General features: G+C 48.0%; 3 protein-coding genes and 1 pseudogene across 3 annotated transcripts; 3 read left to right on the forward strand and 1 right to left on the reverse strand.

Moving 5' to 3' along the window:
• The first annotated feature begins 12867 nt into the window (after window positions 1-12867).
• On the forward strand, window positions 12868-14858 carry LOC147981365 (uncharacterized). Its single transcript, XM_087517094.1, has 3 exons — window positions 12868-13476; window positions 13550-14500; window positions 14574-14858. The coding sequence occupies exons 1-3, from the start codon at window positions 12868-12870 to the stop codon at window positions 14856-14858; spliced, it is 1845 nt and encodes a 614-aa protein (XP_087373220.1).
• A 2362-nt stretch (window positions 14859-17220) lies between these two features.
• LOC125526684 (uncharacterized) lies at window positions 17221-18428 on the reverse strand. The gene is made up of 3 exons (XM_048691326.2): window positions 18342-18428; window positions 18044-18193; window positions 17221-17772 (listed from the first exon to the last, which is right to left on the reverse strand). The coding sequence occupies exons 1-3, from the start codon at window positions 18426-18428 to the stop codon at window positions 17221-17223; spliced, it is 789 nt and encodes a 262-aa protein (XP_048547283.2).
• A 9869-nt stretch (window positions 18429-28297) lies between these two features.
• Window positions 28298-28795, forward strand: LOC147981366 (uncharacterized). The gene has a single exon (XM_087515951.1). It carries the CDS (start codon window positions 28298-28300, stop codon window positions 28793-28795), a length of 498 nt encoding a protein of 165 aa, XP_087372077.1.
• Window positions 28796-53080: 24285 nt separating this feature from the next.
• LOC147981367 (uncharacterized) lies at window positions 53081-58716 on the forward strand (annotated as a pseudogene).
• The last annotated feature ends 13373 nt before the right edge of the window (window positions 58717-72089 follow it).

A 72089-nucleotide genomic window follows, 5' to 3' on the forward strand; every position in this document is an offset into this window, starting at 1 on the left:
GCGTCATCCGGGAGATTAACTCCCAGCTGAGTCAAGCGGTTATGTAACCCAGACATAGTGAGTATGTGCTCGCTGACAGAACTATTTTCCTCCATCTTACAGCTGAAGAATTTGTCGGAGACCTCATATCTCTCGATCCGGGCATGAGCTTGAAAAACCATTTTCAGCTCTTCGAACATCTCATATGCTCCATGTCTCTCAAAACGCTTTTGGAGCCCCGGCTCTAAGCTGTAAAGCATGCCGCACTGAACGAGGGAGTAGTCATCAACACGTGTCTGCCAAGCGTTCATAACATCTTGGTTCTGTGGGACGGGAGCTTCACCTAGCGGTGCTTGTAGGACATAATCTTTCTTGGCAGCTATGAGGATGATCCTCAGGTTCCGGACCCAGTCCGTGTAGTTGCTGCCATCGTCTTTCAGCTTGGTTTTCTCTAGGAACGCGTTGAAGTTGAGACTATGTTGGCCATTTGATCTACAAGACATATTGTAAATATTTTAGACTAAGTTCATGATAATTAAGTTCATCTAATCAAATTATTCAATGAACTCCCACTTAGATAGACATCCCTCCAGTCATCTAAGTATAACATGATCCGAGTTGACTAGGCCGTGTCCGATCATCACGTGAGACGGTTTAGTCAACATCGGTGAACATCTTCATGTTGATCGTATCTTCTATACGACTCATGCTTGACCTTTCAGTCTTCTGTGTTCCGAGGCCATGTATGTACATGCTAGGCTCGTCAAGTCAACCTAAGTGTTTGCATGTGTAAATCTGTCTTACACCCGTTGTATGTGAACGTCTGAATCAAACACCCGATCATCACGTGGTGCTTTGAAACAACGAACTGTCGCAACGATGCACAGTTAGGGAAACACTTTCTTGAAATTATTATGAGGGATCATCTTATTTACTACCGTCGTTCTAAGTAAACAAGATGCAAAACATGATAAACATCACATGCAATCAAATAATAATAGTGACATGATATGGCCAATATCACATAGCTCCTTTGATCTCCATCTTGGGGCTCCATGATCATCTTGTCACCGGCTTGACACCATGATCTCCATCATCATGATCTCCATCATCGTGTCTCCATGAAGTTGCTCGCCAACTATTACTTCTACTACTATGGCTAACGCGTTTAGCAATAAAGTAAAGTAATTTACATGGCGTTTCTCAATGACACGCAGGTCATATAAAAAATAAAGACAACTCCTATGGCTCCTGCCGGTTGTCATACTCATCGACATGCAAGTCATGATTCCTATTACAATAGCATGAACATCTCATACATCACATATAGATCATTCATCATTCATCACAACTTTGGCCATATCATATCACAAAGCACTTGCTGCAAAAACAAGTTAGACGTCCTCTAATTGTTGTTGCAAGTTTTACGTGGCTGAAATAGGGTTCTAGCAAGAACGTTTTCTTACCTACGTGAAAGCCACAACGTGATTTGTCAACTTCTATTTACCCATCATAAGGACCCTTTTCATCGAATCCGCTCCAACTAAAGTGGGAGAGACAGACACCCGCCAGCCACCTTATGCAACTTGTGCATGTTAGTCGGTGGAACCGGTCTCACGTAAGCGTACGTGTAAGGTTGGTCCGGGCCGCTTCATCCCACAATACCGTTGAAGCAAGATAAGACTAGTAGCGGCAAGAAAGTTGACAACATCTACGCCCACAACAAATTGTGTTCTACTCGCGCAAGAAGAACTACGCATAGACCTAGCTCATGATGCCACTGTTGGGGAACGTTGCAGAAAACAAAAATTTTCCTACGGTTTCACCAAGATCCATCTATGAGTTCATCTAGCAACGAGTGATCGGATGCATCTACATACCTTTGTAGATCGCGAGCGGAAGCGTTCAAAGAACGGGGATGAGGTAGTTGAACACGACGTGATCCAAATCACCGGAGATCCTAGCACCGAACGGACGGCACCTCCGCATTCAACACACGTACGGTCAGCGTAACGTCTCCTTCTTCTTGATCCAGCAAGAGGGAAGGAGAGGTTGAGGAAGATGGCTCCAGCAGCAGCACGACGGCGTGGTGGTGATGGAGCTGCAGTACTCCGTCAGGGCTTCGCCAAGCGCTATGGAGGAGGAGGAGGTGTTGGAGAGGGAGAAGGACGCAACCAAAGGCATGGATGAAAAAGCCCTCCTTCCCCCACTATATATAGGAGGGCCTAGGGGGAGGGGGCGCCGGCCCTAGGAGATCCAATCTCCTAGGGGGGCGGCGGCCAAGGGAGGTTTCCCTCCCCCCAAGGCACCTAGGGGTGCTTTCCACTTGTGGGACTCTTCCCCTTTGGAAACCCTAGGCGCATGGGCCCCTTGGGGCTGGTGCCCTTGGACCATGTAGGACAAGGCGCACCCCCTACAGCCCATGTGGCCCCCGGGGCAGGTGGACCCACTCGGTGGACCCCCGGGACCCTTTCGGTGGTCCCGGTACAATACCGGTGACCCCGAAACTTGTCCCGATGGCCGAAACAGCACTTCCTATATATAATTATTTACCTCCGGACCATTCCGGAACTCCTCGTGACGTCCGGGATCTCATCCGGGACTCCGAACAACATTCGGGTTACTGCATATACATATCCCTACAACCCTAGCGTCACCGAACCTTAAGTGTGGAGACCCTACGGGTTCGGGAGATATGTAGACATGACCGAGACGACTCTCCGGTCAATAACCAATAGCGGGATCTGGATACCCATGTTGGCTCCCACATACTCCACGATGATCTCATCGGATGAACCACGATGTCGAGGATTCAAGCAACCCCGTATACAATTCCCTTTGTCAATCGATATGTTACTTGCCCGAGATTCGATCGTCGGTATCCCAATACCTCGTTCAATCTTGTTACCGGCAAGTCACTTTACTCGTACCGTAATGCATGATCCCTTGACCAGACACTTGGTCACTCTGAGCTCATTATGATGATGCATTACCGAGTGGGCCCAGTGATACCTCTCCGTCATACGGAGTGACAAATCCCAGTCTTGATCCGTGTCAACCCAACAGACACTTTCAGAGATACCCGTAGTATACCTTTATAGTCACCCAGTTACGTTGTGACGTTTGGTACACCCAAAGCACTCCTACGGTATCCGGGAGTTACACGATCTCATGGTCTAAGGAAAGGATACTTGACATTGGAAAAACTCTAGCAAACGAACTATACGATGTTGTGCTATGTTTAGGATTGGGTCTTGTCCATCACATCATTCTCCTAATGATGTGATCTCGTTATCAATGACATCCAATGTCCATAGTCAGGAAACCATGACTATCTGTTGATCAACGAGCTAGTCAACTAGAGGCTTACTAGGGACATGTTGTTGTCTATTATTCACACATGTATTACGATTTCCGGATAACACAATTATAGCATGAATAAAGACAATTATCATGAACAAGGAAATATAATAATAATGCTTTTATTATTGCCTCTAGGGCATATTTCCAACACTTGTTGCGGACGATCTGCGCCCACATGGCCTCAGTCCGGGCAGACAGCTTCCACAACCACTTACTAAGAAGACATCTGTTCTTAACTTCAAGATTTTCAATACCAAGACCCCCTTGGTCTTTCGGTCTACAGATAATGTCCCATTTAGCAAGCCGGTATTTTCTTTTAAGCTCATCACCCTGCCAAAAGAAACGCGACCGATAGAAGTCCAGTCGTTTCCTAACGCCAACTGGGACCTCAAAGAAAGATAAGAGAAACATAGGCATACTCGTGAGCACCGAATTAATCAAAATCAAACGGCCTCCGTATGACATGAGCTTACCCTTCCAACAGCTCAGTTTTTTCTCAAATCGATCCTCGATGCACTTCCATTCTCTGTTTGTTAGCCTATGATGGTGAATCGGAATGCCAAGGTAAGAGAAGGGTAAGCTCCCCAACTCGCACCCAAACAATTGCCTATAAGACTCCTGGTCGTCTTTGGCTCTACCAAAGCAGAACAATTCACTCTTATGGAAGTTAATCTTTAACCCGGTCAATTGTTCAAACAGGCATAACACCAGCTTCATATTTCTCGCCTTGGCCAAATCATGCTCCATAAAGATGATTGTATCATCGGCGTACTGAAGGATGGAAACACCTCCTTCCACAAGATGAGGTACCAACCCACCCACTTGACCATTCTCCTTAGCCCTTCCTAACAAAATTGCTAACATATTCACCACAATGTTAAACAGGATAGGGGACATCGGATCTCCTTGTCTTAGGCCTTTATGTGTCTGGAAATAATGACCTATGTCGTCATTCACTTTAATTCCCACACTCCCTTTTTGCGTAAATGATCCGACCTGTCGGCGCCAGGCTTCATCAAAACCTTTCATACGCAATGTCTGTTGGAGGAATGGCCACTTAACTTTATCGTACGCTTTTTCGAAATCCACCTTAAAATTACTCCATCTAATTTTTTGGAATGGATTTCATGGAGCGTTTCATGAAGAACCACCACCCCTTCAAGGATGTTCCTGTCCGTCATGAAAGCAGTTTGGGATTGCTGCACCACAGACTGCGCAATCTGTGTGAGCCTATTAGTCCCGACCTTGGTGAAGATTTTGAAACTAACATTGAGGAGGCAGATCGGCCTGAACTGCTCAATCCTCACAGCATCCGTTTTCTTCGGGAGCAAAGTGATAGTTCCAAAATTCAAGTGAAATAATTGAAGCTGTCCAGAGAATAAGTCATGAAACATAGGTAGTAAATCCCCCTTAATAATGTGCCAGCACTTTTTATAGAACTCAGCCGGGAACCCATCCGGACCGGGAGCCTTATTATTTTTCATTTGTGCAATAGCATCGAACACCTCCTTTTCTGAGAACGGGGCAACCAGGATATCATTATCGGCAGCTGTCAATTGAGGCACGTCCTCAACCCTGGACTCATCGAGGCACACACAATTGTCCTCCGGCGGTCCAAATAACTGTCTTTAGTATTCGGTAATATAGGTTTTGAGATTATCCTGACCTAAAATAGTGCCCTCATCCTGCTCGAGCTGAAAGATCTGCTTCTTTCTGTACTTACCATTAGCAATGAGGTGAAAAAATTGAGTATTCGCGTCCCCTTGGACTACTTTGCGGACCTTGGCACGCAAAGCCCACTTCAATTCTTCTTCGCGGAGAAGTTCTTTCAGCCTCTTCTCCGCCTCATTTTTAACTTGGAGCTCGGCGGGCAGCAACATCGCGGATTCGGCTTTTACATCCAAGGCCTGTACAAGAGCGAGGAGCCTATCCTTCTCAATCTTATAGACCCCACTGAGGTGCTTAGCCCAACCTCGTAAGAAACTTCTCAAATGCCTAATTTTATTCTGCCAGCGCTCGATCGCCGTCCTTCCTCCAACGCCCTTGGCCCACTCCCTGGCTATGATGTCTAAGAACCCCTCGCGTTCGAACCAGGCCATCTCAAAAGAGAACGTGTTTTTGTTTCCCACATGGTTCGGCTCCCCTGAGTCAACGGACAATGGTGTGTGATCGGAGATTCCCCGCGTGAGAGCTTGCACCGTAACAAGAGGGAACTTCTGTTCCCACTCCACGCTGGCGAGAACCCGATCAAGCTTTTCATATGTCGGGTTTGGCATAGCATTAGCCCAGGTAAACTTTCTACCAGAGAGCTCTATCTCCCGTAGATCTAAGCTTTCAATAATAGTATTGAACATAAACGACCACCTGCTGTCAAAATTATCATTATTTTTCTCCTCTCTCCTTCTAATGATATTGAAATCACCCCCGACCAAAATCGGAAGCTGTTCGGACCCACAAATCCGAACAAGATCCGTGGACCCCAAGAACTACGAAGAAGACAAATGGGTTGCCTTATTAGCGACTGGCAGCAAATAGCCTGTCGATTTTAAGAGCTCTCGCGACTTTGGCAACATAGAGGGGTAAATTACAAAAGACCACCACATATTGGGCTAGGCAGATATCAAAGGAACAATCATCTTTGATGAAAATCACAAAAAACCACGAGATTGGTGCACGGGTTGAACACACAACACTGTGTTTAGCATTTTTTTAGAGAATTTGACCATCGGGCCTACATACGAGGGTGACATGGCATACCTAGGTGGATAAGGGTCCCACCTGTCAGCCCCACATATTCTTTCCCTCTCTTCTTCCTCGTCATCTCCTCTCTCCACAGTTCGCTCTATGCCAGCCAAAGAATGAGTTGTCGGCTAGTTGACGTCCCTGTCCGACCTATGCTAGCACCGACACCAGTGGACATGATCCTTTAGAGGTGCGCATGGCCCTTGAGCCAACGGACAGCGAGGGTCTCACGAGGTGCGGTGGTGATTTTTTTTTTAGAGAACACTGTACCCTGGAATCAATATAAGCCCTCCATTTCGTCTAATCCAATGGTTGATCTTATCTGATACTCCAACCTAACTACTACGGAGTACTACCAGAAAACACTTAGGAGTACCTTGAGCTTAGGGGTAAAAACGTAATCATTTAGGCAGTTATGCCTGATCTTTTTATCCACATTAAATCTGAGTGCGTTACGGCTGATGCACACCATCTAGACTCACTCAATCGCTGTTGGTTATTTCTGAACTCTTTATGAAGCGGGAGAGACATCGGCGATCAGCCTGTTCTACACGCACTGGAACCGTAGAATCTGCGCCGACCATGGTTGGTCGTCGGCGTGCTTGCTTGAGCGACGACTATCGGCTGGGCAGAAGATTGGCGTCAACCGTACCGTCGCCACCAGAATAGGGCCGCGCTAAACGGTGATGGACACAACAACATGAGGTCGCATGGCTGGGGCTCTGTCGCATGGGCATCTGCGAGAGTTGAATTGTTGTAGCTTCCACGTATAGACGCACACACCAGACTCTAACTAAATTTAATTGGACCGCGAAGACAATTTCTGAACACATTGACTAGAGAACTGATGAGTAGCACAAACGAATTCACTATTTTCCTCTGTTCTTCGCTGCAGATTGTGAATTTCTGTTTTAATTTCCCATGTACATGTTAATATCCACTCATCAATTTTGTCTACGGAGCAAATGATGTAATTATTAAACTGCACACAATTATCTAGTAGTGGCAGACTGCTGGGTATATCGCATAATTGAGATCCAGCAATGGCAGGCAGAAGGGTATATCGCTTGATTGTGATCCAACAATGGAGTGCACGAAGGGGATTTGGCAGCTGCGGGGTCGCCATAGGTTTGGGATTAGGGAGGACGATGCAGACCAGATGCAAGCACGCGTGCAAGTGGCACCGGCCCCTGTGGCCATGGTGGCGCAAAAGAACAAACAGGTGATCACGAACGATACCCTAGAGTTTCGCTTCTGGGAGCCGAGATTTATGATGAGATTGGGATTTTTTTCGAGATAGATCAGCGATTAGATGAGGTCAAACAAAAATGACTAAACTGCCTTTTTAAATAAAGGGCTAGATTTATAAAGGGCTAGATTTAAGTGGTACTCCTGCCTCTGCTTAGGGAGTACCAGGGTACCGTAAAAGTTCTCGCAAATTAATGGGAGTTTTGTAGTGCTATAATTTTTCTGGGGCACTTTGAGTGATATATATGATTTTTTTAGGGGAAGCACACTGGCATTACTGCTCTATGGAAAGATGTAAAGGAATTACATTATGGTCATGTGGATTTATAAACCAAACATGACGCCTTGTGATAACGGCAGAGTTCAAAATTAGAGAGGCGCCCTTCATGAACAAAGAGGCAAGAATCGAAAGCTAGAGCCCTCTATTTAATCTCGTGAATGATGGTCGCATTGTTCCCTGCAGAAACCTTGGTCAGATCAGTAATCACCGTCTTGCAATCTGAGACGAGCTTCACTTTGGAAAGTTTCAGGTCTGCAGCAAGCGATAGACCTTCTCGGCATACCAGTGTCTCAAGTATTTTAGGATCATTTAGACCTTCGATCATCACTGTCGAGGAACCAATATAATCACCAGTCTCACTCCGAGCAACCGCGCTAAACGATCCTCTCATACCATATCTAGATACAACTCCATCCACATTGATCTTGAAAGATCCTGGCTCAGGGAGGATCCATCTATGGGTGGCAGTAATAGCAATTGGGTGTACCTGAACCTAGGCTTTAGGTGTCTTTTGTATCATCTGTAATTCCTCAATTAACCTTTTGATGAACAAGTGCGTCCCTAGAGGGCTTTGGTGTTCTCCTTCATGTAGGAGCTTCCTTCGTGCAGACCAGATAGCCCAAAGGGTAACAACAAGTTGTGTGAGCCGTGCACACGATAATGATTTGAACATGGAGAACAACCGGTTTCTTTCTATTGGCTCGGCCATCGCTAGAATATGATGCAGCAAGTCGTCTTCGGTTAGCGACCAAACACACCTGGTATACGTGCACTGAATGAGGAAATGCAACCAAGAGTCTTACGCCCCGCCAATTTGACAAGTGTTGATAGGCTGTTGGAATTGACTGATGCTCCAGATGCAAGAGGAAGACCTTCAACTTTGACGGGAGTCCACCCGCGAAAGTTTAGTCCACGATTTCTGTTCTCTAACTGGATCAGACAAGCCCCCGTGCCCTTTGAGCCATGCTTCCGTCTGTATTTTTTGTCGTAACAAGCATACAAATAAGCTGATTTGACGGAGAAAACACCTCTCTTTTCACGGCTCCATGCCCAGAATCCCTCTTGATGTACAGTACTCAAAGGTATATTCAGGATTGTTTCTGCTTTGATTGGCAGAAAAGTTTGAGGAATCTTGGTTTTATTCCTTGATGATGTTGTTTCATCTATAAGCTCGGAAACAAAGTGTTGGCTTTCGTGTGCAAGCGCATAGAAGAATTCCTTGCTGGAAGCCAAATTTGTTCCTATATACCAATAGTTTTCCCATCACCTCCCCTTTTGATTAGGCCTTGTGACAATACATCTCTACCCTTGATAATGGAACGCCATATCTGGGATGGATTACTGGCAAGCTGTGCATGCAGAATATCTTTAGTTGGGTAGTACCTTGAAAATCTTGGCACTCAAAGAGTCCAGGTGTTGTAGAAGCCGCCAAGCCTGTCTTGCAAGGAGGGAGGGAGATAGATAGATAGATAGATAGATAGAGAGATTAAAAAGTTCGAGTATATCTCTAATTCCAAGACCCCAAAGGTGTTTAGGTCTGTCATCACTAGTAGAAAACAGGGCTTTGGTCACGGGGCAATATTCACATTAGTCCCGGTTCAGTCACGAACCGGGAGCATTGGTCCCGGTTCGTGCGGCTAAGGCATTAGTCCCGGTTTGAGCGAACTGAGACTAAAGGGTGCGATGCCCTTTAGGCCCGGTTTGTGTCTCAAACCAGGACTAAAGGTCCCATTTTCAAACTCTACCCCCCGTGGATCGCCTTTTTTGTTTGAAAAATCAAAAGAAAATGATAAAAACTTCAAAAAATAAAATCCTTCGAGAGGTAGTTATATTACTACATCTACTAGTTAGAAAAATTTAAAAACTTAAATTTGGACATGTTTTGCAAAAAATATAGGGAAAATGTAAAACGGCTATAACTTTTGCATACGATGTCAGAAAAAAACGTATAATATATAAAAATGTTCAGAACGAAAATCCGCTTCCGATTTTGACGGCCTATGGCCTGTTTGCAAATTTTTAGAATCCTCAAATTCTAAAAGGAAAAAAGTTATGCTCAAATTTCAGTTTTTTTTGTACTTTCGTTAAATCTGGTCAAACTACTTATTCAAGAAGTATTAGTGTTATTAAATAATTATTCAAGAATATTAGTGTTACTAAATAATTATTTCAGTTTTTTTGAATTTTTGTCAAATCTTGTCAAATTGTGGTCTAACAACGGTCAAACTATGGTCAAACTATTTATTCAAGAAATATTAGTGTTACTAAATAATTGTTTCGTTTTTTTGAATTTTGGTCAAATCTGGTCAAACTGTAGTCAAACTATGGTCAAACTATATATTCAAGAAATATTAGTGTTACTAAATAATTATTGTTTTGTACAATAATAGTTTCAAACTCAAACAGTGAAATGTGTGACTTCATGCTCAAGCTAAACTCCCGAGGGCTAATAGGATTGGCATCTTACTATTGTTAGGAAAACAACAAGTGTAGACTTGGAAACGAAGGAGAATAGAACCCGAAAGTTAAGCGTGCTCGGGCTGGAGTAGTGAGAGGGATGGGTGACCGGTCGGGAAGTTAGATGATTTGGAATGATGAGGGGTGATTAGAGATTAGAGGTTAAATTGAGCAGTGATGAGGGGTGGGTGATTAGAGATTAAATTATAAAATAATTCAGAAATTTGAAAATCAAGAAAAAAATTCAAAAAAATTCAATTTTTTTATCTTTAGTCCCGGTTGATGTGACAAAAAGCCTTTACCAACCGGGACAGAAGACCCTTTTTCTACTAGTGCATCATGTCCCAAGATACCCATGAAGTGTTCCTTTCATCATTTTGTTGCCCCAATAGAATTTCCATAAAAGAGAATTGGTGTCAAGGCATAGTCCCCTAGGAAGTTTAAATCAACCCATGGAATATACTAGGATGGGCCGATCCACCTATATAATAAGAACTTCTTTACCTCCAGCTAGCAAGATTTTCTCCATTCATCCACAGACTATATTCGAAACCCTCTCTTTTAGAAACTTGACAACACCATTTTTTTGATCTTCCCACATCGGAGGGCATACCTTGATATTTCTCTAAAAAAGTTACATTTGCTACATTGACAATACCTTTAACCTCCTCTTGCAAAATTGGCGGGCATCCTTTACTAAAGAAAATATATCATTTAGAATGATTTACCCTTTGTCCAACGGCCCAGCCGTAAGTATCCAGCAAAGAAGATACCTCTCTCGCCCCTTCTACTCCCGAAGGGCCATTTCTCTGGGATCCTTTCCCTCTGGAAGGGGGAATTCAAAGCCATTGGCATCACCAATACTCCGTTCATCATGGGGATGATCATGAAGACCATCATCATCAACAACACCATCATCACCGTCATCCATCTCCAACCCTAGTTTTCAATCTATGGACTATTACCTTAGATCCTTTGCTGAAAGCACTTTTTGGTGTTAATTGCTAGCTATAGTTGATGCTTAGAAGTTTTATCGGTGAAAGTTTTATATGTTTAGATTGTTAATCATGGCAAAGTGAATTGGAGAGAGGCGTGGTAGGAGTGATTAACAAAAAACTACCAGTTTAGGGGTTTGCGTCCCACAGAACTACCACTTTTTTAAAAGTGACCGAAAACTACCAAAAAAATCTAAAAACGTGACTAAAAACTACCAGGTTGACCGAATGGTGGTTTTGACCGTTTTAACCGCGATTCTGATGTGAGTGGCCCACGTGCCAGGCTGGCGGCCCGAGTGATTGACAACGGCGCGCACGCGGGGCCGTTAGAGCCGCTCGTCGGTCGCACCTGGTCGGGACCAGGTCATAACCTGGCCGACCGGGCCGCTCGTCCCCACCAGCTCTCTCACTCTCCCCCGAGCTCCTAGCCCTAGCCGTCGGCAGCCATGGCGGCTGTGGATGCAAACTCCAGCGGCGATTCAGGCATACCTCCTGGCGGCAGCGCGGCGCAGTAGCCTTCTCAGTCCGAATCTAATCCTTTCGCTGGCGGCGCGCAGCAGAGGTTGGATTGGTCGGCGCCGGTGCGACCACCGTAGACGACAAGAAGCAGAGCTCAAGGTTAGATTCAGTTATGGTCATCTTGGAAATTGTTGGTATTGTGCATACTTTGTTGTGTAAGAAACTGAAAAAAGCAGTTTGACAGAAACTCAATATTGTGCCTACTTAGGTTCAGTAATCATGTATTCAATTAATAAAGGTATTTCATTTTATAATTTTCAGAATTGATGACCCAAAGTGGTCAATTTGGTTCCATTTCAATGCCAGAGAATCTGTGGTTCGAAATTTATACCAGTCAGACATATCATATTTGACAATGCTTTCTCTTATTGGGAGTGAGGGCTTTGTGGCTGATGATTATATGTACTATGTATTTGATGAGGAGAAAGGATTAGAAGGTTTAGATAAAATATGTTGTGAAGATGATGTGCAGCAGATGTTGGCACACTCTCATAATGAAAAGTTTCTGAACATAAGAGTAGTGGGAGCTCTTGAGGAATGTAATGCAAATGAGAACAGAGATAATTATTTTGCTGAACATTGCATTAACACTCAACAAAGTTGCACTAAGGTGGTGGATATAAGCATGGACAGAAAGGAAGAGCTGAAGAAAAGCATGGTGCAGAGAGAGGCTGACCTTAACCATTTTGAAGGTGATACTGATGTGTCTGAATTTGTTTTTGATGATGAAGCTGCAAATTTAGGTTTAGATGGGAACAATGTGGATTTTCAGTCAGAGTATTCCTCCGAAGATGAAGCTGCAAAACAAGATACAGCAGTGGTACAGAAACTGAAGGTAGTGAGAAAACCTGGTCCAACTAGTAGATCCCACCATGAGATTGAGAAAATGGAGAAAGCAGATTGGTTCCCTGAAGCAGATGAAAAATGTTTCCTTGGTGACTATGGCATCAGTGATGAAGAAGATGAGCCTGAAGGATCCTATAAACTACCAAGTGGTAGGAAGAGAAGGAATAAGAAGTTGAAAGACAGGATATGGTATGATCACAAACTTCAAGGACTAGTAGAACAGTTTTTTGTAAGGGCTTGTGCTTCACCGCTGTGTATGAGTTCAGAGATGCACTTAGGGATTTTCACATTAGGACTTTGAGAAATTTTCAATACCACAGAAATTCCCTAGATAGGATTATTGTTTAGTGCTCAGAGAGAGCCACCCAGGGATGTGATTTTTATATATGTGCCTCTAAGTTAGCTCATGAAAAAACATTCTGCATCAAGAAGTGTGATATGTTGCACACTTGTGGAGCATGTGCAGAGTCCACAAAGGTTACTACTAAGTGGATGTCAAGGTCAGTGGAGGTAGCATTGAGAGAAGACATTAGATCTCATGTGGATGCATTAATTAAGAAGACCAAGAGTAAGTTTTCAGTGGATGTATCAAGAAGTGTGGCATATAGGGCAAGGAGGAAGGCTGTTGATGTAGTTCAAGGTGACCAAAAGCAGCAGTACTTGAGGCCCAGGGATTATCTTCAAGCAGTTCTTGACACAAACCCAGGTAGCAGGTGTATAGTAACAACATTTGAAGATCCAGAGAACCCATCACCTACTCCTAGATTCAAGTATATGTTCTATTGTTTAGCAGCTTCAAAGGAAGGTTTCCTTAATGGTTGCAGACCATTTATAGGTCTTGATGGATGCTTCATCAAGTTAATCACTGGACAACAAATTCTTGCAGCCACAGGAAGGGATGGAAACAACAATATTTATCCTATAGCTTTTGGTGTGGTTGACAAGATAGATGGTGAAAGTTGGAATTGGTTTTTAACTCAATTGAGATGTTGCATTGGCAGTGGCAACAAATTTGGAACATACACTATCATGTCTGACAGGCAAAAGGTTGGGAAGAATTTCATTGAGCAATTTATGTTATTACTTTTTTCAATTGTATTAATAATTTGTGAATGTGCAGGGCTTGCTTAAGGCAATAAATGAGGTATTCCCTGATTCACCTCAAAGGTATTGCCTTAGGCACATATATGCAAATTTTCAATCTGCTGGATTTAGAGGCCAGGAACTAAAGAAGTGTATTGACAAGGCTAGCTACTCTTACACTAAACATGGGCATGAACTAGGCATGGCAGAGCTGAAAGCACAGTTTGAGGATGCTTGGAAATGGCTCAAAAAAATTGAGGTCTCTACTTGGGCTAGGTTTGCTATGGATCATACTTGCAAAACAGATTTAGTTGTGAACAATCTAAGTGAAGTCTTCAACAAGATGATACTGGATGTTAGGGCCAAACCAGTAAGGAGAATGTTTGAAGGGATTAGGACCAAGCAAATGATCAAGAGGCAACAAATTAGGGAGAAGTTACAGATTAGCAGGTGGACAATCACACCAACCTACTCAGAGATTTTAGAAGAGAACAAGCAGTATGCCAAGTATTGTCAGGCTGACAGAGCAGGTCCAACAATTTGGCAAGTTACTAGCAAAGAAAAACAGTATTGTGTGGACATGGAAGGGTATACATGTGACTGCAAGAGATGGAACATGACTGGTGTACCTTGCAGTCATGGCATATCTGTACTGACAAAGCAAAAGTTGCATCCTGAGGACTATGTCAATGACTTTTTCAAGAAGCCACTTTATTTGGAGACATACAAAGAAATTATATACCCTGTTCCTGGTCCAGATTTCTGGCCTCACACAAACACTCCAGACATTGAACCTCCTGTGTTCAAAGAAAAGGCAGGCAGAAAACAGACTGCAAGGAGGAAAGGAGAGTTTGAAGTTCCTGCCCCAAGAGACACCAGTAGGATGGGAACAATTACCTACGGAAATTGTGGGTTGGAAGGACACAAGTATACAAGTTGCAATAAGACTCTTAGGCCTAAACTGCAAATGAGGAAAAACAAACACCAGGTAATTATCAAGCATCAGAGCAATGTTTCCTTTTACATAGTCTAATCTAAGTTAAGTTGGACCTTTAATGTAGGAAAACAGGGCAGTCTATGCACCTACTCCATCTGCTCCAATACAAACTCCAAGAGCACCAGCCCTTAGTGCAAGAGCACCAGCTGCTACTGCATCAGCACCAGCTGCTGCTGCATCAGCACCAGCTCCTGCTGCAAAAAGGGGTAGACCTACAGGTGGAGGGAGAGGCAAGGAATTCAGTGCACCAAGATTTGTTGCTGCAACTTCAGAGGTTTTGGCTGGTAACAAAAGGAAGAGGTTTGCAAGCAGCAGATTGAGGGGTTATTACTATGTCAGTGGTAACTGACACTATAAAAAGGTAGAACTTCTCTCTTAGAACCTGTTTGAATTAGTTTAGAACCTGTTTCTCTTTGTTTTGAACCTGTCTGTACTTTTCTGCATGAGTATGTCTGAATTTGGGTGAACCTGACCGAACCTTAATGTACTTGTATCAAATTTGTGGTGTACCGTGGGCCTGATGGTGGGCTTCCGTGTTGGACCTAACTAACCCACCAAGCCTGCCACACTGTGTACATAAGAGAGGCTGGATCCCTGCGCCTCATTCCCCTTGACCAAAACCTAGCCGCCACTGATGGATCAACAGTTAGGAGAGGTAGTTGATGAACAAGACGAGGTTGCTAGGGCTGAAAGGAGGGCCAACCGTCGAGCACAGGCACAGGAGCGACGCCAGAGGATTGCTTCCATGATTATGGCGGAACGCAACCAGAATGACGTGAAGCAGTTCAAGGAGGTGTTCCCAGAAGGAACCAACATCACAGATGAACTAATCATCTGGTGGGCCAGAGACAGGGCTTCTTTCCATCGATTCCAAGCAACAAGGAAGAGATGGACTCAGATCCTGGCTGCAGCAGAAGGAAGACAGGATTCGGATTAGTTCTACGCGGTAGTTTCTGACTAAATTGTGGTGTTTATGAATCTGCTTGTCTTGTGCTCAATATTGCCCTGAATCTTGTTCTTAGTCTTGCTTTGAATATTGTCTTCTTCTGAACTTTCTGAACTTTATGATTGCAGTGAAGGATGCAGTTCAGGAGATGCACCAACCGTGATGAAGACGATGCAATGTGGCTGCCTGAATCTATGTTAAAGAGAGTACTCATGTTAAAGACTATGCTTATTTTCTGAACTATCTATGTTTGGGTTGTTGTAAAATCTATGATAAAGACTATGCTTATTTTCTAAGAAATGTATCCATGGCACAGTATTTTTAAGTCTGAACTTATGCCTGAATCCATCTATCTGCATTTATCTGAATGTTTCTATACTTGGGCTTTGCTGAAATGTGATTTTTTGGTCACTCTAATTTTTGAAATACTCCACTATTTGACCATCAACTACTCCACTGTTTGAGCACACAAGTTCCAAGTTGCTGGGTTTCAACAAAGACTTTAATTGCAACACAACTACCACCATTTCTCATCACTCAATCTCAAAAACCTCACTTTCACACTCCACCGCACTTCCTCCACTCCAACATTTAAGTAGCCCAACAGCTCACTCTATCTCTGCTCACTCTACCTCTCTCTCGAAAACCTCACTCCACCTACATCCATGGCTGGTTCTTCCTCTACGCCAGACCCATGGCTGAACCCCTTCCCCACCGGCAAGGGCTGGGTTGCTATGCTTTTTGGGTCGGCTCGCGGCGACGAAGACCTCTTCCTCGACTACATGAAGATTGCCATGAGATACAGCAGCGCACAAGGGCTTGTGGATGCATCAGAAGAGGTGAGGAAGAAGGCGACGACTGAGGAGAAGCAGCGCATGGACCAGCGCTATGCAACCCCAGGTAAGGGTATCATGCCCATCGACATGTTGCTGTGGGCAATGAAGGAGGCGGACTCCGGCGATGCTGGGCAGAGGGAACGGTGGGCAGCCCACCGCTATATCCCTCCAGCACAAGCTGCAACTCCAACTACTATGGGCAACGCCAACGAGGACCTGCAGATCATCGCCCCACCAGCACTATTGGCTCGCCGACGTCCTCCTCCCATCATCGTCATCGATGGAGACGAAGAGGAGGTGCCAGAGCTGCCACCTACCACTCAAGTCAAGCAAGAGGTGCGACGGTCAGGTCGCATAGCAGGGCAGGGGCCTAACAATCTGAAACAGTAAGTTTCAGATTCAGTTATTGCCAGATCTATGTGAGATTCAGTTATGTCAGTTTAGTTCTGTCAGTTTATCAGGGTGTTTGCAATCTCAGTGAGATTCAGTTCTGTCAGTTTAAGTGTCTTTGAACAATTTCAGTGTCCATGTCCTATCTATGTAAGACTAAATGCTATCTATGGGAGACTAGATGTCCTCCAAACTTCTCTGAATTTGTCTGAACCTGTGATGAAGCAATTTATGAAGTAAACAGATCTCAGCAAGAACTTATGATACAACACACACAAATAAACTACATCAGACTTAGATAATTTAGTTCTTAACTTAACTTAGCACTAGTTCTCAGCATCAGGATAATATTTGGGCAGTACAGATCAGGGAAAACACCACCCCCACACCAACCAAAATGATCTGAACCCATTACAGTTCTTAGGTAGTTCAAAGGTAGTTCATAAGTAGATCAGGGCATATTTGCACCAGACTGATCATTCCTAGGCCAATTATATATATAGGCCTCATATATACTTACCATCCAGAGAGCTGCCACTTCACTCCTCCATCACAACTTCCTTTATCTTGTCCAGCTTTTCCTTGCACCCATGACCAACCTTAAGGAGCTCAGCAATGACATTCTCCATCTTCTTCTTCTCTTCTTTAAGGAGATCTTTCTCCACCTCTAGCTCCTTCATGGCCTTCCTTATGTTTTGGATTATATCAGCTTGACTCTGAAGGATGCACCTTTGTTCTTTCTTGAGCTTAAGCTTCTCCATTTGAAGCTCAATCTTTGCCTGCTCCTCAAGTTGCTTCTTCATCTCCTTCAGTTCATTGATTGCCTGGCTTGTGCAATCCATGTCATGAGATTTGATTCCATCCTGATAATCAAACAACTTGGACACATCATCCACCAGCTGGCTATACTGATTGGCCAGAGAAGCAAGCTCCTTCTGCAGTTTTGCAACCTCTATCCCATGAGCCTCATTATCCTGGGCTCTACCAAGGTTCTGCTCATGATACATATTCCAGAGCTTGCTTAAGCACCTTTGCAGAATTACAGGCCAGGGGGCATCTACCCACTCCAGAACACCACAGTTCACACCATCCTGAAAATCAATTTAATTTTACAGTGAACAAGCAAATTCAGAATAACAAATCATAAACAATAATGATATAAGCTACACTAGCTAGTTAGTTCTATACTACAAGTACAATATTCAGACATGTTTCCAGTGCTCTTTACTACAAGTAAAGTATTCAGACATACCAATGTTTTCAGACTTAAGGAAAATTCAGAATAACAGCAACTAAACACTTTGTTTCCACTACATAGCAGAAATTCAAACTAATCAAATCCACACCAACTTGGTCCATTACCTCAGTAGCACATCCTATGAATCTCCTGCCAGTGTCAGTGCCTTCAAATGCCACAAACTTGCCCACCCTCTGCCTGTGCAGGATGCACCTTCTATCAGATTCAGTCACAAGCCCACAGAAACTAGGGTCTATCACAGTTTCAGGAGTTTGCTGCAAAAGCAAAAGCATATCTATATCAAGAACAACTCACATATATCAACTTAAATGGAAAAATCTCAAATATCTTCAAACCCTAACCCTACCCTAACCCTAGAACATAACAGACAGGAGAGGGAGAGGATAGACTGAGATGACTTACAAAGTACTCCATCTGCATGCTGCTGAACTCGCTCATGTACTCGTCATCGTCGTCTGACGTCTCGTTGCTGTTCGGCCACGACGGCATGCCGGAGCGCGAGAAGAAGAAACAGAAGCAGAGGAGAGCAGAGAGGAGTTGAGTGAGCTCGGGGGAGAGTGAGAGAGCTGGTGGGGACGAGCGGCCCGGTCGGCCAGGTTATGACCTGGTCCCGACCAGGTGCGACCGACGAGCGGCTCTAACGGCCCCGCGCGCGCACCGTTAGCCGTTAGGCGGGCTGCCAGCCTGGCACATGGGCCACTCACGTCAGAATCGCGGTTAAAACGGTCAAAACCACCATTTAGTCAACCTGGTAGTTTTTAGTCACGTTTTTACGTTTTTTTGGTAGTTTTCGGCCACTTTTAAAAAAGTGGTAGTTCTGTGGGACGCAAACCCCTAAAATGGTAGTTTTTTGTCAATCACTCGCGTGGTAGTGATCCACCATGGACACCGGGAGTGGGGGGTGACCATTGCAACATTTTAAAACCAAGTTGCCCGACGGGCAAGAAGGGAGAGGAGGAGCTCATGCAGGTGCTCCACTGCTTTGGAGAAAAAGCATTGAACAAGGCACGTGCAAAGAGGGAAAGGAAGAATAAACGAGTCAGCATGCTTGCGTGGCGATATTTTTGCCAACTCAGCCCCTAATGTGTAGGTCGCACTAGTTAGATTCGTTGTTAATAAACCAAGTAAAACTCTAAATCAGGGGTGAACCAACCTTTGGTTGAGATGGTTAGGTGGACAGTGGTATCCCCAACCCACCAGGGTTCAAATCCTGATGCTCGCATTTATCCTGGATTTATTTCAAGAATTCTGGCGATATGCTTATAGTGGGAGGAGACGTTAAACTCTGAATCAGGGCTATGTGTTACACACATGACCTAATGTACTTTTTTTTGCGATTTTCTAAAAAAGTCTAGAGTTAAACAATTGCAAGATGAAAAAGTTCCAAGTTGTAGTATAGTCATACCTGCTCACATCCAAAACACATATGTATGCACTATTACTGAAAGCTAATAAAAAGTTGGTAGATTTCTTACCTTGCATCGCTCAAATGTATTAATTCAAATAAGTTTTTTTCTTTCTTCCTGAAATAAAAATATTTTTTTAAAAAACATAGTACAAACACAGATGCTCACATACGCATACATACAATCATCCATATAAACACATGTACACACATCCTGCCCCTATGAGCACGTCGGAGATATTGAACCGGCACAACAGGTTGAGATTGACGAAGTCCCACTGGCGTCTCGTAATTGATAGGAGCATCTCCTTCGACTGAACGAACATAGCCGAAAAGTTTTTTTCTTTCTTCCTGAAATAAAAATATTTTTTTTGAAAAACACAGTACAAACACAGATGCTCACATACGCATACATACAATCATCCATATAAACACATGTACACACATCCTGCCCCTATGAGCACGTCGGAGATATTGAACCGGCACAACAGGTTGAGATTGACGAAGTCCCACTGGCGTCTCGTAATTGATAGGAGCATCTCCTTCGACTGAACGAACATAGCCGAAAAGTCTAAAATAATGACAGAAAAAATGCGAACACCAGTGCTCACGTCTTGAACTTGAAGCCTAGTGGGTTGTTTCCAACACTAGGAAACTCAACCTAAAATGTGATCTCAAGGACCCCAATTAACTTGAAAACACTCTACGTCCATATTTAGGACGGTTAGGGCGATTTTATGGCCATATGAGTTATGCTCAGTTTGCAACAGAAAAATGGAAGTGAAAAAGTAGGAGGTACAGAAGAAAGATCTATATACGAAGCACACCCCAAAACTAATACTAACTACACTTATAAGAGAAAAAAGATAACTAGGAGTTATGGGTGGATGCAGATCTGTTTCTTAGTCCCTATAAGATTACAGAAATCTCCCTCTACATATTCTACCAGGGTGGATGCCAATTGACTTTTACTTCCTTCACTACTTGGATGGCTTCATATATCCGAATCCAACTATCGCACATATATTGTCACCCTTAATCAGCGAAGCTAGTGATATTTCTACGGGCTCAATATTAGTTGCAAAAGTACACATGATAGTGTTGATGGTTGTTGTCGTTTGCTAGATGTATACTGAAGTATCAGACTATGGCAGACCACTCTATGGAATAATTACTCTTGTTAAACCGTGTGCTGGCACTAGAAGTCATGCTTCCTAGACTTGGTCTTCCCTTTATAGTCTCATAATAGCAATTTGTGGTTGTGCTCAAAAGTTACTTGTTATCACAGATTACCGTACTATGTGGTGCTGAAAATGGCCTCTTTTTATTGCATGGATCTCTCATTCTGTTATATCACAGTTTTCTGAACTAGCAGTGCAAAATTGCAAATTAGACTTCCAAAATTATGATACATCATGTATAAGAGGATTAAGAGCCGAAAGATACCTAGACTTTTTAATCTGTTATCATGTTGACCACTATGTTTTCTTGTGCAGAAATAGTCAGAAACCCATCAATCCTGGAATCTCCTATTTCTTAAATATAATCATTGTGTAATTTTTTACAGCCTATTTCTCAAATTTGAACCTAAAGCTATGTGTGAGATTGCTAATGCTTGTTCTTTTTTCCCGATCGTATGTTCTTTTTCTCAAACGCAAGTGGCAGAATTTTTATGTCGGTGCTCTTGAGTTTATTCATGATTTTTTATTCAGATATGTTGCGGTGAAAATTTTCTTTTCATATGACATCGCAAGTCCAAGCTAAAAGTGGCTACTTTATGTTTGCGTGTCATTTCTCCTTCTATATCAGAGTTTTGTGGTTGGAATATACCGACTATACAACGGAAATATGTCCGACTGGGATATGAAGGCATTGAACCTTTACTGCTGTGGCCTTTTGAAATAAATATTATATTGCTTGACCAAATTCATCGCTTTGATTTTCTGAGCGCACTAAAAATTAAACTATAGTCAGACTAGCCACTTGTCTTGTTAGCCCATCTGATATTTTGATGCTTAAACTGGCAAACCGAATATATCATGATGCCTAATTCCCTGTATCTGGATCCTTGCTCTGTTTTATCTGAAACAGGAATGCCACTTGAAGAACAAGGATATGGGGAAAGCTTTTGGATGACTTGCGACTAGGGTGCCACCAACCAAGTGCACAGGGCTGCTTCATTTCCTCAGTAGCAGTTCTAACTGTGTTCATTTTAACTTGTAGTGGATTAATTAGATTACCATTTCACACTCCTGTCTTGTGGCATCAGTAGTGCTAGTGTGTATGGAGGTAACTCTCTCGCCTGGTCTGTTTGTGTTGTTGTCTTGTAGGATTTGGAGAAGTGTCCTGCTTTGTATGTTGAGTAGCCATACTATCTGATCTAGTACTTGTATTGCAGTCTTGTCCACTTTTTTTCCCCATGGGCAGTCTTGTCCACTGCTTGCATTTGGACTAGTGTCTTATTGTTGGCCAATTTCAGAATCGATTTCAGTTAGAGATGTGTGTGTAGCTAGCTCTGATGTAACAGTAAAAGAAAGCTTCATTGAAGCCACAATATGATTACGCTTCTAGTACAAAGTTGTATTAAAGTTGGGACACTTTGTTAGGGACGGAAGGAGTATAAGACTTTCTAAAGATTCCAATACTGACTACATACAAAGTAAAATGAGTGAATCTACACTCTAGAATACATCTATATATAGTCTGTATTAAAATCTTTAAAAAGACTTGTATTTAGAAACAGAGGAGTACATGGCACATGTGTTGGTGTAGTGTCAAAAATACTCTTATCTTATGGGATGGAGATCTTATGGGACGGAGGGAATACTTTGTTGTACTTCACTTGTAGAGGGATGAACCCGCAGCAGCAGCCAGTAGGATCAGGTGACTTTATCATGTAACAGTGGCAGTTGTGCAGAAGTCTTCCAATGTAAATACATACTAGAGAGGCGTGCCATGTAATATAAGCCAGAAGACCTAGGCCCACGGGCCTGTGTGATCAATTCACACGACCGAAAGTACTACCTCCGTGCGGGTTTATTAGTCTCCATGGTATTTTGTGTCAAAGTTTAACCACATATTTGAGTAACAAAATATTAATGCATGTCATAAAAAGTTATATTGTCAAAATATTAATAACAAAATATTACTGCATGACCAAAATATTAATGTAGTTTCTAGTAATATTATTTTTGCTACATATAACTTATATTTTATAAGTTAAAATTATGATCAAAATATGGCCTAGAATACGAGGGGACTAGTAAACAAGGACGGAGGTAATAGTTCTCTGTGCTTGATGCCCGTATAGTCCACCACCCGCAGTCATCGTCGGCTCGCCGGCACTCATCCGCGAAGGTGACCGCTGATGTCGTGCCAACACCGTTGTATTGGTCGGGCATCAGTCCACCATTGTCACACCCGACTAGTTGTGACACATCCCGTGACATCCCGTCGTATGGGTCGTGGGGAAATATCTGGTGCACCGGAGTTTGTGGTGCTACCGGTGCACCGAGCTCACATTTTGCTTTTAAAAATCTGAAAAAATAGCACTCTCATACAACATCAATGTAGGTTGTTGGAAAATTTTAAGTCAAAATTCAAAACCTAACTTGAAAAACAAAAATGATAAATTCAACAATGAATAGTATATAACATAACTTGGGCTTTAGATTTGGACCGTTTATCACACTGAAGTCAAATTTGTCATTTTTGTATCTCCAAAAATATTTCAAATTTTTATACGAAATTTTGTGACATCATACATTGATGTTGCGTCAACATGCTAGATTTTTTTAGTTTTTTTAAAACAATCTATGGCATTTGGTGCACCGGTAGCACCACAAGTGCGGGTGCACCGGATACATTCCCAGACCCACGCAACCTGTACAACCACGAGGTGGGGAGCTCTAATTCGGTGCAAGTGGGCCGGCCCATTTAGATTTCACATTTTTTCCTTGGTTCGCTCGATCGTATTTCAGAAAAGAAAAGAAAAAAAATCAAAATAATTCATAAAAAAGGAAAAAAATCATGAATTCAAAAAAGTGCACTAATTTTGAAAAAAAATCATGAACTTGAAAAGAGTTCATCGATTTAAAAAAATTCATCGAACTTGAAAAAAAATCATCAACATTAAAAAAAGTTAGTCGATTTTGAAAAAGTTGATTGAACTAAAAAAAGTTCATCAAATTTGGAAAAAGTTCAGCGAAATAGAAGATAGTTCATCGTGGATGCAAGGCCCACACGACCTATACAACCATGAGGTGCCTAGAACATCCACGCCGAGTGCAGACCTCTAGGTCTAGATTTGGGCATAACAACCGCCAAAGAAGGAGACCGGGCAAGAGCTTCCCGACGGCACACTCCTCGCCACCCACACAACCAAGGAACATAGCCGCCGCCGCCATGATGCCTGCCAAAGAGCCAACCATCCAGACCGCCACCCGGGGTCGCTGGCAACCCACCCCAAATCTGCAGCCACCACACACATAAGGGACAAAGGGAAATGGCATTCCTTCCTTAGCCCTGGGCAGCCCTAGGCCCGTGCCCAATCCCCAGACACAGGCAAATCATGGACTCCCGCCCCATCCTGCCCTAGTGGGCAAGGGTGAGCCCCCGACAGGTAGGTGAGGGAATGGATCCACGACTCAGTGGAAGAAGATCCACCACCCTTGGCGGCGATCCGAACATGGGAGGTGCCTAGCCCCACGGTCTCGGTCCACGCGGCTCCGGTTAGAGTTGGTGGGAACCCCGCCTCGGACTAACATCACCAGAGAGCGAGAGGAGAGAGGGGTGCATCGCCGCAAGGGGAGCCCCACCACCGAAGATCGTCCCCACTAGTTGTACTCTCCACGGTGCTCTATTCCAACCAAAGAATGAGTCATCGGCTCCTTGATGTCCCGGGCTGACCTATGCTAACACCGACACAAGTGGCAACAATCCTTGAGAGGTGCGCATGGCCCTTGAGCCAACGGATGGCCAGGATCCCACGGAGTGCGGCGGTGGTCCCGAGTAGAGTTGAAGGAGAGGGGATCATGTCCATGAGATGGCTCGCGCGGTAAACTGTCATCGAGGCTGACCGGAGTATGGTTAGTGATGACAACAAAGGCGACCAGTGGCGGATGTCGACACATACGACCAGACAAGGACCTACGGATGCAATTCCTGAGTGGGATCGCTCTAGGGTGTCTAGGGGATGCTTTGGGAGGAGGGATTTGGATGGGGTTTCACCGGACATAACGAATTTTTTAGAATGGGCACGACCATTATTGTTGGAGTTTAAACAATGGCAAGTTGAAAGATTTCTAAGTTGTAGTATAATGATTGCTCACGTCCATAACAACACACTTGTATGCAATATTACTGAAAGCTAAAATGTTGGTAGATTTCTTACATTGCATCACTCAAATGTATTGTTCCAAATTAGATTTCCTTATGTCCGGATTTTTTTTCCTTTTGAACTCACTGATCCGGGGCTAGTGTCTTCGAACGATGTCGCCTGAGAAACATGACAAACAACCCGTCACAGACGCAAAAACCACATCCCCTCCTTGCAAGGGCCTGAAGGCATTGTCTTTGAAAAGCGGCAAAAGGCTCGAATCCTATGGGAGCATTTCAACAATCTGATGGGAACTGCTAGGCAGTGTAACTTCAGCTTAAATTGGGAATATCTGCAGCTTCCTTCCTTCAACCTTGAGCACCTGGATGCCATATTCACCATGGAGGAGTTAAAAAAGGCGGTTCTAGAAATGCATGATGAGAAGTTCCCTCGCCCTGATGGTTTTATTGGGGATTTTTTCAAGAAGTGTTGGGAGCTCATTAAAGGAGATTTGCTGGAGGCCATCAATCAATTTTTTCATCTCAGAGGGAAAACATGGAATCTTTTGAATAATTCTTTCATTGTGCTGCTGCCAAAGAAAGGAAATGCTGATCATGCTGCTGATTTTAGGCCAATTAGTCTCGTGCATAGTGTGGCAAAGATTCTATGCAAAATCTTGGCAAACAGATTGGCCCCGGAATTACAACATATGATCTCTGCAAGTCAAAGTGCCTTCCTCAAGGGCCGTAGCATTCAAGATAATTTTTTGTATTTCCAGAATGTCATAAGACGGGCATTCACAAAAAATTCACCTCTCATCTTCCTCAAATTGGATATCTCTAAGGCCTTTGATTCTGTGCATTGGAGCTACATGTGGGAGGTTCTGAAAGGTTTTGGTTTCGGGCAAAGATGGACAGACATGATTGCATTGCTGCTCTCGACTTCCTCTTCACGAGTCCTCCTCAACGGTTGTCCAGGTGAACCGTTCCTGCACCGGAGGGGGTTGCGCCAGGGAGACCCATTGTCGCCGATGTTACTCATTCTTGCAATGGAACCACTGCAAAAAATGATTGCCATGGCAATGGCTGATGGTCTTCTCACCCCTTTAAGCCATCAGGCCGCCAGTTTGAGAACCAGCCTGTACGCGGATGACGCGGCACTTTTTGTGAATCCCATCAGAGAAGAAATCGCAGCTACTCAGAGAATTATGCTTAGATTTGGAGAGATCTCTGGCTTGATGATCAGCTTAGGGAAGTGCACGGCATTCAAGATCCGATGCAACGATGAAGAGTATGGAGAGGTTTTGCAGGACTTTGGAGGAAAGGAGGGTTTTTTCCCTTGCCAATACCTAGGTTTACCACTGAACAGGAGGAAGCCGATGCGTGCTGAATTGCAACCAATGATAGACAAGGCTGCTGGAAGAGTCAAGCCATGGAAAGGAAGAATTCTGAATAGAACTGGGCGGCTAACTCTAATCAACCCAGTCCTCACGGCAATGGCAACATTCTTCCTCTCGTGTTTCGCAATGGATAAATGGGCTATCAAGAAGCTTGATAAGTGCAGGAGGAATTTTCTTTGGGCTGGGGATGTGGAGGCAAGGGGAAGCAAATGCCTTATAAACTAGAAACAATGTTGTACCCCCAAAAATCTCGGAGGCCTCGGGATCAAAGAGTTAACTTGTTATAGCCGAGCCTTGAGACTCAGATGGTGCTGGTTTGAATGGGACAACATCGACAGACCTTGGAAAGGCACCCAAATCCCTTGTGACACAGTTGACAGAAGTCTTTTCACGGCCTGCACCAAGATCTCCTTGGGAAATGGGGAAAAGATCAACTTTTGGAAGGACAGGTGGATGCATGGAGTTGCACCTATTGCACTGGCACCCGAAGTTGCAAAACTGGCATGGAAGAAGAATCTCAAGGTCGTTGATGCTCTAACAAACAATCTTTGGATGAAGGGGTTACATAGGATGAACAACAAAGAGCAAGTGCAGCAATTTATTTCCTTATGTGAGAAGATCCAGGAAGTGCAGTTGTCTCATGACGATGATGGCATCACGTGGATTCTTAACTCCAAAGGAATTTACACGGCTAAAGATGCCTATGAAGCCCAATTCTTGGGACGAATTAGGCAGCCACTCCTAGAGAAAGCATGGAAAGTGAAGGCTGAAAACGAGATTAAATTCTACCTTTGGTTACTGCTCCAGAACCGTAACTGGACTGCGGACAGGTTATCCACCAGGGGCTGGCCTTGCAACCCGACCTGCCCTTTCTGTGACCAGGCCCCAGAGATAGCAATTCACATCCTTCTGGGATACCCCAGGGTCTGGAACAAGTCTGGGCCCATCCACCCCCAGATGACGGACGTGGCCCTCTCCTCCAATTCCGTCAAATGTTGGTGGCGCAAGCTGCACCTGATCGCTCCAAAAGAAATTGGTAAGGAGCAGATTGCTTTTGCTGCATATGTGGCTTGGCATCTCTGGAATGAAAGAAACAGGAGGGTGTTCCAAAGAAAAATGCTACTGCCGCATCAAGTTTTCATACTGGTGACCGAGGATGTTAGACTTTGCAAAGAGGCATTCAGAGAGTAGTCCGTAGTTGTGGCCACTGCTCAGCCTCCCGATGTTCAGTGGCCTAGGCTCTCCTCTCCCTTCTCTCTACGCTCATCTTAATCTCTAATATGTACAGTTTTTTTCCTCTCCTATAATGCAATGACAGAGCTCCTGTCGGTTCGGGTCAAAAAATCTGCAATGCACCAAAATTAGAAAAATGGAAGTAAAAAGATAGCAGGTAGAGATCCACACACAGATACACATTGCACTTGTTGAAGAAACTTGATCTTTCTCTTTGTGTATTTTTACCATTAGCAAGGAGCGACCGTCAGCCAAACATACCTGCCCGCTTAATGTAAACATGAACAATTGATGGTTGCTAGCCATCATTTAGCTAGGTCATAAAATCACGGCAAATAAGAATTAAAAAGCGGAAGGTAAATTATTATTATTTTGAGCAAAAAACAGCTAGGCTTTATTGAACATTGATAATGTTTACAGGAATGGAGTTCACGTCATGAGGCACTCCCAACCACAAATGTGCACCAGGAGTGTTGAACGTGACATATCTTGTATTTCTAATCTTATCTTCTCTAGCCTTGTATAGCTAACTCTTAGAGATATGGTAGTATTAGTTACCTTGCCACGCAAGACATCATGTGTATATAATGTAACCTACTCCATGGAATACAATGAGTTGCACCAAATATCCTCTCTACATGGTATCAGTTTTACCGCGATCCTCTGTCGCTTCCGCACCCCTACGCCGCTGCGCCTACCCCTAGTCGCCGCTGCGCCAACTCCCCAACCCTCCTGTCGCCGCCGTCGCTACCCTTCCCGTAGCCACCGCCGCCGCTTCCTTCCCACACATCAAGCTGCCGCCGCCGCCACCTCTCCCGTAGCCGTCGCCGCCGCCGCTTCTCTTCTTCCCCCTGCCCCCACTACCTCTCTCTCGAAACCCTAAGGGCCGCCGCCGCTCCTATCTTCCTTCTGTAGCCGCCGCCGCCCTCTTCTCCACACCCATCGCAGCCACCGTTCCCTCCTCCTCTCACCATCACCCAAAACCCTAACCACCCGCTGTCTCCATGGCCAAGGCTGAGGCATCCGACGCCGGTTCCTTCTCCGGTGCCATGTTCACCTCCGATCGCCTCAACGAGATCCACATCAAGGACCACGTACCTGTCCTCCTCGACCTCGACTCGCCGTCCTACAACGCATGGCGCACGTACTTCGCGATGTTGTTCCTCTCTTACCGTCTCATCGAGCATGTTGTCGGGAGCGTTGACTTCTGCGACATGAAGAACGACGACGAGTGGCTCGCTGTGGACGCCTGCATCATCAAGTGGCTCTTCCTCACCATCTCCGGCAGCCTCTTCAACATGGTGAATGCCCGCGATCCGTCCGCGTATGCTATGTGGACGCGCCTGTGTGATCTCTTCCTCGACAATCAACTACAGCGCCGCGTCTTTCTTCAAGGGCAGTTCTTCACTATGCAGCACAATGATCTTTCGATCGACAAGTACTGCACGCGGCTGAAGGTTCTCGCCGATGAGCTACGCGACGTCGGCATGAAAAATCGATGACTCGGTCCTCCTCACCAACCTCCTCCGTGGCCTCCACCCCGACCTTGGCCAGTCCGCCGCCAACCTCTCCCTCATCACGCTGACGTACGCGAAGGCGGTCACATACCTTCGCATGGAGGAAAAGCATCTCCGTCACACCGCTCGGCAGGCGACCCACGCCGCTCTCCACGTCGGCCTCGCCGCCGGCCACGGCTCTACTCCAACCCAGCCAGGGCCGCGCGCTCCCTTTCCTGCCCCGCCACCCGCGCCTGCGCCCTCCGGCGGCCGCAAGCAGAAGGGTCGCGGGGGCCGGGGCCGCAACTCCAACACGACGCCGCGCCCTCCTACGCCCGCGGCGGCTGCACCTCCCTCGCCTTGGCTCTCGGGGTATAACCCATGGACGGGAGTAGTGCATGCCTACTCCATGCCCATCCCCCGCCCACCAGCTCCGAGCATCCTCGGGCCACGGCCGAGCACCCCTCAGGCGCTGCTGACCGCACCGGTCCCTGCCGCGTATGGCGCTATCGCGGCCTACGGTGGCCCGTCGGCCTATGGTGGTCCCTCCGCATACGGCGGTGCGCCGGGCTATGGTGCATATTGTTGGGGAACGTAGTAATTTCAAAAATTTTCCTACGCACACGCAAGATCATGGTGATGCATAGCAACGAGAGGGGAGAGTGTGATCTACGTACCCTTGTAGATCGACAATGGAAGCGTTTGGTTGATGTAGTCGTACGTCTCCACGGCCCGACCGATCAAGCACCGAAACTACGGCACCTCTGAGTTTTAGCACACGTTCTGCTCGATGACGATCCCCGGACTCCAATCCAGCAAAGTGTCGGGGAAGAGTTCCGTCAGCACGACGGCGTGGTGACGATCTTGATGTACTACTGTCGAAGGGCTTCGCCTAAGCACCGCTACAATATTATCGAGGACTATGGTGGCAGGGGGCGCCGCACACGGCTAAGAATATGATCACGTGGATCAACTTGTGTGTCTCTGGGGTGCCCCTGCCTCCGTATATAAAGGTTCAAGGGGGGGGGTGCGGCCGGCCTAGAGGTGGCGCGCCAGGAGGAGTCCTACTCCCTCTGGGAGTAGGATTCCCCCCCCCAATCCTAGTTGGAATAGGATTCGCGGAGGGGGGGGGAAAGAGAAAGGGGGGCCGGCCCCCTCTCCTTGTCCTATTCGGACCAAGGGAGGGGAGGGGCGCGCGGCCCATCTCAGGCTGCCTCTTCTCTTTTCCACTAAGGCCCACTAAGGCCCATATAGCTCCCGGGGGGTTCCGGTAACCTCCCGGTACTCCGGTAAAATCCCGATTTCACCCGAAACACTTCTGATATCCAAACATAGGCTTCCAATATATCAATCTTTATGTCTCAACCATTTCGAGACTCCTCGTCATGTCCGTGATCACATCCGGGACTCCGAACAACCTTCGGTACATCAAAACATATAAACTCATAATATAACTGTCATCGAAACCTTAAGCGTGCGGACCCTACGGGTTCGAGAACAATGTAGACATGACCGAGACATGTCTCCGGTCAATAACCAATAGCGGGACCTGGATGCCCATATTGGCTCCTACATATTCTACGAAGATCTTTATCGGTCAGACCGCATAACAACATACGTTGTTCCCTTTGTCATCGGTATGTTACTTGCCCGAGATTCGATCGTCGGTATCCAATACCTAGTTCAATCTCGTTATCGGCAAGTCTCTTTACTCGTTCCGTAATACATCATCTCGCAACTAACTCATTAGTTGCATTGCTTGCAAGGCTTTAAGTGATGTGCATAAACGAGAGGGCCCATAGATACCTCTCCGACGATCGAAGTGACAAATCCTAATCTCGAAATACGTCAACCCAACATGTACCTTTGGAGACACCTGTAGAGCACCTTTATAATCACCCAGTTACGTTGTGACGTTTGGTAGCACACAAAGTGTTCCTCCGGCACACGGGAGTTACATAATCTCATAGTCATAGGAACATGTATAAGTCATGGAGAAAGCAATAGCAACATACTAAACGATCGGGTGCTAAGCTAATGGAATGGGTCATGTCAATCAGATCATTCAACTAATGATGTGATCCTGTTTAATCAAATGACAACTCTTTGTCCATGGTTAGGAAACATAACCATCTTTGAACTACGAGCTAGTCAAATAGAGGTATACTAGTGACACTCTGTTTGTCTATATATTCACACATTACGTTTCCGGTTAATACAATTCTAGCATGAATAATAAACTTTTATCATGATATAAGGAAATAAATAATAACTTTATTATTGCCTATAGGGCATATTTCCTTCACATATGGTGGCGCCCCTCTGGTCTACGACCCGGTGCTTCTCTCCGCCCTTCATGCTACCCCCTCGCCGAGCGCCTACAACGGAGGCGGCGATTGGTACATGGACACCGGTGCCGCCGCTCACGTGGCCTCCAACCCCGGTATCTTATCCCGTTCCGCTCCCTATCCCTTCTCCTCTCGCATCATGGTTGGTGATGGCAGCTCTCTTCCCATCACCCATCATGGTTCATCCTCTTCTGTTACCCTCTTCTTCTTTAACTCTCAATAATGTGCTTGTTTCACCATCCTTAATTAAAAAACTTTGTTCTATTCGTACTCTTACTCGTGAAAATCCTGTCACTGTTGAGTTTGACGCTCTCGGTTTTTCTGTTAAGGATGCTCGCTCCCGGAGGGTTCTGCACCGATGTGACTCTCCCGATGATTTCTACCCATGCGGTGCTTCTACTCGCAGTGGCCCGGTTGCTCTTCATGCCGACGTCTCGCTTTGGCACGCTCGTCTCGGTCATCCCGGCGCCGACGCTCTTCATAAAATTTTGAGCACCTTTCCCTTTTCATGTAATAAATCAGCGGCTCACACTTGTCATGCTTGCCGCATAGGAAAACACGTTCGTCTACCGTTTTCTTCATCTTCATTGATTGCAACTTTTCCCTTTGATGTTATTCATTGTGATGTTTGGACATCCCCAGTGTCTAGCAATTTGGGTTTATCATATTACCTTGTGATTTTAGATGATTTTTCACACTTCACTTGGACTTTTCCGTTACGCCGCAAATCTGACGTCGCCTCCACCCTTCACTCATTTTATGCCTATGTCAACACCCACTTTCATCGCACCATTGCTCATCTTCAAACAGATAACGGAAAAGAATTTGATAATCTCGCCATTTGCCATCTTCTATCCACGCATGGCACCTTTTTTCGCTTAACTTGTCCATACACATCCCAACAAAACAGCCGTGCCGAACGTTTTCTACGCACCCTTAATGAGAGTGTCTGCACCTTGCTCTTTCATGCACACATGCCACCTCACTTTTGGCCCGATGCGCTCGCCACCGCCACTCTCCTTCTCAACCTCCGGCCGTGTAAACCACGCTGGAACTATACCCCTCACCATCTTCTGTTCGGGTCTCCTCCATCATATGATGATCTTCACGTCTTTGGTTGTTTGAGTTATCCCAACATCACCGCTACCGCTGAAGGAAATATGCCCTAGAGGCAATAATAAAGTTATTATTTATTTCCTTATAATCATGATAAATGTTTATTATTCATGCTAGAATTGTATTAACCGGAAACATAATACATGTGTGAATACATAGACAAACAAAGTGTCACTAGTATGCCTCTACTTGACTAGCTCGTTAATCAAAGATGGTTATGTTTCCTAACCATGGACAAAGAGTTGTTATTTGATTAACGAGGTCACATCATTAGTTGAATGATCTGATTGACATGACCCATTCCATTAGCTGAGCACCCGATCATTTAGTATGTTGCTATAGCTTTCTTCATGACTTATGTGTTCCTATGACTATGAGATTATGCAACTCCCGTTTACCGGAGGAACACTTTGGGTGCTACCAAACGTCACAACGTAACTGGGTGATTATAAAGGAGCATTACAGGTGTCTCCAAAGGTAGATGTTGGGTTGGCGTATTTCGAGATTAGGATTTGTCACTCCGATTGTCGGAGAGGTATCTCTGGGCCCTCTCGGTAATACACATCACATAAGCCTTGCAAGCATTACAACTAATATGATTAGTTGTGAGATGATGTATTACGGAACGAGTAAAGAGACTTGCCGGTAACGAGATTGAACTAGGTATTGGATACCGACGATCGAATCTCGGGCAAGTAACATACCGATGACAAAGGGAACAACGTATGTTGTTATGCGGTCTGACCGATAAAGATCTTCGTAGAATATGTAGGAACCAATATGGGCATCCAGGTCCCGCTATTGGTTATTGACCGGAGACATGTCTCGGTCATGTCTACATTGTTCTCGAACCCATAGGGTCCGCATGCTTAAGGTTACGATGACAGTTACATTATGAGTTTATGCATTTTGATGTACCGAAGGTTGTTCGGAGTCCCGGATGTGATCATGGACATGACGAGGAGTCTCGAAATGGTCGAGACGTAAAGATTGATATATTGGAAGCCTATGTTTGGACATCGGAATTGTTCCGGGTGAAATCGGGATTTTACCGGGTTACTGGGAGGTTACCGGAACCCCCCGGGAGCCATATGGGCCTTCATGGGCCTTAGTGGAAAGGAGAAAGGGGCAGCCCAAGGGGGCTGCGCACCTCCCCCCTCCCCTAGTCCTATTAGGACTAGGAGAGGTGGCCGGCCACCCCTCTCCCTCTTTCCCCCTTGGGAATCCTAGTTGGAATAGGATTGGGGGGGGAGTCCTACTCCCGGAAGGAGTAGGACTCCTCCTGCGCCCTCTCCCTGGCCGGTGCCCCCCTCCCCCTTGGCTCCTTTATATACAGAGGCAGAGGCACCCCAGAAACACACAAGTTGATCCACGTGATCTATTCCTTAGCCGTGTGCGGTGCCCCCTGCCACCATATTCCTCGATAATACTGTAGCGGAGTTTAGGCGAAGCCCTGCTGCTGTAGTTCATCAAGATCGTCACCACGCCGTTGTGCTGATGGAACTCTTCCCCGACACTTTGCTGGATCGGATTCCGGGGATCGTCATCGAGCTGAACGTGTGCTCGAACTCGGAGGTGCCGTAGTTTCGGTGCTTGATCGGTTGGATCGTGAAGACGTACGACTACTTCCTCTACGTCGTGTCATCGCTTCCGCAGTCGGTCTGCGTTGGGTACGTAGACAACACTCTCCCCCTCGTTGCTATGCATCACATGATCTTGCGTGTGCGTAGGAATTTTTTTGAAATTACTACGAAACCCAACAGTGGCATCCGAGCCTAGGTTATTTATGTTGATGTTATATGCACGAGTAGAACACAAGTGAGTTGTGGACGATACAAGTCATACTGCCTACCAGCATGTCATACTTTGGTTCGGCGGTATTGTTGGACGAGATGACCCGGACCAACCTTAAGCGTACGCTTACGCGAGACCGGTTCCCTCGACGTGCTTTGCACATAGATGGCTTGCGGGCGACTGTCTCTCCAACTTTAGTTGAACCAAGTATGGCTACGCCCGGTCCTTGCGAAGGTTAAAACGGAGTCTATTTGACAAACTATCGTTGTGGTTTTGATGCGTAGGTGAGATTGGTTCTTACTTAAGCCCGTAGCAGCCACGTAAAACATGCAACAACAAAGTAGAGGACGTCTAACTTGTTTTTGCAGGGCATGTTGTGATGTGATATGGTCAAGGCATGATGCTGAATTCTATTGTATGAGATGATCATGTTTTGTAACCGAGTTATCGGCAACTGGCAGGAGCCATATGGTTGTCGCTTTATTGTATGCAATGCAATCACGATGTAATGCTTTACTTTATTACTAAACGGTAGTGATAGTCGTGGAAGCATAAGATTGGCGAGACGACAACGATGCTACGATGGAGATCAAGGTGTCGCGCCGGTGACGATGGTGATCATGACGGTGCTTCGGAGATGGAGATCACAAGCACAAGATGATGATGGCCATATCATATCACTTATATTGATTGCATGTGATGTTTATCTTTTTATGCATCTTATCTTGCTTTGATTGACGGTAGCATTATAAGATGATCTCTCACTAAATTATCAAGAAGTGTTCTCCCTGAGTATGCACCGTTGCCAAAGTTCGTCGTGCCCAGACACCACGTGATGATCGGGTGTGATAAGCTCTACGTCCATCTACAATGGGTGCAAGCCAGTTTTGCACAAGTAGAATACTCAGGTTAAACTTGACGAGCCTAGCATATGCAGATATGGCCTCGGAACACGGAGACCGAAAGGTCGAGCATGAATCATACAGTAGATATGATCAACATAAATGATGTTCACCATTGAAAACTACTCCATCTCACGTGATGATCGGTTATGGTTTAGTTGATTTGGATCACGTAATCACTTAGAAGATTAGAGGGATGTCTATCTAAGTGGGAGTTCTTAAGTAATATGATTAATTGAACTTAAATTTATCATGAACTTAGTACCTGATAGTATCTTGCTTGTTTATGTTGATTGTAGATAGATGGCTCGTGTTGTTGTTCCGTTGAATTTTAATGCGTTCCTTGAGAAAGCAAAGTTGAAAGATGATGGTAGCAATTACACGGACTGGGTCCGTAACTTGAGGATTATCCTCATTGCTGCACAGAAGAATTACGTCCTGGAAGCACCGCTGGGTGCCAGGCCTGCTGCTGGAGCAACACCAGATGTTATGAACGTCTGGCAGAGCAAAGCTGATGACTACTCGATAGTTCAGTGTGCCATGCTTTACGGCTTAGAATCGGGACTTCAACGACGTTTTGAACGTCATGGAGCATATGAGATGTTCCAGGAGTTGAAGTTAATATTTCAAGCAAATGCCCGAATTGAGAGATATGAAGTCTCCAATAAGTTCTATAGCTGCAAGATGGAGGAGAACAGTTCTGTTAGTGAGCATATACTCAAAATGTCTGGGTATAATAATCACTTGATTCAATTGGGAGTTAATCTTCCGGATGATTGCGTCATTGACAGAATTCTCCAATCACTGCCACCGAGCTACCAGAGCTTCATGATGAACTATAATATGCAAGGGATGAACAAGACTATTCCCGAGCTCTTCGCAATGCTGAAAGCTGCGGAGGTAGAAATCAAGAAGGAGCATCAAGTGTTGATGGTTAACAAGACCACTAGCTTCAAGAAAAAGGGCAAAGGGAAGAAGAAGGGGAACTTCAAAAAGAACGGCAAGCAAGTTGCTAATCAAGAGAAGAAACCCAAGTCTGGACCTAAGCCTGAAACTGGGTGCTTCTACTGCAAGCAGACTGGTCACTGGAAGCGGAACTGCCCCAAGTATTTGGCGGATAAGAAGGATGGCAAGGTGAACAAAGGTATATGTGATATACATGTTATTGATGTGTACCTTACTAGAGCTCGCAGTAGCACCTAGGTATTTGATACTGGTTCTGTTGCTAATATTTGCAACTCGAAACAGGGACTACGGAATAAGCGGGCACTAGCAAAGGACGAGGTGACGATGCGCGTGGGAAACGGTTCCAAAGTCGATGTGATCGCGGTCGGCACGCTACCTCTACATCTTCCTTTGGGATTAATATTAGACCTAAATAATTGTTATTTGGTGCCAGCGTTGAGCATGAACATTATATCTGGATCTTGTTTAATGCGAGACGGTTATTCATTTAAATCAGAGAATAATGGTTGTTCTATTTATATGAGTAATATCTTTTATGGTCATGCACCCTTGAAGAGTGGTCTATTCTTATTGAATCTCGATAGTAGTAATACACATATTCATAATGTTGAAGCCAAAAGATGCAGAGTTGATAATGAAAGTGCAACTTATTTGTGGCACTGTCGTTTAGGTCATATCGGTATAAAGCGCATGAAGAAACTCCATACTGATGGACTTTTGGAACCACTTGATTATGAATCACTTGGTACTTGCGAACCGTGCCTCATAGGCAAGATGACTAAAACACCGTTCTCCGATACTACGGAGAGAGCAACAGATTTGTTGGAAATCATACATACCGATGTATGTGGTCCGATGAATATTGAGGCTCGTGGTGGATATCGTTATTTTCTCACCTTCACAGATGATTTAAGCAGATATGGGTATATCTACTTAATGAAACATAAATCTGAAACATTTGAAAAGTTCAAAGAATTTCAGAGTGAAGTTGAAAATCATTGTAACAAGAAAATAAAGTTTCTACGATCTGATCGTGGAGGAGAATATTTGAGTTACGAGTTTGGTGTACATTTGAAAAACTGTGGGATAGTTTCGCAACTCATGCCACCCGGAACACCACAGCGTAATGGTGTGTCCGAACGTCGTAATCGTACTTTACTAGATATGGTGCGATCTATGATGTCTCTTACTGATTTACCGCTATCATTTTGGGGTTATGCTTTAGAGACGGCCGCATTCACGTTAAATAGGGCACCATCAAAATCCGTTGAGACGACGCCTTATGAACTGTGGTTTGGCAAGAAACCAAAGTTGTCGTTTCTTAAAGTTTGGGGCTGCGAAGCTTATGTGAAAAAGCTTCAACCTGATAAGCTCGAACCCAAATCGAAGAAATGTGTCTTCATAGGATACCCAAAGGAGACTGTTGGGTACACCTTCTATTCCAGATCCGAAGGCAAGACATTCGTTGCTAAGAATGGATCCTTTCTAGAGAAGGAGTTTCTCTCGAAAGAAGTGAGTGGGAGGAAAGTAGAACTTGATGAGGTAACTGTACCTGCTCCCTTACTGGAAAGTAGTACATCACAGAAAACTGTTTCAGTGACACCTACACCAGTTAGTGAGGAAGCCAATGATAATGATCATGAAACTTCAGATCAAGATACTACTGAACCTCGTAGATCAACCAGAGTAAGATCCGCACCAGAGTGGTACGGTAATCCTGTTCTGCAAGTCATGCTACTAGATCATGATGAACCTACGAACTATGAAGAAGCGATGGTGAGCCCAGATTCCGCAAAGTGGCTTGAAGCCATGAAATCTGAGATGGGATTCATGTATGAGAACAAAGTATGGACTTTGGTTGACTTGCCCGATGATCGGCAAGCAATTGAAAATAAATGGATCTTTAAGAAGAAGACTGATGCTGATGGTAATGTTACTGTCTACAAAGCTCGACTTGTCGCAAAAGGTTTTCGGCAAGTTCAAGGGATTGACTACGATGAGACCTTCTCACCCGTAGCGATGCTTAAGTCCGTCCGAATCATGTTAGCGATTGCCGCATTTTATGATTATGAAATTTGGCAGATGGATGTCAAAACTGCATTCCTGAATGGATTTCTGGAAGAAGAGTTGTATATGATGCAACCGGAAGGTTTTGTCGATCCAAAGGGAACTAACAAAGTGTGCAAGCTCCAGCGATCCATTTATGGACTGGTGCAAGCCTCTCGGAGTTGGAATAAACGTTTTGATAGTGTGATCAAAGCATTTGGTTTTATACAGACTTTCGGAGAAGCCTGTATTTACAAGAAAGTGAGTGGGAGCTCTGTAGCATTTCTGATATTATATGTGGATGACATATTGCTGATTGGAAATGATATAGAATTTCTGGATAGCATAAAGGGATACTTGAATAAAAGTTTTTCAATGAAAGACCTCGGTGAAGCTGCTTACGTATTAGGCATTAAGATCTATAGAGATAGATCAAGACGCTTAATTGGACTTTCACAAAGCACATACCTTGACAAAATTTTGAAGAAGTTCAAAATGGATCAAGCAAAGAAAGGGTTCTTGCCTATGTTACAAGGTGTAAAGTTGAGTAAGACTCAATGCCCGACCACTGCAGAAGGTAGAGAGAATATGAAAGATGTTCCCTATGCATCAGCCATAGGATCTATCATGTATGCAATGCTGTGTACCAGACCTGATGTGTGCCTTGCTATAAGTTTAGCAGGGAGGTACCAAAGTAATCCAGGTGTGGATCACTGGACAGCGGTCAAGAACATCCTGAAATACCTGAAAAGGACTAAGGATATGTTTCTCATATATGGAGGTGACAAAGAGCTCACCGTAAAAGGTTACGTTGATGCAAGCTTTGACACTGATCTAGACGATTCTAAATCGCAAACCGGATACGTGTTTACATTAAACGGTGGAGCTGTCAGTTGGTGCAGTTCTAAACAAAGCGTCGTAGCGGGATCTACATGTGAAGCGGAGTACATAGCTGCTTCGGAAGCAGCGAACGAAGGAGTCTGGATGAAGGAGTTCATATCCGATCTAGGTGTTATACCTAATGCATCGGGTCCAATAAAAATCTTTTGTGACAATACTGGTGCAATTGCCTTGGCAAAGGAATCCAGATTTCACAAAAGGACCAAACACATCAAGAGACGCTTCAACTCCATCCGGGATCTAGTCTAGGTGGGAGACATAGAGATTTGCAAGATACATACGGATCTGAATGTTGCAGACCCGTTGACTAAGCCTCTTCCACGAGCAAAACATGATCAGCACCAAGGCTCCATGGGTGTTAGATTCATTACAGTGTAATCTAGATTATTGACTCTAGTGCAAGTGGGAGACTGAAGGAAATATGCCCTAGAGGCAATAATAAAGTTATTATTTATTTCCTTATAATCATGATAAATGTTTATTATTCATGCTAGAATTGTATTAACCGGAAACATAATACATGTGTGAATACATAGACAAACAAAGTGTCACTAGTATGCCTCTACTTGACTAGCTCGTTAATCAAAGATGGTTATGTTTCCTAACCATGGACAAAGAGTTGTTATTTGATTAACGAGGTCACATCATTAGTTGAATGATCTGATTGACATGACCAATTCCATTAGCTGAGCACCCGATCGTTTAGTATGTTGCTATAGCTTTCTTCATGACTTATACATGTTCCTATAACTATGAGATTATGCAACTCCCGTTTACCGGAGGAACACTTTGGGTGCTACCAAACGTCACAACGTAACTGGGTGATTATAAAGGAGCATTACAGGTGTCTCCAAAGGTAGATGTTGGGTTGGCGTATTTCAAGATTAGGATTTGTCACTCCGATTGTCGGAGAGGTATCTCTGGGCCCTCTCGGTAATACACATCACATAAGCCTTGCAAGCATTACAACTAATATGATTAGTTGTGAGATGATGTATTACGGAACGAGTAAAGAGGCTTGCCGGTAACGAGATTGAACTAGGTATTGGATACCGACGATCGAATCTCGGGCAAGTAACATACCGATGACAAAGGGAACAACGTATGTTGTTATGCGGTCTGCCCGATAAAGATCGTCATAGAATATGTAGGAGCCAATATGGGCATCCAGGTCCCGCTATTGTTTATTGACCGGAGACATGTCTCGGTCATGTCTACATTGTTCTCGAACCCGTAGGGTCCGCACGCTTAAGGTTACGATGACAGGTATATTATGAGTTTATGCATTTTGATGTACCGAAGGTTGTTCGGAGTCCCGGATGTGATCACGGACATGACGAGGAGTCTCGAAATGGTCGAGACGTAAAGATTGATATATTGGAAGCCTATGTTTGGACATCGGAAGTGTTCCGGGTGAAATCGGGATTTTACCGGGTTACCGGGAGGTTACCGGAACCCCCCGGGAGCCATATGGGCCTTCATGGGCCTTAGTGGAAAGGAAAAAGGGGCAGCCCAAGGTGGCTGGGCACCTTCCCCCTCCCCTAGTCCTATTAGGACTAGGAGAAGGTGGCCGGCCCCCCTCTCTCTCTTCCCCCCTTGGGAATCCTAGTTGGAATAGGATTGGGGGGGGGGGGGAGTCCTACTCCCGGAAGGAGTAGGACTCCTCCTGCGCCGTCCTCCCTGGCCGGCGCCCCCCTCCCCCTTGGCTCCTTTATATACTGAGGCCGAGGCACCCCAGAAACACACAAGTTGATCCACGTGATCTATTCGTTAGCCGTGTGCGGTGCCCCCTGCCACCATATTCCTCGATAATACTGTAGCGGAGTTTAGGCGAAGCCCTGCTGCTGTAGTACATCAAGATCGTCACCACGCCGTCGTGCTGACGGAACTCTTCCCCGACACTTTGCTGGATCGGAGTCCAGGGATCGTCATCGAGCTGAACGTGTGCTCGAACTCGGAGGTGCCGTAGTTTCGGTGCTTGATCGGTTGGATCGTGAAGACGTACGACTACTTCCTCTACGTCGTGTCATCGCTTCCACAGTCGGTCTGCGTTGGGTACGTAGACAACACTCTCCCCCTCGTTGCTATGCATCACATGATCTTGCGTGTGCGTAGGAAATTTTTTGAAATTACTACGAAACCCAACACCTCGTGGGCCCCCTGGTGGGTCTCCGGCGTCCATCTTCTCCTATATGAAGTCTTTCGATGAGAAAAAAATAGGAAGCAACCTTTCGGGACGATACTCCGCCGCCACGAGGCGGAACCTTGGCGGAACCAATCTAGAGCTCCGGCAGAGCTGTTCTGCCGGGGATACTTCCCTCCGGGAGGGGGAAATCATCACCAACGCTCCTCTCATCGGGAGAGGGCAATCTCCATCAACATCTTCACCAGCACAATCTCATCTCCAAACCCTAGTTCATCTCTTGTATCCAATTCTTGTCTCAAAGCCCGGGATTGGTGCTAGTAGGTTGCTAGTAGTGTTGATTACTCCTTGTAGTTGATGCTAGTTGGTTTATTTGGTGGAAGATCATATGTTCAGATCCTATATGCATATTATTACCCCTCTGATTATGAACATGAATATGCTTTGTGAGTAATTACGTTTGTTCCTGAGGACAAGGGAGAAGTCTTGCTATTAGTAGTCATGTGAATTTGGTATTCGTTTGATATTTTGATAAGATGTATGTTGTCTAGCCTCTAGTGGTGTTATGTGAACGTCGACTACATAACACTTCACCATTATTTGGGCCTAGAGGAAGGCATTGGGAAGTAATAAGTAGATGATGGGTTGCCAGAGTGACAGAAGCTTAAACCCTAGTTTATGCGTTGCTTCGTAAGGGGCTGATTTGGATCCATATGTTTTATGCTATGGTTAGGTTTACCTTAATACTTTTGTTGTAGTTGCGGATGCTTGCAATAGAGGTTAATCATAAGTGGGATGCTTGTTCAAGTAAGAACAGCACCCAAGCACCGGTCCACCCACATATCAAATTATCAATGTACCGAACGTGAATCATATGAACGTGATGAAAACTAGCTTGACGATATTCCCATGTGTCCTCGGGAGCGCTTTTCCTATTATAAGAGTTTGTTCCGGCTTGTCCTTTGCTACAAAAGGATTGGGCCATCTTGCTGCACTTTATTTACTTTTGTTACTTGTTTCTCGTTACCATTTATCTTGTCACAAAACTATCTGTTACCACTTATTTCAGTACTTGCAGAGAATACCTTGCTGAAAACCGCTTATCATTTCCTTCTGCTCCTCGTTGGGTTCGACACTCTTACTTATCGAAAGGACTACGATAGATCCCCTATACTTGTGGGTCATCAACGAGATGCAGCGAGCTGAAGAACAACGCGTATCGTGGCGGGTTTGACAAACGGAGAAAAGGTCTCCGAGAAATCAATGCCAGCACGTTGCAAAAAGCCACGAACAATCCAGCGGGCCTTGTACCTGTGCAAAGAGCCATCCGGAAGAACTTGTGCCGAAATACCCTCTTGCCAGTAATAATGTTAGCACCAGGGGGACGGGGAACCAGCGTCCAAGTCCGGTTGGCGACGAGGGCATCATACTCAGAGCACATGGCGGCAAGCCAATGCGGATCACTCAACGCAGAACACACCGAGCGAGGCACGGGTGAGACGACCGTGACACTGAGGTTATGATAGCGAGGGTTCGGTTGCCGGATCCCGTCCTTGGCGCGTGTCACCATAGAATGATGAGGCAGCGGAGGTGGTGGCCGAGTCCACCGTCAGGAGGAGCCACAGCCTCGGGAGAAGGTGAGGCGACGGTGACATCCGGTGACGAGGCGGCAGGCAAAGCCGGAGACGGGACCGCCGATGATGACGGCGTAACCGCGGCCGAGACGGCGGATGATGAGGGCGGCGAGGCCGCATGTGGCGATGACGAAACCGCGAGCAAAGCCGCGGTTGGCAGCGTCAGCGATGGCGACGGGGCCATCGACGAAGCCGCGGGTGGTCGTACCAGCAGCGGCGACGGAGCCGCGGACGAGGCCGCGGGTGACCGCGATGACGACGGCGACAAGGCCGTGGGTAGCCGCGACGGTGACGGCGACATGGCCGCAGGTGGAGCCGCGGGTGGCGGAGTGGCCGCGGGTGGCGGGGAGGCCGCGATGTGCATGGGTGACGCCGACCGAGGCAAAGCCGGCTCCTCCTGAGCCGGCGAGTGAGACCCCGCCGAGAGGCCTGAGGGGGCCGCCAAAGAAGAGGGCAGGCGCGGCGAAGGAAGCGCAAGGGCTCCCCGAGACTGTCGAGTGGGAGCGTCCAAGGTCGGAGCTACTGTCGATGAAACCTGCTCAAAGGGAAAACAACTTCATCAAAGTAAACATGCCGTGAGACGAACACTCGACGAGAGACCGGGTCGAAGCAGCGAAAGCCTTTGGTGTTGGGTTGATAGCCAAGAAAGACACAAGCGAGAGAGCGTGGTGCAAGCTTGTGTGGCGCGGTTGTTGGGTTTCGTAGTAATTTCAAAAAATTTCCTACGCACACGCAAGATCATGTGATGCATAGCAACGAGGGGGGAGAGTGTTGTCTACGTACCCAACGCAGACCGACTGCGGAAGCGATGACACGACGTAGAGGAAGTAGTCGTACGTCTTCACGATCCAACCGATCAAGCACCGAAACTACGGCACCTCCGAGTTCGAGCACACGTTCAGCTCGATGACGATCCCCGGACTCCGATCCAGCAAAGTGTCGGGGAAGAGTTCCGTCAGCACGACGGCGTGGTGACGATCTTGATGAACTACAGCAGCAGGGCTTCGCCTAAACTCCGCTACAGTATTATCGAGGAATATGGTGGCAGGGGGCACCGCACACGGCTAAGGAATAGATCACGTGGATCAACTTGTGTGTTTCTGGGGTGCCTCTACCTCAGTATATAAAGGAGCCAAGGGGGAGGGGGGGCGCCGGCCAGGGAGAGGGCGCAGGAGGAGTCCTACTCCTTCCGGGAGTAGGACTCCCCCCCAATCCTATTCCAACTAGGATTCCCAAGGGGGAAAGAGGGAGAGGGGTAGGACTAGGGGAGGGGGAAGGTGCGCAGCCCCCTTGGGCTGCCCCTTTCTCCTTTCCACTAAGGCCCATGAAGGCCCATATGGCTCCCGGGGGGTTCCGGTAACCTCCCGGTAACCCGGTAAAATCCCGATTTCACCCGGAACACTTCCGATGTACAAACATAGGCTTCTAATATATCAATCTTTACGTCTCGACCATTTCGAGACTCCTCGTCATGTCCGTGATCACATCCGGGACTCCGAACAACCTTCGGTACATCAAAATGCATAAACTCATAATGTAACTGTCATCGTAACCTTAAGCGTGCGGACCCTACGGGTTCGAGAACAATGTAGACATGACCGAGACATGTCTCCGGTCAATAACCAATAGCGGGACCTGGATGCCCATATTGGCTCCTACATATTCTACGAAGATCTTTATCGGTCAGACCGCATAACAACATACGTTGTTCCCTTTGTCATCGGTATGTTACTTGCCCGAGATTCGATCGTCGGTATCCAATACCTAGTTCAATCTCGTTACCGGCAAGCCTCTTTACTCGTTCCGTAATACATCATCTCACAACTAATCATATTAGTTGTAATGCTTGCAAGGCTTATGTGATGTGTATTACCGAGAGGGCCCAGAGATACCTCTCCGACAATCGGAGTGACAAATCCTAATCTTGAAATACGCCAACCCAACATCTACCTTTGGAGACACCTGTAATGCTCCTTTATAATCACCCAGTTACGTTGTGACGTTTGGTAGCACCCAAAGTGTTCCTCCGGTAAACGGGAGTTGCATAATCTCATAGTTATAGGAACATGTATAAGTCATGAAGAAAGCTATAGCAACATACTAAACGATCGGGTGCTCAGCTAATGGAATGGGTCATGTCAATCAGATCATTCAACTAATGATGTGACCTCGTTAATCAAATAACAACTCTTTGTCCATGGTTAGGAAACATAACCATCTTTGATTAACGAGCTAGTCAAGTAGAGGCATACTAGTGACACTTTGTTTGTCTATGTATTCACACATGTATTATGTTTCCGGTTAATACAATTCTAGCATGAATAATAAACATTTATCATGATTATAAGGAAATAAATAATAACTTTATTATTGCCTCTAGGGCATATTTCCTTCAGTCTCCCACTTGCACTAGAGTCAATAATCTAGATTACACTGTAATGAATCTAACACCCATGGAGCCTTGGTGCTGATCATGTTTTGCTCGTGGAAGAGGCTTAGTCAACGGGTCTGCAACATTCAGATCCGTATGTATCTTGCAAATCTCTATGTCTCCCACCTAGACTAGATCCCGGATGGAGTTGAAGCGTCTCTTGATGTGTTTGGTCCTTTTGTGAAATCTGGATTCCTTTGCCAAGGCAATTGCACCAGTATTGTCACAAAAGATTTTTATTGGACCCGATGCATTAGGTATAACACCTAGATCGGATATGAACTCCTTCATCCAGACTCCTTCGTTCGCTGCTTCCGAAGCAGCTATGTACTCCGCTTCACATGTAGATCCCGCTACGACGCTTTGTTTAGAACTGCACCAACTGACAGCTCCACCGTTTAATGTAAACACGTATCCGGTTTGCGATTTAGAATCGTCTGGATCAGTGTCAAAGCTTGCATCAACGTAACCTTTTACGGTGAGCTCTTTGTCACCTCCATATATGAGAAACATATCCTTAGTCCTTTTCAGGTATTTCAGGATGTTCTTGACCGCTGTCCAGTGATCCACACCTGGATTACTTTGGTACCTCCCTGCTAAACTTATAGCAAGGCACACATCAGGTCTGGTACACAGCATTGCATACATGATAGATCCTATGGCTGATGCATAGGGAACATCTTTCATATTCTCTCTACCTTCTGCAGTGGTCGGGCATTGAGTCTTACTCAACTTTACACCTTGTAACATAGGCAAGAACCCTTTCTTTGCTTGATCCATTTTGAACTTCTTCAAAATTTTGTCAAGGTATGTGCTTTGTGAAAGTCCAATTAAGCGTCTTGATCTATCTCTATAGATCTTAATGCCTAATACGTAAGCAGCTTCACCGAGGTCTTTCATTGAAAAACTTTTATTCAAGTATCCCTTTATGCTATCCAGAAATTCTATATCATTTCCAATCAGCAATATGTCATCCACATATAATATCAGAAATGCTACAGAGCTCCCACTCACTTTCTTGTAAATACAGGCTTCTCCGAAAGTCTGTATAAAACCAAATGCTTTGATCACACTATCAAAACGTTTATTCCAACTCCGAGAGGCTTGCACCAGTCCATAAATGGATCGCTGGAGCTTGCACACTTTGTTAGTTCCCTTTGGATCGACAAAACCTTCCGGTTGCATCATATACAACTCTTCTTCCAGAAATCCATTCAGGAATGCAGTTTTGACATCCATCTGCCAAATTTCATAATCATAAAATGCGGCAATCGCTAACATGATTCGGACGGACTTAAGCATCGCTACGGGTGAGAAGGTCTCATCGTAGTCAATCCCTTGAACTTGCCGAAAACCTTTTGCGACAAGTCGAGCTTTGTAGACAGTAACATTACCATCAGCATCAGTCTTCTTCTTAAAGATCCATTTATTTTCAATTGCTTGCCGATCATCGGGCAAGTCAACCAAAGTCCATACTTTGTTCTCATACATGAATCCCATCTCAGATTTCATGGCTTCAAGCCACTTTGCGGAATCTGGGCTCACCATCGCTTCTTCATAGTTCGTAGGTTCATCATGATCTAGTAGCATGACTTGCAGAACAGGATTACCGTACCACTCTGGTGCGGATCTTACTCTGGTTGATCTACGAGGTTCAGTAGTATCTTGATCTGAAGTTTCATGATCATTATCATTGGCTTCCTCACTAACTGGTGTAGGTGTCACTGAAACAGTTTTCTGTGATGTACTACTTTCCAGTAAGGGAGCAGGTACAGTTACCTCATCAAGTTCTACTTTCCTCCCACTCACTTCTTTCGAGAGAAACTCCTTCTCTAGAAAGGATCCATTCTTAGCAACGAATGTCTTGCCTTCGGATCTGGAATAGAAGGTGTACCCAACAGTCTCCTTTGGGTATCCTATGAAGACACATTTCTTCGATTTGGGTTCGAGCTTATCAGGTTGAAGCTTTTTCACATAAGCTTCGCAGCCCCAAACTTTAAGAAACGACAACTTTGGTTTCTTGCCAAACCACAGTTCATAAGGCGTCGTCTCAACGGATTTTGATGGTGCCCTATTTAACGTGAATGCGGCCGTCTCTAAAGCATAACCCCAAAATGATAGCGGTAAATCAGTAAGAGACATCATAGATCGCACCATATCTAGTAAAGTACGATTACGACGTTCGGACACACCATTACGCTGTGGTGTTCCGGGTGGCATGAGTTGCGAAACTATCCCACAGTTTTTCAAATGTACACCAAACTCGTAACTCAAATATTCTCCTCCACGATCAGATCGTAGAAACTTTATTTTCTTGTTACAATGATTTTCAACTTCACTCTGAAATTCTTTGAACTTTTCAAATGTTTCAGATTTATGTTTCATTAAGTAGATATACCCATATCTGCTTAAATCATCTGTGAAGGTGAGAAAATAACGATATCCGCCACGAGCCTCAATATTCATCGGACCACATACATCGGTATGTATGATTTCCAACAAATCTGTTGCTCTCTCCGTAGTATTGGAGAACGGTGTTTTAGTCATCTTGCCTATGAGGCACGGTTCGCAAGTACCAAGTGATTCATAATCAAGTGGTTCCAAAAGTCCATCAGTATGGAGTTTCTTCATGCGCTTTATACCGATATGACCTAAACGACAGTGCCACAAATAAGTTGCACTTTCATTATCAACTCTGCATCTTTTGGCTTCAACATTATGAATATGTGTATTACTACTATCGAGATTCAATAAGAATAGACCACTCTTCAAGGGTGCATGACCATAAAAGATATTACTCATATAAATAGAACAACCATTATTCTCTGATTTAAATGAATAACCGTCTCGCATTAAACAAGATCCAGATATAATGTTCATGCTCAACGCTGGCACCAAATAACAATTATTTAGGTCTAATATTAATCCCGAAGGAAGATGTAGAGGTAGCGTGCCGACCGCGATCACATCGACTTTGGAACCGTTTCCCACGCGCATCGTCACCTCGTCCTTTGCTAGTGCCCGCTTATTCCGTAGTCCCTGTTTCGAGTTGCAAATATTAGCAACAGAACCAGTATCAAATACCTAGGTGCTACTGCGAGCTCTAGTAAGGTACACATCAATAACATGTATATCACATATACCTTTGTTCACCTTGCCATCCTTCTTATCCGCCAAATACTTGGGGCAGTTCCGCTTCCAGTGACCAGTCTGCTTGCAGTAGAAGCACCCAGTTTCAGGCTTAGGTCCAGACTTGGGTTTCTTCTCTTGATTAGCAACTTGCTTGCCGTTCTTTTTGAAGTTCCCCTTCTTCTTCCCTTTGCCCTTTTTCTTGAAGCTAGTGGTCTTGTTAACCATCAACACTTGATGCTCCTTCTTGATTTCTACCTCCGCAGCTTTCAGCATTGCGAAGAGCTCGGGAATAGTCTTGTTCATCCCTTGCATATTATAGTTCATCATGAAGCTCTGGTAGCTCGGTGGCAGTGATTGGAGAATTCTGTCAATGACACAATCATCCGGAAGATTAACTCCCAATTGAATCAAGTGATTATTATACCCAGACATTTTGAGTATATGCTCACTAACAGAACTGTTCTCCTCCATCTTGCAGCTATAGAACTTATTGGAGACTTCATATCTCTCAATTCGGGCATTTGCTTGAAATATTAACTTCAACTCCTGGAACATCTCATATGCTCCATGACGTTCAAAACGTCGTTGAAGTCCCGATTCTAAGCCGTAAAGCATGGCACACTGAACTATCGAGTAGTCATCAGCTTTGCTCTGCCAGACGTTCATAACATCTGGTGTTGCTCCAGCAGCAGGCCTGGCACCCAGCGGTGCTTCCAGGACGTAATTCTTCTGTGCAGCAATGAGGATAATCCTCAAGTTACGGACCCAGTCCGTGTAATTGCTACCATCATCTTTCAACTTTGCTTTCTCAAGGAACGCATTAAAACTCAACGGAACAACAACACGAGCCATCTATCTACAATCAACATAAACAAGCAAGATACTATCAGGTACTAAGTTCATGATAAATTTAAGTTCAATTAATCATATTACTTAAGAACTCCCACTTAGATAGACATCCCTCTAATCTTCTAAGTGATTACGTGATCCAAATCAACTAAACCATAACCGATCATCACGTGAGATGGAGTAGTTTTCAATGGTGAACATCATTTATGTTGATCATATCTACTGTATGATTCATGCTCGACCTTTCGGTCTCCGTGTTCCGAGGCCATATCTGCATATGCTAGGCTCGTCAAGTTTAACCTGAGTATTCTACTTGTGCAAAACTGGCTTGCACCCATTGTAGATGGACGTAGAGCTTATCACACCCGATCATCACGTGGTGTCTGGGCACGACGAACTTTGGCAACGGTGCATACTCAGGGAGAACACTTCTTGATAATTTAGTGAGAGATCATCTTATAATGCTACCGTCAATCAAAGCAAGATAAGATGCATAAAAAGATAAACATCACATGCAATCAATATAAGTGATATGATATGGCCATCATCATCTTGTGCTTGTGATCTCCATCTCCGAAGCACCGTCATGATCACCATCGTCACCGGCGCGACACCTTGATCTCCATCGTAGCATCGTTGTCGTCTCGCCAATCTTATGCTTCCACGACTATCACTACCGTTTAGTAATAAAGTAAAGCATTACATCGTGATTGCATTGCATACAATAAAGCGACAACCATATGGCTCCTGCCAGTTGCCGATAACTCGGTTACAAAACATGATCATCTCATACAATAGAATTCAGCATCATGCCTTGACCATATCACATCACAACATGCCCTGCAAAAACAAGTTAGACGTCCTCTACTTTGTTGTTGCATGTTTTACGTGGCTGCTACGGGCTTAAGTAAGAACCAATCTCACCTACGCATCAAAACCACAACGATAGTTTGTCAAATAGACTCCGTTTTAACCTTCGCAAGGACCGGGCGTAGCCATACTTGGTTCAACTAAAGTTGGAGAGACAGTCGCCCGCAAGCCATCTATGTGCAAAGCACGTCGAGGGAACCGGTCTCGCGTAAGCGTACGCTTAAGGTTGGTCCGGGTCGTCTCGTCCAACAATACTGCCGAACCAAAGTATGACATGCTGGTAGGCAGTATGACTTGTATCGTCCACAACTCACTTGTGTTCTACTCGTGCATATAACATCAACATAAATAACCTAGGCTCGGATGCCACTGTTGGGTTTCGTAGTAATTTCAAAAATTTTCCTACGCACACGCAAGATCATGTGATGCATAGCAACGAGGGGGAGGGAAGTATCCCCGGCAGAACAGCTCTGCCGGAGCTCTAGATTGGTTCCGCCAAGGTTCCGCCTCGTGGCGGCGGAGTATCGTCCCGAAAGGTTGCTTTCTATTTTTTTCTCATCGAAAGACTTCATATAGGAGAAGATGGACGTCGGAGACCCACCAGGGGGCCCACGAGGTGTTGGGTTTCGTAGTAATTTCAAAAAATTTCCTACGCACACGCAAGATCATGTGATGCATAGCAACGAGGGGGAGAGTGTTGTCTACGTACCCAACGCAGACCGACTGCGGAAGCGATGACACGACGTAGAGGAAGTAGTCGTACGTCTTCACGATCCAACCGATCAAGCACCGAAACTACGGCACCTCCGAGTTCGAGCACACGTTCAGCTCGATGACGATCCCCGGACTCCGATCCAGCAAAGTGTCGGGGAAGAGTTCCGTCAGCACGACGGCGTGGTGACGATCTTGATGTACTACAGCAGCAGGGCTTCGCCTAAACTCCGCTACAGTATTATCGAGGAATATGGTGGCAGGGGGCACCGCACACGGCTAAGGAATAGATCACGTGGATCAACTTGTGTGTTTCTGGGGTGCCTCGGCCTCAGTATATAAAGGAGCCAAGGGGGAGGGGGGCGCCGGCCAGGGAGGACGGCGCAGGAGGAGTCCTACTCCTTCCGGGAGTAGGACTCCCCCCCCCAATCCTATTCCAACTAGGATTCCCAAGGGGGGAAGATAGAGAGGGGGACCGGCCACCTTCTCCTAGTCCTAATAGGACTAGGGGAGGGGGAAGGTGCCCAGCCACCTTGGGCTGCCCCTTTTTCCTTTCCACTAAGGCCCATGAAGACCCATATGGCTCCCGGGGGGTTCCGGTAACCTCCCGGTAACCCGGTAAAATCCCGATTTCACCCGGAACACTTCCGATGTCCAAACATAGGCTTCCAATATATCAATCTTTACGTCTCGACCATTTTGAGACTCCTCGTCATGTCCGTGATCACATCCGGGACTCCGAACAACCTTCGGTACATCAAAATGCATAAACTCATAATATACCTGTCATCGTAACCTTAAGCGTGCGGACCCTACGGGTTCGAGAACAATGTAGACATGACCGAGACATGTCTCCGGTCAATAACCAATAGCGGGACCTGGATGCCCATATTGGCTCCTACATATTCTATGACGATCTTTATCGGGCAGACCGCATAACAACATACGTTGTTCCCTTTGTCATCGGTATGTTACTTGCCCGAGATTCGATCGTCGGTATCCAATACCTAGTTCAATCTCGTTACCGGCAAGTCTCTTTACTCGTTCCATAATACATCATCTCACAACTAACATATTAGTTGTAATGCTTGCAAGGCTTATGTGATGTGTATTACCGAGAGGGCCCAGAGATACCTCTCCGACAATCGGAGTGACAAATCCCAATCTCGAAATACGCCAACCCAACATCTACCTTTGGAGACACCTGTAATGCTCCTTTATAATCACCCAGTTACGTTGTGACGTTTGGTAGCACCCAAAGTGTTCCTCCGGTAAACGGGAGTTGCATAATCTCATAGTTATAGGAACATGTATAAGTCATGAAGAAAGCTATAGCAACATACTAAACGATCGGGTGCTCAGCTAATGGAATGGGTCATGTTAATCAGATCATTCAACTAATGATGTGACCTCGTTAATCAAATAACAACTCTTTGTCCATGGTCAGGAAACATAACCATCTTTGATTAACGAGCTAGTCAAGTAGAGGCATACTAGTGACACTTTGTTTGTCTATGTATTCACACATGTATTATGTTTCCGGTTAATACAATTCTAGCATGAATAATAAACATTTATCATGATTATAAGGAAATAAATAATAACTTTATTATTGCCTCTAGGGCATATTTCCTTCACGAGGTAGGGGGGCGCCCCCTAGGAGGGGGGGGGGGGGCGCGCCCCCACCCTCGTGAGCAGGGTGTGGGCCCCCTGGCCTTCATCTTTGGTGAGGATTTTTCTTTATTTATTTTAAGATGTTCCGTGTAGTTTCAGGACTTTTGGAGTTGCGCAGAATAGGTCTGTAATATTTGCTCCTTTTCCAGCCCAGAATTCCAGCTGCCGGCATTCTCCCTCTTCATGTAAACCTTGTAAAATAAGAGAGAATAGCCATAAGTATTGTGACATAAAGTGAAATAACAGCCCATAATGCAATAAATATCGATATAAAAGCATGATGCAAAATGGACGTATCACTCGTTATTGGCCTGTTCATTAGCTCAACATCAACAACACCTTTCTTTATGGTCATCTCCAGGAGCGTGTTCTATGTCAGCAGCCCACTGGTTTTGTTGATCCCACTCGGCCTGATGATGTCTGCTTGCTCTCACGGTCTCTCTATGGTCTGAAGCAGGCGCCTCGTGCTTGGTATCACCGCATTGCAGCATTTCTCACTGCTCTTGGGTTTCCCAGCACCGCCTCGGACACGTTGCTCTTTGTGCTTCATCGAGCTGATCATGTCGCCATTCTTCTCTTGTATGTTGACGACATTGTCATCACCGCCTCTCGCGCGGACATACTTCGCGACATCATCGGTCGTCTTGGTTCTGAGTTTCGGCTGAAGGACTTGGGCGCCTTGCACTTCTTCCTCGGCATTAATGTGTGACGTGATGCCTTCGGATTTTTTCTCCATCAAGGACAGTATGTTCTTGATCTCCTGGATCGTGCTGGTATGACCGACTGCAAGCTTGCTGCCACCCCTGCCGAGGCTAAGCCGAAGCTTTCTGCCACTGCTGGGCAACCTGCTACCGATGTCGCTCTATACCGTAGTATTGTTGGTGCTCTTCAGTACCTCACGCTCACCAGACCAGACATTCAGTTTGCGGTCCAGCAAGTTTGCTTGCATACGCACTCGCCCCGTGACGTTCACTGGTCCTTGGTCAAGCGCATTCTTCGGTATATTCGTGGCACACCGACCTTTGGTCTTCGTCTTCATGCTTCTACCTCCACCGAGCTGCTTGCTTACACTAATGCGGATTGGGCTGGCTGTCCCGACACTCGACGGTCCACATCGGGATATTGTGTCTTCTTCGGTGACTCTCTCATATCTTGGTCCTCCAAGCGGCAGCCCACCGTCTCCCGCTCGAGTGCCGAGGCCGAGTACCGTGCCGTCGCCAATGTTGTTGCCGAGACATGTTGGCTCCGTCAGTTACTTGGCGAACTTTGGGTTTCCATCCCGAAAGCCACGGTGGTTTACTGTGATAATGTTTCGGCCACCTATCTCACGGCCAACCCAGTGCAGCACAAGCGCACCAAGCATATTGAACTTGATGTTCACTTCGTCCGCGAGAAGGTACAGTTGGGTCAGCTTCGTGTTCTTCATGTACCAACCACCCAGCAGTTTGCCGACATTATGACCAAGGGGCTTCCAACCGCTGCATTCCAGGAGTTTCGTTCCAGTCTTTGCATCGCCGACGTCGATGCTTCGACTACGGGGGGGTGTTGAACGTGACATATCTTGTATTTCTAATCTTATCTTCTCTAGCCTTGTATAGCTAACTCCTAGAGATATGATAGGATTAATTACCTTGTCACGCAAGACATCATGTGTATATAATGTAACCTACTCCATGGAATACAATGAGTTGCACTAAATATCCTCTCTACAAGGAGAAAGGGAAAAAAGCAAATCTAGCTAATCGATGGGCTTCAAAGTTTGAGCTCTAGGCTCAAAATTAAGCACACAGTGACTAAAAGCTTTACTGTACTCGTTGATCTCTCTAATAACAGCACCATAATTGCCTCCTGCACCTTGGTTAACATGGTTGACCATTTTTTTTCTGAGGGATGATTAACCTTTTTTTTAGGTGAACTAGGGATTTATATTCAACAATCACAGAAGGAATACAAATAATGTCTGATGGGTTTCCTAGCCACAGGTGGCGCCCAGCAGGGAGTGACGAAGCCGCCTTTGCCAAGGCATGTGCTTCAAAGTTTGCCTCCCTGTTTTCAAACCGAAAAGTAATGCTAACAAAATCTGTAGCTCTATCTCTAATTTCATTCAAAACTAAAGCATAAGAAGAAGAACTCGAAGCTCCGTTGATGTCTTGTATAACCTGGATACAATCAGACTTGATGTTACGGGCTTGATAGGCCCTATTTTTGTTAATTCGGGCTGGACCTGGATGGGCCTTGGTTTACTGCACCGTCGGCTCTGCTTCACTACATCGGCCTTGGTTGCCATTCTTTGATAGCTCGATCCTTTTCTTACCGAAACCCTAAACGGAAGGACGGCGAGGCGCTGCCGCCGCCGGACAGGATGGAAGGCGAGGCGCGGCGGCCGCCGGCGTGCGTATCCAAGGTGCTCGACGACGACAACCTCCTGACGGAGATCATCGTCCGCGTCGGCTTCCCCACCACCCTCGTCCGCGCTGCCTGCGTCTGCAAGCGCTGGCTCAGCCACGCCTCCGACCGCGCCTTCCTCTGCCGTTTCCGCGAGCTCCACCCGCCCACACTCCTCGGCTTCTACATCGTAGAGTGGGGGTATCCGGCCGCCGCACGCTTCTTCCCAATACTGCCTCAGCCCCCGGAGCTCGCTGCCGTCGTCCACCGCGCAAACTTCAGCGAGGGGCCACCCTTCTCCAAAAAAGAAGGGGATACTATGGTGGGCTGCTCGAACGGCAGCGTCTTCACCCGCCGCCTAAACTTCACCAGCTGCGGAAACTTCGACCTGGACACCTACGAGCTCGTATTCGCAGTGCACAGCCCGCTGTGCTATGAGGGAGGGTATGGCCGTCCTCCCAGGATTACATCTCAGAATGCCCTCCTTGTACAGTTGGGCACAACTCTTCTCCAAAGAAGACGGGGACGGGTCGTCCTACTTTTACGTCACGGTGGAGGCCCTGGATACCATGGTACCTATGTTAAATGTCTATATGTTGGGAAATGGTGATGATGCCTGGCACAAACATCTCACCTTGGCGTCAGACCTCCTCTGGCGTCCATCTAGTCCCAAAGGCGTGCTCGTTGACAACAAAATCTATGTCGCGGCCTACAATGCAATTCTTGTCCTGGATTTGACATCCTCAATCTTATCGACAATTCAGCTGCCACACGGGGTGGGTTTTGGCGGCGCCACCGTGTTGTCACGGGCCGATGATGGTTCTGTTTTATATCTCATCCATATCAAGGAACTTCAACTTCAAATCTGGCTCCATAATGGGGATAACTGGCTGCTGGTGGACACCATTTGCTTGAGTGAAATGTGCACTAATTTTCCTGAGGATGAGCTTACTACTTGTATCCGGATAAACCATGTGGGGGACTATAATGAGTATGTATTCTTGAAGATGGATCAATATGCACTCTACTTGGATGTCAAGTGCAGGACGCTGTGTAAAGTGTGCGAGATGACAGCAGATGAGTATCAATTGGGTGATATCTATCCTTTTATGATGAGCTGGCCTCCCATTTTCCCTACTCTCAGTCCTGCAAGGTTTGCCTTTTCCCCTTTTAGTGATCTATATAGTCTACTTGTAGAGTTTACATAGTTCTGCAATGTGCATCATGCATCTCACTGTTTAGTATAGTTGTGTACTGGTGTTACATATGTGATTGATTCTTTAGATCAAACAATACTAGTCAGCCACATTATAGTATTCTTGTCGTAGGGTAATTTAAATCACTTCTGTATTGTTTCCTTAGGCCTTTTTAGCAATACTAGTTAAGTGCCATTAGTGAATGCTTGACGTAAGATGGCTGGAAATCACCTCTGTATTGATTTACTAGGACATTTAAGAATACTAGAGGCGGCATTAGTGAATGATTGATGTAAGATGATTTGATTTCGCTTGTGTACCAAGGAATATTGCAAGGTGTCTACCTGTGGTCATAGTAGGTACCCTTGGGTGTGGTTGTCGGTGTGTAATGGGTTCGTTGCAAATGATGTTGTGGATAGGTAAGAGAAAAAAGAGAAGTAGGAGTTATGGATGGATGCAGGTCTGTTTCTTAGTCGCTATAAGATTACAGAAATCTTCCTTTAGATATGTTACCATGGTGGACCTCTAATGGACTTTTATGTACCTGATGCTACTCGGATGGCTAAATACATATGAATCCAACTATCACCCATATATTGTCACTCTTAATAGGTTTCAGCAAAGCTAGTAATATTTCAATGGGCTCAGTATTAGTTGCAAAACTACACATGATTTGTGATGGTTGTTGTCGTTTGCTAGACGTATACTGGAATATCAGACTATGGCAAACTACTATGGAATAATTGATTCTGTTGAACCTTGTGCTGCCACCAGAAGCCATGCTTCCTGAACTTGGGTCTTCCCTTTACTGAACTATGAGTGCAGAATTGCAAATTGGACCTACAAAAGTATAAAACATCATGTATAAGAGAATTTGGAGCTGAAAGACGCCTAGCGTTGTTAAATTGTTATCATGTTGACCATCTATGTTTTCTTGCACAGAAATAGTCAGGAACCCATCAAGCCTTGAATTTTAGCTTCATATTTCTTAAATATAATCATGGTATAATTTTCTACAACCTACTCCCTCCGTCCGGTAAAAAGTGTACATATAGAAATTTTAGAACAAATTATGGAGTGGAGTAAAAAATACATTGGAAAGGTGCAAACCACCATGTCTCTCTTTAATTATCCAACCACCAATGACCTAAGTGCATGTAAAAATTAAGAAGACCATGTGTAGAATGCTATTGGTCTTGATTACCGTGTGATGCGAGAGAAACATTTTTTTTCTACTTTAATGTGCATTGGGAAGATATATGTATACTCTTTTGTGGTCAAATTTTAAACCCAAACGTACACTCTTCACCGGACGGAGGGAGTACTTCTCAACTGTTAACCACAAACTATGTATGGGATTGCTAATACTTGCTTCTTTTCCGAATGTTGCCTAGTGGATTGTATCTTCTTTTTCTCAGACACAAGTGGTAGATTTTACGCCGGTTCTCTCTAGATTCTTCATTAATTGTGATTCAGATACATCGCAGTGAAAATTTCCTTTTATATGACATTCTAGTCCAAGGCATTTAACCTGTGCTGCTGTAACTTTTGGAAATAAAAACTAAATTGCTTGACCAAATTCACCGCTTTAATTTTCTAGGCGCACTAAACATTTTACTATCGTCGGACTAGCCACTCATCTTGTTGGCCCATCTTATAATTTTGATGCTTAAAGTTAAAGTGGCAAACTGAATACATCCTGATGCCTAATTTCCTCTATCTGGTTCCTTGCTCTGTTTTCTCCGAAACAGGGATGCCACTTGAAGAACGAGGATATGAGGAAAGCTTTTGGATGAGTTGTGACAAGGGTGCCACCAACCAAGAGCACAGGGCTCCATTTCTGCGGTAGCAGTTTAACCGTGTTCATTTTAACCATCAGTGGATTGATTAGGATGGTATGTAACTTGAGCAGCTACTCCTGTCATGTGGCGTCAGTAGGTTAGTATGCATCAGTAGTGTTAGTGTGTAACTCTCTCGCCTCGTTTGTTTGTGTTGTTGTCCACTCCAACTTGCTACTTGTGAAAAGTGTCTTATTTTGTATGTTGAGTAGCTATATAATCTGATCTAGTACTTCTGTTGCAGTCTTGCGTGCTTCCACTGCTTGCATTTGGACAAGCGCCTTATTGTTCGCCATTGCAGAATCGGTTTCAGTTAGAGATGTGTAGCTAGCTCTGATGTAACAGTGAAAGAAATATCCGTTGAAGCCACAGTCTGTCTAATCTACATGGCACATGTGCTGGTTCACTAAGAAATAATTACTTTGTTGTACTTGTAGAGGGATGAACCTACAGCACTAGCCAGTAGGGTCAGGTGAATTCATCAGGTAAGAGTGGCAGATTTGCAGAATTCTCGAAACACAAATCCTAGAGACGTGACCTATAATCTGAGCCAGAAGCACAATGGTAGAGATATGACCACCATCCTCCCAGGATTAAGCCTCACAATCGAGGAATCCGGTCACTCCACCACTTGGACACGGCTCTTCTCCAAAGCACAAGGGGATGGCTTGTCCCACTTTTTTCTCGTCGTGGAGATCATAAGCAAACCTGTGCATGTGTACACGTTGCAAAATGGTGATAGTGCCTGGCGCAAACATCTTACCTTGGCCGACTGCGACCTGCATCCAGGACTTGGTGCGAGAGCTGTGCTGTCTGACAACAAAATCTATGCGGTGAGCTCCATCAAAGACATTCTTGTCGTGGATTTGAAGGCCTCAATCTCATCGACAATTCCACTACCAGAAAAACTGGGGTTGCCGACGGCCAAATCTATGCCGACGGCCCTCGTCGGCATCTATGGACCTATGCCGACAGCCAAGGATAGGCCGTAGGCGTAGAATAGCCGTCGGCATACATCCATCTATGCCGACGGGGCCGTCAGCATAGACGAGGCCGTCGGGACCGCCCGAGATACGCATACGGGGCCCGTCGGCATAGGACAGGCCCTCGGCATAGCCCGGGCCCCCCTGCCAGGTCAGCGCTGACCATTTGACGGCGTTGACCCTACGCCGACGGGCGGTAACGGCGGCCGTCGGCATATCTGTGGCAGAGGTATGCCTACGGCATAGCCGTCGGCATAGGCCCCTCTGCCACGTCATCGATCCGTGTGCCGCGCCACGTCATCGATCCGTGGGATAACCTCCGTGTGTGCACAGATATGCCGACGGCCTTGCCGTCGGCATACGTGTATTTTACTTTATTTTTTATTTTTACTTTGTTTTGTTATTTTTACTTTATTTTAGTTTTTGTTTTTGCATAAGATAATTATGCCTTATCTAAAAAAACATACCCGATGGTATATCGATTGCCCCCCGTTACGAACGTCGCTATCGCCGTGTCACGGAGGGGGGAAACGGTCGACACGGAAGGAATTCTGGTTGGTGGGGGATTCGGGGTGTAGCTATGTCACCGAAACATCGCACGGGTCCCGATGCATATGTGAAAGTGTTCATGCATGCGTAGACGCCCGTCTTGGGGCTCCGGGGTGTGCCCCCCCCTCACGGACGGCGCTGCCGCCGGCACCTGGAGGGGGGAAACGGACGCGTCGGGTCTACACGGAGGGGATCTTGCTGTGGGTCTGGCCCGGATGTCGCTCTAAAGTGTTCCTATGGGCTGACCTAACACAACCGGGTGGGGAGGTCCACTGGTCAAAGCCCGTCCGTGCAAAGTCAAAGGGCTAGATCCCGTGGTCAAACGCTACAGGGTTAGGCGGGATGGGGGCACTGGGGGGTAGCAATGCCACCGGAGCGTCGCACCGGCCCTCATACATGTGGGGTGGTGTGGTGGCATGTCCGAAGAGGCGGGACGCGTCTCCGGGGCGTGGCCCCCCCTCACGGACGGCGATGACACGGTAGTAGACGTTCTGCGGTAACGATGCGGCGTCAATATTAATAATACTCGGAGCGCGATAAAATCATGAGTTTTTTTGCACGACGTGGGCACATGTGCTATAGGAACGATGGTATTTTTTCATAATTTTTGGTGATGGAGAAGTATCCGAAAAATTCCCTCTACGCGGATTGCCCTTCGCGCGTCTACGGCTGTGGCCGGCGGCCTCCGGGGGCTAGCATGCCGCCAAATCTTGCGTAGGCGGCCTCTCACAAGTCTGTAAGTGTTGTGGCGGTTGCAAACGCCCGGCAAGCGTGTCCGGGGTGTGCCCCCCCTCACGGACGGCGCCGCCGCCGGCACCTCGAGGGGGGAAACGGACGCGTCGGGTCTACACGGAGGGGACCTTGCTATGGGTCTGGCCCGGATGTTGCTCCAAAGTTTTCCTATGGGCTGACCTAACACAACCGGGTGGGGAGGTCCACTGGTCAAAGCTCGTCCATGCAAAGTCAAAGGGCTAGATCCCATGGTCAAACGCTACAGGGTTAGGCGGGACGGGGGCACTGGGGGGGGGGGGTAGCAATGCCACCGGAGCGTCGCACCGGGCCCTCATACATGCGGGGTGGTGTGGTGGCATGTCCGAAGAGGCGGGACGCGTCTCCGGGGCGTGGCCCCCCCTCACGGACGGCGATGACACGGTAGTAGACGTTCTGCGGTAACGATGCGGCGTCAATATTACTAAATACTCGGAGCGCGATAAAATCATGAGTTTTTTTGCACGACGTGGGCACATGTGCTATAGGAACGATGGTAATTTTTCATAATTTTTGGTGATGGAGAAGTATCCGAAAAATTCCCTCTACGCGGATTGCCCTTCGCGCGTCTACGGCTGTGGCCGGCGGCCTCCGGGGGCTAGCATGCCGCCAAATCTTGCGTAGGCGGCCTCTCAAAAGTCTAGAAGTGTTGTGGCGGTTGCAAACCCCCGGCACGTGTGTCCGGGGTGTGCCCCCCTCACGAACGGCGCCGCCGCCGGCACGTGGAGGGGGGAAACGGACGCGCCGTGTCTACACGGAGGGGATCTTGCTGTGGGTTTGGCCCGGATGTTGCTCCAAAGTGTTCCTATGGGCTGACCTAACACAACCGGGTGGGGAGGTCCACTGGTCAAAGCCCGTCCGTGCAAAGTCAAAGGGCTAGATCCCGTGGTCAAACGCTACAGGGTTAGGCGGGACGGGGGCACTGTGGGGTAGCAATGCCACCGGAGCGTCGTACCGGGCCCTCATACATGCGGGGTGGTGTGGTGGCATGTCCGAAGAGGCGGGACGCGTCTCCGGGGCGTGGCCACCCCTCACGGACGGCGATGACACGGTAGTAGACGTTCTGCGGTAACGATGCGGCGTCAATATTACTAAATACTCGGAGCGCGATAAAATCATGAGTTTTTTTGCACGACATGGGCACATGTGCTATAGGAACGATGGTAACTTTTCATAATTTTTGGTGATGGAGAAGTATCCAAAAAATTTCCTCTACGCGGATTTCCCTTCGTGCGTCTACGGCTGTGGCCGGCGGCCTCCGAGGGCTAGCATGTCGCCAAATCTTGCGCAGGCGGCCTCTCACAAGTCTGGAAGTGTTGTGGCGGTTGCAAACGCCCGACACGCGTGTCCGGGGTGTGCCCCCCCCTCACGAACGGCGCCGCCGCCGGCACGTGGAGGGGGGAAACGGACGCGTCGGGTCTACACGGAGGGGATCTTGCTGTGGGTCTGGCCCGGATGTTGCTCCAAAGTGTTCCTATGGGCTAACCTAACACAACCGGGTGGGGAGGTCCACTGGTCAAAGCCCGTCCGTGCAAAGGCAAAGGGCTAGATCCCGTGGTCAAACGCTACAGGGTTAGGCGGGACGGTCGCACTGGGGGGGGGGGGGTAGCAATGCCACCGGAGCGTCGCACCGGGCCCTCATACATGCGGGGTGGTGTGGTGGCATGTCCGAAGAGGTGGGACGCGTCTCCGGGGCATGGCCCCCCCTCACGGACGGCGATGACACGGTAGTAGACGTTCTGCGGTAACGATGCGGCGTCAATATTACTAAATACTCGGAGCGCGATAAAATCATGAGTTTTTTTGCACGACGTGGGCACATGTGCTATAGGAACGATGGTAATTTTTCATAATTTTTGGTGATGGAGAAGTATCCGGAAAATTCCCTCTACGCGGATTGCCCTTCGCGCGTCTATGGCTGTGGCCGGCGGCCTCCGGGGGCTAGCATGCCGCCAAATCTTGCGTAGGCGGCCTCTCAAAAGTCTAGAAGTGTTGTGGCGGTTGCAAACCCCCGGCACGTGTGTCCGGGGTGTGCCCCCCCTCACGAACGGCGCCGCCGCCGGCACCTGGAGGGGGGAAACGGACGCGTCGGGTCTACACGGAGGGGATCTTGCTGTGGGTCTGGCCCGGATGTTGCTCCAAAGTGTTCCTATGGGCTGACCTAACACAACCGGGTGGGGAGGTCCGCTGGTCAAAGCCCGTCCGTGCAAAGTCAAAGGGCTCGATCCCGTGGTCAAACGCTACAGGGTTAGGCGGGACGGGGGGCACTGGGGGTAGCAATGCCACCGGAGCGTTGTACCGGGCCCTCATACATGCGGGCTGGTGTGGTGGCATGTCCGAAGAGGCGTGACGCGTCTCCGGGGCGTGGCCACCCCTCACGGACGGCGATGACACGGTAGTAGACGTTCTGCGGTAACGATGCGGCGTCAATATTACTAAATACTCGGAGCGCGATAAAATCATGAGTTTTTTTGCACGACGTGGGCACATGTGCTATAGGAACGATGGTAATTTTTCATAATTTTTGGTGATGGAGAAGTATCCGGAAAATTCCCTCTACGCGGATTGCCCTTCGCGCGTCTATGGCTGTGGCCGGCGGCCTCCGGGGGCTAGCATGCCGCCAAATCTTGCGTAGGCGGCCTCTCAAAAGTCTAGAAGTGTTGTGGCGGTTGCAAACCCCCGGCACGTGTGTCCGGGGTGTGCCCCCCCTCACGAACGGCGCCGCCGCCGGCACCTGGAGGGGGGAAACGGACGCGTCGGGTCTACACGGAGGGGATCTTGCTGTGGGTCTGGCCCGGATGTTGCTCCAAAGTGTTCCTATGGGCTGACCTAACACAACCGGGTGGGGAGGTCCGCTGGTCAAAGCCCGTCCGTGCAAAGTCAAAGGGCTCGATCCCGTGGTCAAACGCTACAGGGTTAGGCGGGACGGGGGCACTGGGGTAGCAATGCCACCGGAGCATCACACCGGGCCCTCATACATGCGGCGTGGTGTGGTGGCATGTCCGAAGAGGCGGGACGCGTCTCCGGGGCGTGGCCCCCCCTCACGGACGGTGATGACACGGTAGTAGACGTTTTGCAGTAACGATGCGGCTTCAATATTACTAAATACTCGGAGCACAATAAAATCATGAGTTTTTTTGCACGACGTGGGCACACGTGCTATAGGAACGATGGTAATTTTCCATAATTTTTGGTGATGGAGAAGTATCCGAAAAATTCCCTCTACGCGGATTGCCCTTCGCGCGTCTACGGCTGTGGCCGGCGGCCTCCGGGGGCTAGCATGCCGCCAAATCTTGCGTAGGCGGCCTCTCAAAAGTCTGGAAGTGTTGTGGCGGTTGCAAACGCCCTGCACGCGTGTCCGGGGTGTGCCCCCCTCACGAATGGCGCCGCCGCCGGCACCTGGAGGGGGGAAACGGACGCGTCGGGTCTACACGGAGGGGATCTTGCTGTGGGTCTGGCCCGGATGTTGCTCCAAAGTGTTCCTATGGGCTGACCTAACACAACCGGGTGGGGAGGTCCACTGGTCAAAGCCCGTCCGTGCAAAGTCAAAGGGCTAGATCCCGTGGTCAAACGCTACGGGGTTAGGCGGGACGGGGGCACTGGGGGTAGCAATGCCACCGGAGCGTCGCACCGGGCCCTCATACATGCGGGGTGGTGTGGTGGCATGTCCGAAGAAGCGGGACGCGTCTTCGGGGCGTGGCCCCCCCTCACGGACGGCGATGACACGGTAGTAGACGTTCTGCGGTAACGATGCGGCGTCAATATTACTAAATACTCGGAGCGCGATAAAATCATGAGTTTTTTTGCACGACGTGGGCACATGTGCTATAGGAACGATGGTAATTTTTCATAATTTTTGGTGATGGAGAAGTATCTGAAAAATTCCCTCTACGCGGATTGCCCTTCGCGCGTCTACGGCTGTGGCCGGTGGCCTCCGGGGGCTAGCATGCCGCCAAATCTTGCGTAGGCGGCCTCTCAAAAGTCTGGAAGTGTTGTGGCGGTTGCAAACGCCCGGCACGCGTGTCCGGGGTGTGCCCCCCCTCACGAACGGCGCCGCCGCCGGCACCTGGAGGGGGGAAACGGACGCGTCGGGTCTACACGGAGGGGATCTTGCTGTGGGTCTGGCCCGGATGTTGCTCCAAAGTGTTCCTATGGGCTGACCTAACACAACCGGGTGGGGAGGTCCACTGGTCAAAGCCCGTCCGTGCAAAGTCAAAGGGCTAGATCCCGTGGTCAAACACTACAGGGTTAGGCGGGACGGGGGCACTGGGGGGTAGCAATGCCACCGGAGCGTCGCACCGGGCCCTCATACATGCGGGGTGGTGTGGTGGCATGTCCGAAGAGGCGGGACGCGTCTCCGGGGCGTGCCCCCCCCCTCACGGACGGCGATGACACGGTAGTAGACATTCTGCGGTAACGATGCGGCGTCAATATTACTAAATACTCGGAGCGCGATAAAATCATGAGTTTTTTTGCTCGACGTGGGCACATGTGCTATAGGAACGATGGTATTTTTTCATAATTTTTGTTGATGGAGAAGTATTCGAAAAATTCCCTCTACCCGGATTGCCCTTCGCGCGTCTACGGCTGTGGCCGGCGGCCTCCGGGGGCTAGCATGCTGCCAAATCTTGCGTAGGCGGCCTCTCACAAGTCTGGAAGTGTTGTGGCGGTTGCAAACGCCCGGCACGCGTGTCCGGGGTGTGCCCCCCCTCACGGACGGCACTGTCGCCGGCACCTGGGGGGGGGGGGGGAACGGACGCGTCGGGTCTACACGGAGAGGATCTTGCTGTGGGTCTGGCCCGGATGTTGCTCCATAGTGTTCCTATGGGCTGACCTAACACAACCGGGTGGGGAGGTCCACTGGTCAAAGCCCGTCCGTGCAAAGTCAAAGGGCTAGATCCCGTGGTCAAACGCTACAGGGTTAGGCGGGACAGGGGCACTGGGGGGGGGGGGGTAGCAATGCCACCGGAGCATCGCTCCAGGCCCTCATACATGCGGGTTGGTGTGGTGGCATGTCCAAAGAGGCGGGACACGTCTCCGGGGCGTGGCCCCCCCTCACTGACGGCGATGACACGGTAGTAGATGTTATGCGGTAACGATGCGTTGTCAATATTAATAATACTCGGAGCGCGATAAAATCATGAGTTTTTTTGCACGACGTGGGCACATGTGCTATAGGAACGATGGTATTTTTTCATAATTTTTTGTGATGGAGAAGTATCCGAAAAATTCCCTCTACGCGGATTGCCCTTCGCGCGTCTACGGCTGTGGCCGGCGGCCTCCGGGGGCTAGCATGCCGCCAAATCTTGCGTAGGCGGCCTCTGACAAGTCTGTAAGTGTTGTGGCGGTTGCAAACGCCCAGCACGCGTGTCCGGGGTGTGCCCCCCTCACGGACGGCGCCGCCGCCGGCACCTGGAGGGGGGAAATGGACGCGTCGGGTTTACACGGAGGGGATCTTGCTGTGGGTCTGGCCCGGATGTCGCTCCAAAGTGTTCCTATGGGCTGACCTAACACAACCGGGTGGGGAGGTCCGCTGGTCAAAGCCCGTCCGTGCAAAGTCAAAGGGCTAGATCCGGTGGTCAAACGCTACAGGCTTAGGCAGGACGGGGGCACTGGGGGTAGCAATGCCACCAGAGCGTCGCACCGGGCCCTCATACATGCGGGGTGGTGTGGTGGCATGTCCGAAGAGGCGGGACGCGTCTCCGGGGCGTGCCCCCCCCCTCACGGACGGCGATGACACGGTAGTAGACGTTCTGCGGTAACGATGCGGCGTCAATATTACTAAATACTCGAAGCGCGATAAATCATGAGTTTTTTTGCACGACGTGGGAACATGTGCTATAGGAACGATGGTAATTTTTCATAATTTTTGGTGATAGGGAAGTATCCGAAAAATTCCCTCTACCCGGATTGCCCTTCGCGCGTCCGTGGTCAAACGCTACAGGGTTAGGCGGGACGGAGGCACTGGGGGTAGCAATGCCACCGGAGCGTCGCACCGGGCCCTCATACATGCGGGGTGGTGTGGTGGCATGTCCGAAGAGGCGGGACGCGTCTCCGGGGCGTGGCCCCCCCTCACGGACGGCGATGACACGGTAGTAGACGTTCTGCGGTAACGATGCGGCGTTAATATTAATAATACTCGGAGCGCGATAAAATCATGAGTTTTCTTGCACGACGTGGGCACATGTGCTATAGGAACGATGGTATTTTTTCATAATTTTTGGTGATGGAGATGTATCCGAAAAATTCCCTCTATGTGGATTGACCTTCGCGTGTCTACGGCAGTGGCCGGTGGCCTCCGGGGGCTAGCATGCCGCCAAATCTTGCGTAGGCGGCCTCTCACTAGTCTGGAAGTGTTGTGGCGGTTGCAAACGCCCGGCACGCGTGTCCGGGGTGTGCCCCCCCTCACGGACGGCGCCGCCGCCGGCACCTGGAGGGGGGAAACGGACGCGTCGGGTCTACACGGAGGGGATCTTGCTGTGGGTCTGGCCCGGATGTTGCTCGAAAGTGTTCCTATGGGCTGACCTAACACAACCGGGTGGGGATGTCCACTGGTCAAAGCCCGTCCGTGCAAATTCAAAGGGCTAGATCCCGTGGTCAAACGCTACAGGGTTAGGCGGGACGGGGGCACTGGGGGGGGGGGCAATGCCACCGGAGCGTCGCACTGGGCCCTCATACATGCGGGATGGTGTGGTGGCATGTCCGAAGAGGCGGGACGCGTCTCCGGGGCGTGGGCCCCCTCACGGACGGCGATGACACGGTAGTAGACGTTCTGCGGTAACGATGCAGCGTCATTATTACTAAATACTCGGAGCGCGATAAAATCATGAGTTTTTTTGCACGACGTGGGCACATGTGCTATAGGAACGACGATATTTTTTCATAATTTTTGGTGATGTAGAAGTATCCGAAAAATTCCCTCTACGCGGATTGCCCTTCGCGCGTCTACGGCTGTGGCCGGCGGCCTCCGGGGGCTAGCATGCCGCCAAATCTTGCGTAGGCGGCCTCTCAAAAGTCTGGAAGTGTTGTGGCGGTTGCAAACGCCCGGCACGCGTGTCCGGGGTGTGCCCCCCCTCACGGACGGCGCCGCCGCCGGCACCTGGAGGGGGGAAACGGACGCGTCGGGTCTACACGGAGGGGATCTTGCTGTGGGTCTGGCCCGGATGTTGCTCCAAAGTGTTCCTATGGGCTGACCTAACACAACCGGGTGGGGAGGTCCACTGGTCAAAGCCCGTCCGTGCAAAGTCAAAGGGCTAGATCCCGTGGTCAAACGCTACAGGGTTAGGCGGGACGGGGGCACTGGGGGGTAGCAATGCCACCAGAGCGTCGCACCGGGCCCTCATACATGCGGGGTGGTGTGGTGGCATGTCCGAAGAGGCGGGACGCATCTCCGGGGCGTGGCCCCCCTCACGGACGGCGATGACACGGTAGTAGACGTTCTGCGGTAACGATGCGGCGTCAATATTACTAAATACTCGGAGCGCGATAAAATCATGAGTTTTTTGCACGACATGGGCACATGTGCTATAGGAACGATGGTAATTTTTCATAATTTTTGGTGATGGAGAAGTATCCGAAAAATTCCCTCTACGCGGATTGTCCTTCGCGCGTCTACGGCTGTGGCCGGCGGCCTCCGGGGGCTAGCATGCCGCCAAATCTTGCGTAGGCGGCCTCTCACAAGTCTGGAAGTGTTGAGGCGGTTGCAAACGCCCGGCACGCGTGTCCGGGGTGTGCCCCCCTCAAGAACGGCGCCGCCGCCGGCACCTGGAGGGGGGAAACGGACGCGTCGGGTCTACACGGAGGGGATCTTGCTGTGGGTCTGGCCCGGATGTTGCTCCAAAGTGTTCCTATGGGTTGACCTAACACAACCGGGTGGGGAGGTCCACTGGTCAATGCCCGTCCGTGCAAAGTCAAAGGGCTAGATCCCGTGGTCAAACGCTACAGGGTTAGGCGGGACGGGGGCACTGGCGGTAGCAATGCCACCGGAGCGTCGCACCGGGCCCTCATACATGCGGGGTGGCGTGGTGGCATGTCCGAAGAGGCGGGACGCGTCTCCGGGGCGTGGCCCCCCCTCACGGACGGCGATGTCACGGTAGTAGACGTTCTGCGGTAACGATGCGGCGTCAACATTACTAAATACTCGGAGCGCGATAAAATCATGAGTTTTTTTGCACGACGTGGGAACATGTGCTATAGGAACGATGGTAATTTTTCATAATTTTTGGTGATGGAGAATTATCCGAAAAATTCCCTCTACGCGGATTGCCCTTCGCGCGTCTACGGCTGTGGCCGGCGGCCTCCGGGGGCTAGCATGCCGCCAAATCTTGCGTAGGCGGCCTCTCACAAGTCTGGAAGTGTTGTGGCGGTTGCAAACGCCCGGCATGCGTGTCCGGGGTGTGCCCCCCCTCACGGACGGCGCCGCTGCCGGCACCTGGAGGGGGGAAACGGACGCGTCGGGTCTACACGGAGGGGATCTTGCTGTGGGTCTGGCCCGGATGTCGCTCCAAAGTATTCCTGTGGGCTGACCTAACACAACCGGGTGGGGAGGTCCACTGGTCAAAGCTCATCCGTGCAAAGTCAAAGGGCTAGATCCCGTGGTTAAACGCTACAGGGTTAGGACGGACGGGGGCACTTTGGGTAGCAATGCCACCGGTGCGTCGCACCGGGCCCTCATACATGCGGGGTGGTGTGGTGGCATGTCCGAAGAGGCGGGACGCGTCTCCGGGGTGTGGCCCCCCCCCCTCACGGACGGCAATGACAAGGTAGTAGACGTTCTGCGGTAACGATGCGGCGTCAATATTAATAATACTCGGAGCGCGATAAAATCATGAGTTTTTTTGCACGACGTGGGCACATGTGCTATAGGAACGATTGTATTTTCTCATAATTTTTGGTGATGGAGAAGTATCCGAAAAATTCCCTCTACGCGCATTGCCCTTCACGCGTCTACGGCTGTGGCCGGCGGCCTCCGGGGGCTAGCATGCCGCCAAATCTTGCGTAGGCGGCCTCTCACAAGTCTGGAAGTGTTGTGGCAGTTGCAAACGCCCGGCACGCGTGTCCGGGGTGTGCCCCCCTCACGGACGGCGCCGCCGCCGGCACCTGTTGTGGGGAAACGGACGCGTCGGGTCTACACGGAGGGGATCTTGCTGTGGGTCTGGCCCGGATGTTGCTCCAAAGTGTTCCTATGGGCTGACCTAGCACAACCGGGTGGGGAGGTCCACTGGTCAAAGCCCGTCCGTGCAAAGTCAAAGGGCTAGATCCCGTGGTCAAACGCTATAGGGTTAGGCGGGACGGAGGCACTGGGGGTAGCAATGCCACCGGAGCGTCGCACCGGGCCCTCATACATGCGGGGTGGTGTGGTGGGATGTCCGAAGAGGCGGGACGCGTCTCCGGGGTGTGCCCCCCCCCCTCACGGACGGCGATGACAAGGTAGTAGACGTTCTAAGGTAACGATGCGGTGTCAATATTAATAATACTCGGAGCGCGATAAAATCATGAGTTTTTTTGCACGACGTGGGCACATGTGCTATAGGAACGACTGTATTTTTTCATAATTTTTGGTGATGGAGAAGTATCCGAAAAATTCCCTCTACGCGCATTGCCCTTCACGCGTCTACGGCTGTGGCCGGCGGCCTCCGGGGGCTAGCATGCCGCCAAATCTTGCGTAGGCGGCCTCTCACAAGTCTGGAAGTGTTGTGGCAGTTGCAAACGCCCGGCACGCGTGTCCGGGGTGTGCCCCCCTCACGGACGGCGCCGCCGCCGGCACCTGTTGGGGGGAAACGGACGCGTCGGGTCTACACGGAGGGGATCTTGCTGTGGGTCTGGCCCGGATGTCGCTCCAAAGTGTTCCTGTGGGCTGACCTAACACAACCGGGTGGGGAGGTCCACTGGTCAAAGCTCGTCCGTGCAAAGTCAAAGGGCTAGATCCCGTGGTTAAACGCTACAGGGTTAGGCCGGACGGGGGCACTTGGGGTAGCAATGCCACCGGTGCGTCGCACCGGGCCCTCATACATGCGGGGTGGTGTGGTGGCATGTCCGAAGAGGCGGGACGCGTCTCCGGGGTGTGGCCCCCCCCCTCACGGACGGCGCCGCTGCCGGCACCTGGAGGGGGGAAACGGACGCGTCGGGTCTACACGGAGGGGATCTTGCTGTGGGTCTGGCCCGGATGTCGCTCCAAAGTGTCCCTGTGGGCTGACCTAATACAACCGGGTGGGGAGGTCCACTGGTCAAAGCTCGTCCGTGCAAAGTCAAAGGGCTAGATCCCGTGGTTAAACGCTACAAGGTTAGGCCGGACGGGGGCACTTGGGGTAGCAATGCCACCGGTGCATCGCACCGGGCCCTCATACATGCGGGGTGGTGTGGTGGCATGTCCGAAGAGGCGGGACGCGTCTCCGGGGTGTGCCCCCCCCCCTCACGGACGGCGATGACAAGGTAGTAGACGTTCTGCGGTAACGATGCGGCGTCAATATTAATAATACTCGGAGCGCGATAAAATCATGAGTTTTTTTGCACGACGTGGGCACATGTGCTATAGGAACGATTGTATTTTCTCATAATTTTTGGTGATGGAGAAGTATCCGAAAAATTCCCTCTACGCGCAATGCCCTTCACGCGTCTACGGCTGTGGCCGGCGGCCTCCGGGGGCTAGCATGCCGCCAAATCTTGCGTAGGCGGCCTCTCACAAGTCTGGAAGTGTTGTGGCAGTTGCAAACGCCCGGCACACGTGTCCGGGGTGTGCCCCCCTCACGGACGGCGCCGCCGCCGGCACCTGTTGGGGGGAAACAGACGCGTCGGGTCTACACGGAGGGGATCTTGCTGTGGGTCTGGCCCGGATGTTGCTCCAAAGTGTTCCTATGGGCTGACCTAGCACAACCGGGTGGGGAGGTCCACTGGTCAAAGCCCGTCCGTGCAAAGTCAAAGGGCTAGATCCCGTGGTCAAACGCTATAGGGTTAGGCGGGACGGAGGCACTGGGGGTAGCAATGCCACCGGAGCGTCGCACCGGGCCCTCATACATGCGGGGTGGTGTGGTGGCATGTCCGAAGAGGCGGGACGCGTCTCCGGGGCGTGGCCCCCCCTCACGGACGGCGATGACACGGTAGTAGACGTTCTGCGGTAACGATGCGGCGTCAATATTAATAATACTCGGAGCACGATAAAATCATGAGTTTTTTTGCACGACGTGGGCACATCTGCTATAGGAACGATGGTATTTTTTCATAATTTTTGGTGATGGAGAAGTATCCGAAAAATTCCCTCTACGCGGATTGCCCTTCGCGCATCTACGGCTGTGGCTGGCGGCCTCCGGGGGCTAGCATGCCGCCAAATTTTGCGTAGGCGGCCTCTCACTAGTCTGGAAGTGTTGTGGCGGTTGCAAACGCCCGGCACGCGTGTCCGGGGTGTGCCCCCCCTCACGGACGGCGCCGCCGCCGGCACCTGGAGGGGGGAAACGGACGCGTCGGGTCTACACGGAGGGGATCTTGCTGTGGGTCTGGCCCGGATGTTGCTCGAAAGTGTTCCTATGGGCTGACCTAACACAACCGGGTGGGGATGTCCACTGGTCAAAGCCCGTCCGTGCAAATTCAAAGGGCTAGATCCCGTGGTCAAACGCTACAGTGTTAGGCGGGACGGGGGCACTGGGGGTGGCAATGCCACCGGAGCGTCGCACTGGGCCCTCATACATGCGGGATGGTGTGGTGGCATGTCCGAAGAGGCGGGACGCGTCTCCGGGGCGTGGTCCCCCCTCACGGACGGCGATGACACGGTAGTAGACGTTCTGCGGTAACGATGCAGCGTCATTATTACTAAATACTCGGAGCGCGATAAAATCATGAGTTTTTTTGCACGACATGGGCACATGTGCTATAGGAACGACGGTATTTTTTCATAATTTTTGGTGATGTAGAAGTATCCGAAAAATTCCCTCTACGCGGATTGCCCTTCGCGCGTCTACGGCTGTGGCCGGCGGCCTCCGGGGGCTAGCATGCCGCCAAATCTTGCGTAGGCGGCCTCTCAAAAGTCTGGAAGTGTTGTGGCGGTTGCAAACGCCCGGCACGCGTGTCCGGGG

Source organism: Triticum urartu, chromosome 3A (assembly GCF_056163025.1).
Source record: "Triticum urartu cultivar PI428250 chromosome 3A, HENAU_Tu73, whole genome shotgun sequence".
Taxonomy (NCBI): Eukaryota; Viridiplantae; Streptophyta; class Magnoliopsida; order Poales; family Poaceae; genus Triticum; species Triticum urartu.

What these genes read in the sequence shown, in the direction of transcription:
- LOC147981365 (XM_087517094.1), top strand. Translation starts at nt 12,868, where the DNA reads ATGTTGCACACTTGTGGAGCATGTGCAGAGTCCACAAAGGTTACTACT. An exon ending in TCATGTCTGACAGGCAAAAG is followed by an intron (nt 13,477 to 13,549) that starts GTTGGGAAGAAT and finishes GTGAATGTGCAG; the next exon opens with GGCTTGCTTAAGGCAATAAA. An exon ending in TGAGGAAAAACAAACACCAG is followed by an intron (nt 14,501 to 14,573) that starts GTAATTATCAAG and finishes CCTTTAATGTAG; the next exon opens with GAAAACAGGGCAGTCTATGC.
- LOC147981366 (XM_087515951.1), top strand. Translation starts at nt 28,298, where the DNA reads ATGGCCAAGGCTGAGGCATCCGACGCCGGTTCCTTCTCCGGTGCCATG.
- LOC125526684 (XM_048691326.2), bottom strand. Translation starts at nt 18,428, where the DNA reads ATGCCGTCGTGGCCGAACAGCAACGAGACGTCAGACGACGATGACGAG. An exon ending in GCATGCAGATGGAGTACTTT is followed by an intron (nt 18,194 to 18,341) that starts GTAAGTCATCTC and finishes TTGCTTTTGCAG; the next exon opens with CAAACTCCTGAAACTGTGAT. An exon ending in TCATAGGATGTGCTACTGAG is followed by an intron (nt 17,773 to 18,043) that starts GTAATGGACCAA and finishes ATTGATTTTCAG; the next exon opens with GATGGTGTGAACTGTGGTGT.